The 71,278-nt window shown below is 36.7% G+C and overlaps 1 long non-coding RNA gene across 1 annotated transcript; it reads left to right on the top strand.

Moving 5' to 3' along the window:
• The first annotated feature begins 30,283 nt into the window (after nt 1-30,283).
• LOC144037391 (uncharacterized) lies at nt 30,284-33,805 on the top strand. Its single transcript, XR_013288888.1, has 2 exons — nt 30,284-30,918; nt 32,217-33,805. It is a non-coding gene; the product is annotated as an uncharacterized LOC144037391 (long non-coding RNA).
• The last annotated feature ends 37,473 nt before the right edge of the window (nt 33,806-71,278 follow it).

Consider the following 71,278-nt stretch of genomic DNA (forward strand, 5'->3'; position numbering starts at 1 on the left):
GGTTAGGGTTAGGGTTAGGGTTAGGGTTAGGGTTAGGGGTTAGGGTTAGGGTTAGGGTTAGGGTTAGGGTTAGGGTTAGGGTTAGGGTTAGGGTTACAAACTAGGGTTTAACATTAGGATTAGGGTTTCAAACTAGGGTTTTACATTAGGGTTAGAGTTTCAAACAAGGGTTTTACATTAGGGTTAGGGTTTCAAAACAGTCATTTTACATTAGGGTTAGGGTTGCAAACTAGGGTTTTACATTAGGGTTAGGGTTTCAAACTAGGGTTTTACATTAGGGTTAGGGTTTCAAACTAGGGTTTCAAATTAGGCTTAGGGTTTCAAACTAGGGTTTTACATTAGGGTTAGGGTTTCAAACAAGGGTTTTACATTAGGGTTAAGGTTTCAAAACAGTCATTTTACATTCGGGTTAGGGTTACAAACTAGGGTTTTACATTAGGGTTAGGGTTTCAAAATAGGGTTTTACATTAGGGTTAGAGTTTCAAACTAGGGTTTTACATTAGGGTTAGGGTTTCAAACTAGGGTTTTACATTAGGGATAGGGTTTCAAACTAGGGTTTCAATTTAGAGTTAGGGTTTCAAACTAGGGTTTATCATTAGGGTTAGGGATTCAAACAAGGGTTTTACATTAGGGTTAGGGTTTCAAAACAGTCATTTTACATTCGGGTTATGGTTACAAACTAGGGTTTTACATTAGGGTTAGGGTTTCAAAACAGTCATTTTACATCAGGGTTAGGGTTACAAACTAGGGTTTTACATTAGGGTTAGGGTTTCAAACTAGGGTTTTACATTAGGGTTAGGGTTTCAAACTAGGGTTTCAATTTAGGGTTAGGGTTTCAAACTAGGGTTTATCATTAGGGTTAGGGATTCAAACTAGGGTTTTACATTAGGGTTATGTTTTCAAACTAGGGCTTATAATTAGGGTTAGGGTTTCAAACTAGTGTTTTACATTAGGGTTAATGCTTCAAACTAGGGTTTTACATTAGGGTTGGGTTTCAAACTAGGGTTTTACATTTGGGTTAGGGTTACAAACAAGGGTTTTACATTAGGGTTAGGGTTTCAAACTAGGGTTTTGCATTAGGGTTAGGGTTTCAAACTAGGGTTTATCATTAGGGTTAGGGTTTCAAACTAGGGTTTTACATTAGGGTTAGGGTTTCAAACTAGGGTTTAACATTAGGGTTAGGGTTACAAACTAGGGTTTTACATTACGGTTAGGGTTTCAAACTGGGGTTTTACATTAGGGTAAGAGTTTCAAACTAGGGTTATAATTTAGGGTTAGTGCTTCAAACTAGGGTTTTACATTAGGGTGAGGGTTTCAAACTAGGGTTTTAAATTAGGGTTAGGGTTTCAAGCTATGGTTTTACATTAGGGTTAGGGTTACAAACTAGGGTTTTACATTAGGGTTAGGGTTTCAAACTAGGGTTTTACCTTAGGGTTAGGGTTTCAAACTAGGGTTTAAATTTAGGGTTAGGGTTTCAAACTAGGGTTTATCATTAGGGTTAGGGTTTCAAACTAGGGTATACATTAGGGTTAGGGTTTCAAATTAGGGTTTAACATTAGGGTTAGCGTTTCAAACTAGTGTTTTACATTAGGGTTAATGCTTCAAACTAGGGTTTTATATTAGGTTTAGGGTTTTAAACTATGGTTTCAAATTAGATTTGGGTTTTCAAACTAGGGTTTTACATTAGGAATAGCGTTTCAAACTAGTGTTTTACATTAGGGTTAGTGCTTCAAACTAGGGTTTTACATTAGGGTTAGGGTTTCAAACTAGGGTTTTACATTAGGGTTAGGGTTTCAAACTAGGGTTTTACATTAGCGTTAGGGTTTCAAACTAGGGTTTTACATTAGGGTTAGGGTGACAAACTAGGGTTTTACATTAGGGTTAGGGTTTCAAACTAGGGTTTTACATTAGGGTTAGGGTTTCAAACTAGGGTTTCAATTTAGGGTAAGGGTTTCAAACTAGGGTTTAACATTTGGGTTAGGGTTTCAAACTAGGGTTTTACATTAGGGTTAGGGTTTCAAACTAGGGTTTTACATTTGGGTTAGGGTTACAAACTAGGGTTTTACATTAGGGTTAGGGTTTCAAACTAGGGTTTCAAATTAGGCTTAGGGTTTCAAATTAGGGTTTTACATTAGGGTTAGGGTTTCAAACAAGGGTTTTACATTAGGGTTAGGGTTTCAAACTAGGGTTTAACATTTGGGGTAGGGTTTCAAACTAGGGTTTTAAATTAGGGTTAGGGTTACAAACTAGGCTTTAACATTAGGGTTAGGGTTTCAAACTAGGGTTTTACATTAGGGTTAGGGTTTCAAAAAAGGGTTTTACATTAGGGTTAGGGTTTCAAACTAGGGTTTCAAATTAGGGTTAGGGTTTCAAACTAGGGTTTTACATTAGGGTTAGGGTTTCAAACTAGGGTTTTACATTAGGGTTAGGGTTACAAACTAGGGTTTAACATTAGGGTTAGAGTTTCAAACAAGGGTTTTACATTAGGGTTAGGGTTTCAAAACAGTCATTTTACATTAGGGTTAGGGTTGCAAACTAGGGTTTTACATTAGGGTTAGGGTTTCAAACTAGGGTTTTACATTAGGGTTAGGGCTTCAAACTAGGGTTTCAAATTAGGCTTAGGGTTTCAAACTAGGGTTTTACATTAGGGTAAGGGTTTCAAACAAGGGTTTTACATTAGGGTTAGGGTTTCAAAACAGTCATTTTACATTCGGGTTAGGGTTACAAACTAGGGTTTTACATTAGGGTTAGTGTTTCAAACTAGGGTTTTACATTAGGGTTAGAGTTTCAAACTATTGTTTTACATTAGGTTTAGGGTTTCAAACTAGGGTTTTACATTAGGGTTAGGGTTTAAAAACAGGGGTTAAAAATTAGGGTTAGGGTTTCACACTAGGGTTTTACATTAGGGTTAGGTTTTCAAACTAGGGTTTTACATTAGGGTTAGGGTTACAAACAAGGGTTTAACATTATGATTAGGGTTTCAAACTAGGGTTTTACATTAGGGTTAGGGTTTCAAACTAGGGTTTCAAATTAGGGTTAGGGTTTTAAACTAGGGTTCATCATTAGGGTTAGGGTTTCAAACTAGGGTTTTACATTAGGGTTAGGGTTTCAAACTAGGCTTTCTAATTAGGGTTAGGGTTTTAATCTAGGGTTTATCATTAGGGTTAGGGTTTCAAACTAGGGTTTCTAATTAGGGTTAGGGTTTCAAACTAGCGTTTTATATTAGGGTTAGGGTTTCAAACTAGGGTTTCAAATTAGGGTTAGGGTTTCAAACAAGGGTTTTACATTAGGGTTAGGGTTTCAAACAAGGGTTTTACATTAGGGTTAGGGTTTCAAAACAGGGGTTTTAAATTAGGGTTAGGGTTTCAAACTTGGGTTTTACATTAGGTTTAGGGTTTCAAACTAGGGTTTCAAATTAGGGTTTGGGTTTCAAATTGAGGTTTTACATTAGGATTAGGGTTACAAACTAGGGTTTTACATTAGGGTTAGGGTTTCAAACTATGGTTTCAAATTAGGTTTGGGGTTTCAAACTAGGGTTTTACATTAGGGTTAGGGTTTCAAACTAGGGTTTCAATTTAGGGTTAGGGTTTCAAACTAGGGTTTATCATTAGGGGTAGGGATTCAAACTAGGGTTTTACATTAGGGTTAGGGTTTCAAACTAGGGCTTATAATTAGGGTTAGGGTTTCAAACTAGTGTTTTACATTAGGGTTAATGCTTCAAACTAGGGTTTTACATTAGGGTTGGGTTTCAAACTAGGGTTTTACATTTGGGTTAGGGTTACAAAAAAGGGTTTTACATTAGGGTTAGGGTTTCAAACTAGGGTTTCAAATTAGGGTTAGGGTTTCAAACTAGGGTTTTACATTAGGGTTAGGGTTTCAAACTAGGGTTTTACATTAGGGTTAGGGTTACAAACTAGGGTTTAACATTAGGATTAGGGTTTCAAACTAGGGTTTTACATTAGGGTTAGAGTTTCAAACAAGGGTTTTACATTAGGGTTAGGGTTTCAAAACAGTCATTTTACATTAGGGTTAGGGTTGCAAACTAGGGTTTTACATTAGGGTTAGGGTTTCAAACTAGGGTTTTACATTAGGGTTAGGGTTTCAAACTAGGGTTTCAAATTAGGCTTAGGGTTTCAAACTAGGGTTTTACATTAGGGTTAGGGTTTCAAACAAGGGTTTTACATTAGGGTTAGGGTTTCAAAACAGTCATTTTACATTCGGGTTAGGGTTACAAACTAGGGTTTTACATTAGGGTTAGGGTTTCAAACTAGGGTTTTACATTAGGGTTAGGGTTTCAAATTAGGGTTAGGGTTTTAAACTAGGGTTTATCATTAGGGTTAGGGTTTCAAACTAGGGTTTTACATTAGGGTTAGGGTTTCAAACTAGGCTTTCTAATTAGGGTTAGGGTTTTAATCTAGGGTTTATCATTAGGGTTAGGGTTTCAAACTAGGGTTTACATTAGGGTTAGGGTTTCAAACTAGGGTTTCTAATTAGGGTTAGGGTTTCAAACTAGCGTTTTATATTAGGTTTAGGGTTTCAAACTAGGGTTTCAAATTAGGGTTTGGGTTTCAAATTGAGGTTTTACATTAGGATTAGGGTTACAAACTAGGGTTTTACATTAGGGTTAGGGTTTCAAACTATGGTTTCAAATTAGGTTTGGGGTTTCAAACTAGGGTTTTACATTAGGGTTAGGGTTTCAAACTAGGGTTTCAATTTAGGGTTAGGGTTTCAAACTAGGGTTTATCATTAGGGTTAGGGATTCAAACTAGGGTTTTACATTAGGGTTAGGGTTTCAAACTAGGGCTTATAATTAGGGTTAGGGTTTCAAACTAGTGTTTTACATTAGGGTTAATGCTTCAAACTAGGGTTTTACATTAGGGTTGGGTTTCAAACTAGGGTTTTACATTTGGGTTAGGGTTACAAACAAGGGTTTTACATTAGGGTTAGGGTTTCAAACTAGGGTTTTGCATTAGGGTTAGGGTTTCAAACTAGGGTTTATCATTAGGGTTAGGGTTTCAAACTAGGGTTTTACATTAGGGTTAGGGTTTCAAACTAGGGTTTAACATTAGGGTTAGGGTTACAAACTAGGGTTTTACATTACGGTTAGGGTTTCAAACTGGGGTTTTACATTAGGGTAAGAGTTTCAAACTAGGGTTATAATTTAGGGTTAGTGCTTCAAACTAGGGTTTTACATTAGGGTTAGGGTTTCAAACTAGGGTTTTAAATTAGGGTTAGGGTTTCAAACTATGGTTTTACATTAGGGTTAGGGTTACAAACTAGGGTTTTACATTAGGGTTAGGGTTTCAAACTAGGGTTTTACCTTAGGGTTAGGGTTTCAAACTAGGGTTTAAATTTAGGGTTAGGGTTTCAAACTAGGGTTTATCATTAGGGTTAGGGTTTCAAACTAGGGTATACATTAGGGTTAGGGTTTCAAATTAGGGTTTAACATTAGGGTTAGCGTTTCAAACTAGTGTTTTACATTAGGGTTAATGCTTCAAACTAGGGTTTTATATTAGGTTTAGGGTTTTAAACTATGGTTTCAAATTAGATTTGGGTTTTCAAACTAGGGTTTTACATTAGGGTTAGCGTTTCAAACTAGTGTTTTACATTAGGGTTAGTGCTTCAAACTAGGGTTTTACATTAGGGTTAGGGTTTCAAACTAGGGTTTTACATTAGGGTTAGGGTTTCAAACTAGGGTTTTACATTAGCGTTAGGGTTTCAAACTAGGGTTTTACATTAGGGTTAGGGTGACAAACTAGGGTTTTACATTAGGGTTAGGGTTTCAAACTAGGGTTTTACATTAGGGTTAGGGTTTCAAACTAGGGTTTCAATTTAGGGTAAGGGTTTCAAACTAGGGTTTAACATTTGGGTTAGGGTTTCAAACTAGGGTTTTACATTAGGGTTAGGGTTTCAAACTAGGGTTTTACATTTGGGTTAGGGTTACAAACTAGGGTTTTACATTAGGGTTAGGGTTTCAAACTAGGGTTTCAAATTAGGCTTAGGGTTTCAAATTAGGGTTTTACATTAGGGTTAGGGTTTCAAACAAGGGTTTTACATTAGGGTTAGGGTTTCAAACTAGGGTTTAACATTTGGAGTAGGGTTTCAAACTAGGGTTTTAAATTAGGGTTAGGGTTACAAACTAGGCTTTAACATTAGGGTTAGGGTTTCAAACTAGGGTTTTACATTAGGGTTAGGGTTTCAAAAAAGGGTTTTACATTAGGGTTAGGGTTTCAAACTAGGGTTTCAAATTAGGGTTAGGGTTTCAAACTAGGGTTTTACATTAGGGTTAGGGTTTCAAACTAGGGTTTTACATTAGGGTTAGGGTTACAAACTAGGGTTTAACATTAGTATTAGGGTTTCAAACTAGGGTTTTACATTAGGGTTAGAGTTTCAAACAAGGGTTTTACATTAGGGTTAGGGTTTCAAAACAGTCATTTTACATTAGGGTTAGGGTTGCAAACTAGGGTTTTACATTAGGGTTAGGGTTTCAAACTAGGGTTTTACATTAGGGTTAGGGTTTCAAACTAGGGTTTCAAATTAGGCTTAGGGTTTCAAACTAGGGTTTTACATTAGGGTTAGGGTTTCAAACAAGGGTTTTACATTAGGGTTAGGGTTTCAAAACAGTCATTTTACATTCGGGTTAGGGTTACAAACTAGGGTTTTACATTAGGGTTAGGGTTTCAAACTAGGGTTTTACATTAGGGTTAGAGTTTCAAACTATTGTTTTACATTAGGTTTAGGGTTTCAAACTAGGGTTTTACATTAGGGTTAGGGTTTAAAAACAGGGGTTAAAAATTAGGGTTAGGGTTTCACACTAGGGTTTTACATTAGGGTTAGGTTTTCAAACTAGGGTTTTACATTAGGGTTAGGGTTACAAACTAGGGTTTAACATTATGATTAGGGTTTCAAACTAGGGTTTTACATTAGGGTTAGGGTTTCAAACAAGGGTTTTACATTAGGGTTAGGGTTTCAAAACAGTCATTTTACATTAGGGTTAGGGTTACAAACTAGGGTTTTACATTAGGGTTAGGGTTTCAAACTAGGGTTTTACATTAGGGTTAGGGTTTCAAACTAGGGTTTCAAATAAGGCTTAGGGTTTCAAACTAGGGTTTTACCATAGGGTTAGGGTTTTAAACAAGGGTTTTACATTAGGGTAAGTCTTTCAAAACAGGGGTTACAAATTAGGGTTAGGGTTTCACACTAGGGTTTTACATTAGGGTTAGGTTTTCAAACTAGGGTTTTACATTAGGGTTAGGGTTTCAAACAAGGGTTTTACATTAGGGTTAGGGTTTCAAAACAGTCATTTTACATCAGGGTTAGGGTTACAAACTAGGGTTTTACATTAGGGTTAGGGTTTCAAACTAGGGTTTTACATTAGGGTTAGGGTTTCAAAATAGGGTTTCAATTTAGGGTTAGGGTTTCAAACTAGGGTTTATCATTAGGGTTAGGTATTCAAACTAGGGTTTTACATTAGGGTTAGGGTTTCAAACTAGGGCTTATAATTAGGGTTAGGGTTTCAAACTAGTGTTTTACATTAGGGTTCATGCTTCAAACTAGGGTTTTACATTAGGGTTGGGTTTCAAACTAGGGCTTTACATTTGGGTTAGGGTTACAAACAAGGGTTTTACATTAGGGTTAGGGTTTCAAACTAGGGTTTTGCATTAGGGTTAGGGTTTCAAACTAGGGTTTATCATTAGGGTTAGGGTTTCAAACTAGGGTTTTACATTAGGGTTAGGGTTTCAAACTAGGGTTTAACATTAGGGTTAGGGTTTCAAACTAGGGTTTTACATTAGCGTTAGGGTTTCAAACTAGGGTTTTACATTAGGGTAAGGGTTTCAAACTAGGGTTTAACATTTGGGTTAGGGTTTCAAACTAGGGTTTTACATTAGGGTTAGGGTTTCAAACTAGGGTTTTACATTTGGGTTAGGGTTACAAACTAGGGTTTTACATTAGGGTTAGGGTTTCAAACTAGGGTTTCAAATTAGGCTTAGGGTTTCAAATTAGGGTTTTACATTAGGGTTAGGGTTTCAAACAAGGGTTTTACATTAGGGTTAGGGTTTCAAACTAGGGTTTAACATTTGGGGTAGGGTTTCAAACTAGGGTTTTAAATTAGGGTTAGGGTTACAAACTAGGCTTTAACATTAGGGTTAGGGTTTCAAACTAGGGTTTTACATTAGGGTTAGGGTTTCAAAAAAGGGTTTTACATTAGGGTTAGGGTTTCAAACTAGGGTTTCAAATTAGGGTTAGGGTTTCAAACTAGGGTTTTACATTAGGGTTAGGGTTTCAAACTATGGTTTTAGGGTTAGGGTTAGGGTTAGGGTTAGGGTTAGGGTTAGGGTTAGGGTTAGGGGTTAGGGTTAGGGTTAGGGTTAGGGTTAGGGTTAGGGTTAGGGTTACAAACTAGGGTTTAACATTAGGATTAGGGTTTCAAACTAGGGTTTTACATTAGGGTTAGAGTTTCAAACAAGGGTTTTACATTAGGGTTAGGGTTTCAAAACAGTCATTTTACATTAGGGTTAGGGTTGCAAACTAGGGTTTTACATTAGGGTTAGGGTTTCAAACTAGGGTTTTACATTAGGGTTAGGGTTTCAAACTAGGGTTTCAAATTAGGCTTAGGGTTTCAAACTAGGGTTTTACATTAGGGTTAGGGTTTCAAACAAGGGTTTTACATTAGGGTTAGGGTTTCAAAACAGTCATTTTACATTCGGGTTAGGGTTACAAACTAGGGTTTTACATTAGGGTTAGGGTTTCAAACTAGGGTTTTACATTAGGGTTAGAGTTTCAAACTAGGGTTTTACATTAGGGTTAGGGTTTCAAACTAGGGTTTTACATTAGGGATAGGGTTTCAAACTAGGGTTTCAATTTAGAGTTAGGGTTTCAAACTAGGGTTTATCATTAGGGTTAGGGATTCAAACAAGGGTTTTACATTAGGGTTAGGGTTTCAAAACAGTCATTTTACATTCGGGTTATGGTTACAAACTAGGGTTTTACATTAGGGTTAGGGTTTCAAAACAGTCATTTTACATCAGGGTTAGGGTTACAAACTAGGGTTTTACATTAGGGTTAGGGTTTCAAACTAGGGTTTTACATTAGGGTTAGGGTTTCAAACTAGGGTTTCAATTTAGGGTTAGGGTTTCAAACTAGGGTTTATCATTAGGGTTAGGGATTCAAACTAGGGTTTTACATTAGGGTTAGGGTTTCAAACTAGGGCTTATAATTAGGGTTAGGGTTTCAAACTAGTGTTTTACATTAGGGTTAATGCTTCAAACTAGGGTTTTACATTAGGGTTGGGTTTCAAACTAGGGTTTTACATTTGGGTTAGGGTTACAAACAAGGGTTTTACATTAGGGTTAGGGTTTCAAACTAGGGTTTTGCATTAGGGTTAGGGTTTCAAACTAGGGTTTATCATTAGGGTTAGGGTTTCAAACTAGGGTTTTACATTAGGGTTAGGGTTTCAAACTAGGGTTTAACATTAGGGTTAGGGTTACAAACTAGAGTTTTACATTACGGTTAGGGTTTCAAACTGGGGTTTTACATTAGGGTAAGAGTTTCAAACTAGGGTTATAATTTAGGGTTAGTGCTTCAAACTAGGGTTTTACATTAGGGTGAGGGTTTCAAACTAGGGTTTTAAATTAGGGTTAGGGTTTCAAACTATGGTTTTACATTAGGGTTAGGGTTACAAACTAGGGTTTTACATTAGGGTTAGGGTTTCAAACTAGGGTTTTACCTTAGGGTTAGGGTTTCAAGCTAGGGTTTAAATTTAGGGTTAGGGTTTCAAACTAGGGTTTATCATTAGGGTTAGGGTTTCAAACTAGGGTATACATTAGGGTTAGGGTTTCAAATTAGGGTTTAACATTAGGGTTAGCGTTTCAAACTAGTGTTTTACATTAGGGTTAATGCTTCAAACTAGGGTTTTATATTAGGTTTAGGGTTTTAAACTATGGTTTCAAATTAGATTTGGGTTTTCAAACTAGGGTTTTACATTAGGAATAGCGTTTCAAACTAGTGTTTTACATTAGGGTTAGTGCTTCAAACTAGGGTTTTACATTAGGGTTAGGGTTTCAAACTAGGGTTTTACATTAGGGTTAGGGTTTCAAACTAGGGTTTTACATTAGCGTTAGGGTTTCAAACTAGGGTTTTACATTAGGGTTAGGGTGACAAACTAGGGTTTTACATTAGGGTTAGGGTTTCAAACTAGGGTTTTACATTAGGGTTAGGGTTTCAAACTAGGGTTTCAATTTAGGGTAAGGATTTCAAACTAGGGTTTAACATTTGGGTTAGGGTTTCAAACTAGGGTTTTACATTAGGGTTAGGGTTTCAAACTAGGGTTTTACATTTGGGTTAGGGTTACAAACTAGGGTTTTACATTAGGGTTAGGGTTTCAAACTAGGGTTTCAAATTAGGCTTAGGTTTTCAAATTAGGGTTTTACATTAGGGTTAGGGTTTCAAACAAGGGTTTTACATTAGGGTTAGGGTTTCAAACTAGGGTTTAACATGTGGGGTAGGGTTTCAAACTAGGGTTTTAAATTAGGGTTAGGGTTACAAACTAGGCTTTAACATTAGGGTTAGGGTTTCAAACTAGGGTTTTACATTAGGGTTAGGGTTTCAAAAAAGGGTTTTACATTAGGGTTAGGGTTTCAAACTAGGGTTTCAAATTAGGGTTAGGGTTTCAAACTAGGGTTTTACATTAGGGTTAGGGTTTCAAACTAGGGTTTTACATTAGGGTTAGGGTTACAAACTAGGGTTTAACATTAGGGTTAGAGTTTCAAACAAGGGTTTTACATTAGGGTTAGGGTTTCAAAACAGTCATTTTACATTAGGGTTAGGGTTGCAAACTAGGGTTTTACATTAGGGTTAGGGTTTCAAACTAGGGTTTTACATTAGGGTTAGGGCTTCAAACTAGGGTTTCAAATTAGGCTTAGGGTTTCAAACTAGGGTTTTACATTAGGGTAAGGGTTTCAAACAAGGGTTTTACATTAGGGTTAGGGTTTCAAAACAGTCATTTTACATTCGGGTTAGGGTTACAAACTAGGGTTTTACATTAGGGTTAGGGTTTCAAACTAGGGTTTTACATTAGGGTTAGAGTTTCAAACTATTGTTTTACATTAGGTTTAGGGTTTCAAACTAGGGTTTTACATTAGGGTTAGGGTTTAAAAACAGGGGTTAAAAATTAGGGTTAGGGTTTCACACTAGGGTTTTACATTAGGGTGAGGTTTTCAAACTAGGGTTTTACATTAGGGTTAGGGTTACAAACAAGGGTTTAACATTATGATTAGGGTTTCAAACTAGGGTTTTACATTAGGGTTAGGGTTTCAAACTAGGGTTTCAAATTAGGGTTAGGGTTTTAAACTAGGGTTTATCATTAGGGTTAGGGTTTCAAACTAGGGTTTTACATTAGGGTTAGGGTTTCAAACTAGGCTTTCTAATTAGGGTTAGGGTTTTAATCTAGGGTTTATCATTAGGGTTAGGGTTTCAAACTAGGGTTTCTAATTAGGGTTAGGGTTTCAAACTAGCGTTTTATATTAGGGTTAGGGTTTCAAACTAGGGTTTCAAATTAGGGTTAGGGTTTCAAACAAGGGTTTTACATTAGGGTTAGGGTTTCAAACAAGGGTTTTACATTAGGGTTAGGGTTTCAAAACAGGGGTTTTAAATTAGGGTTAGGGTTTCAAACTTGGGTTTTACATTAGGTTTAGGGTTTCAAACTAGGGTTTCAAATTAGGGTTTGGGTTTCAAATTGAGGTTTTACATTAGGATTAGGGTTACAAACTAGGGTTTTACATTAGGGTTAGGGTTTCAAACTATGGTTTCAAATTAGGTTTGGGGTTTCAAACTAGGGTTTTACATTAGGGTTAGGGTTTCAAACTAGGGTTTCAATTTAGGGTTAGGGTTTCAAACTAGGGTTTATCATTAGGGTTAGGGATTCAAACTAGGGTTTTACATTAGGGTTAGGGTTTCAAACTAGGGCTTATAATTAGGGTTAGGGTTTCAAACTAGTGTTTTACATTAGGGTTAATGCTTCAAACTAGGGTTTTACATTAGGGTTGGGTTTCAAACTAGGGTTTTACATTTGGGTTAGGGTTACAAAAAAGGGTTTTACATTAGGGTTAGGGTTTCAAACTAGGGTTTCAAATTAGGGTTAGGGTTTCAAACTAGGGTTTTACATTAGGGTTAGGGTTTCAAACTAGGGTTTTACATTAGGGTTAGGGTTACAAACTAGGGTTTAACATTAGGATTAGGGTTTCAAACTAGGGTTTTACATTAGGGTTAGAGTTTCAAACAAGGGTTTTACATTAGGGTTAGGGTTTCAAAACAGTCATTTTACATTAGGGTTAGGGTTGCAAACTAGGGTTTTACATTAGGGTTAGGGTTTCAAACTAGGGTTTTACATTAGGGTTAGGGTTTCAAACTAGGGTTTCAAATTAGGCTTAGGGTTTCAAACTAGGGTTTTACATTAGGGTTAGGGTTTCAAACAAGGGTTTTACATTAGGGTTAGGGTTTCAAAACAGTCATTTTACATTCGGGTTAGGGTTACAAACTAGGGTTTTACATTAGGGTTAGGGTTTCAAACTAGGGTTTTACATTAGGGTTAGAGTTTCAAACTATTGTTTTACATTAGGTTTAGGGTTTCAAACTAGGGTTTTACATTAGGGTTAGGGTTTAAAAACAGGGGTTAAAAATTAGGGTTAGGGTTTCACACTAGGGTTTTACATTAGGGTTAGGTTTTCAAACTAGGGTTTTACATTAGGGTTAGGGTTTCAAACTAGGGTTTCAAATTAGGGTTAGGGTTTTAAACTAGGGTTTATCATTAGGGTTAGGGTTTCAAACTAGGGTTTTACATTAGGGTTAGGGTTTCAAACTAGGCTTTCTAATTAGGGTTAGGGTTTTAATCTAGGGTTTATCATTAGGGTTAGGGTTTCAAACTAGGGTTTACATTAGGGTTAGGGTTTCAAACTAGGGTTTCTAATTAGGGTTAGGGTTTCAAACTAGCGTTTTATATTAGGGTTAGGGTTTCAAACTAGGGTTTCAAATTAGGGTTAGGGTTTCAAACAAGGGTTTTACATTAGGGTTAGGGTTTCAAACAAGGGTTTTACATTAGGGTTAGGGTTTCAAAACAGGGGTTTTAAATTAGGGTTATGGTTACAAACTAGGGTTTTACATTAGGGTTAGGGTTTCAAAACAGTCATTTTACATCAGGGTTAGGGTTACAAACTAGGGTTTTACATTAGGGTTAGGGTTTCAAATTAGGGTTTTACATTAGGGTTAGGGTTTCAAACTAGGGTTTCAATTTAGGGTTAGGGTTTCAAACTAGGGTTTATCATTAGGGTTAGGGATTCAAACTAGGGTTTTACATTAGGGTTAGGGTTTCAAACTAGGGCTTATAATTAGGGTTAGGGTTTCAAACTAGTGTTTTACATTAGGGTTAATGCTTCAAACTAGGGTTTTACATTAGGGTTGGGTTTCAAACTAGGGTTTTACATTTGGGTTAGGGTTACAAACAAGGGTTTTACATTAGGGTTAGGGTTTCAAACTAGGGTTTTGCATTAGGGTTAGGGTTTCAAACTAGGGTTTATCATTAGGGTTAGGGTTTCAAACTAGGGTTTTACATTAGGGTTAGGGTTTCAAATTAGGGTTTAACATTAGGGTTAGGGTTACAAACTAGAGTTTTACATTACGGTTAGGGTTTCAAACTGGGGTTTTACATTAGGGTAAGAGTTTCAAACTAGGGTTATAATTTAGGGTTAGTGCTTCAAACTAGGGTTTTACATTAGGGTGAGGGTTTCAAACTAGGGTTTTAAATTAGGGTTAGGGTTTCAAACTATGGTTTTACATTAGGGTTAGGGTTACAAACTAGGGTTTTACATTAGGGTTAGGGTTTCAAACTAGGGTTTATCATTAGGGTTAGGGTTTCAAACTAGGGTATACATTAGGGTTAGGGTTTCAAATTAGGGTTTAACATTAGGGTTAGCGTTTCAAACTAGTGTTTTACATTAGGGTTAATGCTTCAAACTAGGGTTTTATATTAGGTTTAGGGTTTTAAACTATGGTTTCAAATTAGATTTGGGTTTTCAAACTAGGGTTTTACATTAGGAATAGCGTTTCAAACTAGTGTTTTACATTAGGGTTAGTGCTTCAAACTAGGGTTTTACATTAGGGTTAGGGTTTCAAACTAGGGTTTTACATTAGGGTTAGGGTTTCAAACTAGGGTTTTATATTAGGTTTAGGGTTTTAAACTATGGTTTCAAATTAGATTTGGGTTTTCAAACTAGGGTTTTACATTAGGAATAGCGTTTCAAACTAGTGTTTTACATTAGGGTTAGTGCTTCAAACTAGGGTTTTACATTAGGGTTAGGGTTTCAAACTAGGGTTTTGCATTAGGGTTAGGGTTTCAAACTAGGGTTTATCATTAGGGTTAGGGTTTCAAACTAGGGTTTTACATTAGGGTTAGGGTTTCAAACTAGGGTTTAACATTAGGGTTAGGGTTACAAACTAGAGTTTTACATTACGGTTAGGGTTTCAAACTGGGGTTTTACATTAGGGTAAGAGTTTCAAACTAGGGTTATAATTTAGGGTTAGTGCTTCAAACTAGGGTTTTACATTAGGGTGAGGGTTTCAAACTAGGGTTTTAAATTAGGGTTAGGGTTTCAAACTATGGTTTTACATTAGGGTTAGGGTTACAAACTAGGGTTTTACATTAGGGTTAGTGCTTCAAACTAGGGTTTTACATTAGGTTTAGGGTTTCAAACTAGGGTTTCAAATTAGGGTTTGGGTTTCAAATTGAGGTTTTACATTAGGATTAGGGTTACAAACTAGGGTTTTACATTAGGGTTAGGGTTTCAAACTATGGTTTCAAATTAGGTTTGGGGTTTCAAACTAGGGTTTTACATTAGGGTTAGGGTTTCAAACTAGGGTTTCAATTTAGGGTTAGGGTTTCAAACTAGGGTTTATCATTAGGGTTAGGGATTCAAACTAGGGTTTTACATTAGGGTTAGGGTTTCAAACTAGGGCTTATAATTAGGGTTAGGGTTTCAAACTAGTGTTTTACATTAGGGTTAATGCTTCAAACTAGGGTTTTACATTAGGGTTGGGTTTCAAACTAGGGTTTTACATTTGGGTTAGGGTTACAAACAAGGGTTTTACATTAGGGTTAGGGTTTCAAACTAGGGTTTTGCATTAGGGTTAGGGTTTCAAACTAGGGTTTATCATTAGGGTTAGGGTTTCAAACTAGGGTTTTACATTAGGGTTAGGGTTTCAAACTAGGGTTTAACATTAGGGTTAGGGTTACAAACTAGGGTTTTACATTACGGTTAGGGTTTCAAACTGGGGTTTTACATTAGGGTAAGAGTTTCAAACTAGGGTTATAATTTAGGGTTAGTGCTTCAAACTAGGGTTTTACATTAGGGTTAGGGTTTCAAACTAGGGTTTTAAATTAGGGTTAGGGTTTCAAACTATGGTTTTACATTAGGGTTAGGGTTACAAACTAGGGTTTTACATTAGGGTTAGGGTTTCAAACTAGGGTTTTACCTTAGGGTTAGGGTTTCAAACTAGGGTTTAAATTTAGGGTTAGGGTTTCAAACTAGGGTTTATCATTAGGGTTAGGGTTTCAAACTAGGGTATACATTAGGGTTAGGGTTTCAAATTAGGGTTTAACATTAGGGTTAGCGTTTCAAACTAGTGTTTTACATTAGGGTTAATGCTTCAAACTAGGGTTTTATATTAGGTTTAGGGTTTTAAACTATGGTTTCAAATTAGATTTGGGTTTTCAAACTAGGGTTTTACATTAGGGTTAGCGTTTCAAACTAGTGTTTTACATTAGGGTTAGTGCTTCAAACTAGGGTTTTACATTAGGGTTAGGGTTTCAAACTAGGGTTTTACATTAGGGTTAGGGTTTCAAACTAGGGTTTTACATTAGCGTTAGGGTTTCAAACTAGGGTTTTACATTAGGGTTAGGGTGACAAACTAGGGTTTTACATTAGGGTTAGGGTTTCAAACTAGGGTTTTACATTAGGGTTAGGGTTTCAAACTAGGGTTTCAATTTAGGGTAAGGGTTTCAAACTAGGGTTTAACATTTGGGTTAGGGTTTCAAACTAGGGTTTTACATTAGGGTTAGGGTTTCAAACTAGGGTTTTACATTTGGGTTAGGGTTACAAACTAGGGTTTTACATTAGGGTTAGGGTTTCAAACTAGGGTTTCAAATTAGGCTTAGGGTTTCAAATTAGGGTTTTACATTAGGGTTAGGGTTTCAAACAAGGGTTTTACATTAGGGTTAGGGTTTCAAACTAGGGTTTAACATTTGGAGTAGGGTTTCAAACTAGGGTTTTAAATTAGGGTTAGGGTTACAAACTAGGCTTTAACATTAGGGTTAGGGTTTCAAACTAGGGTTTTACATTAGGGTTAGGGTTTCAAAAAAGGGTTTTACATTAGGGTTAGGGTTTCAAACTAGGGTTTCAAATTAGGGTTAGGGTTTCAAACTAGGGTTTTACATTAGGGTTAGGGTTTCAAACTAGGGTTTTACATTAGGGTTAGGGTTACAAACTAGGGTTTAACATTAGTATTAGGGTTTCAAACTAGGGTTTTACATTAGGGTTAGAGTTTCAAACAAGGGTTTTACATTAGGGTTAGGGTTTCAAAACAGTCATTTTACATTAGGGTTAGGGTTGCAAACTAGGGTTTTACATTAGGTTTAGGGTTTCAAACTAGGGTTTTACATTAGGGTTAGAGTTTCAAACTAGGGTTTATCATTAGGGTTAGGGTTTCAAACTAGGGTATACATTAGGGTTAGGGTTTCAAATTAGGGTTTAACATTAGGGTTAGCGTTTCAAACTAGTGTTTTACATTAGGGTTAATGCTTCAAACTAGGGTTTTATATTAGGTTTAGGGTTTTAAACTATGGTTTCAAATTAGATTTGGGTTTTCAAACTAGGGTTTTACATTAGGAATAGCGTTTCAAACTAGTGTTTTACATTAGGGTTAGTGCTTCAAACTAGGGTTTTACATTAGGGTTAGGGTTTCAAACTAGGGTTTTACATTAGGGTTAGGGTTTCAAACTAGGGTTTTATATTAGGTTTAGGGTTTTAAACTATGGTTTCAAATTAGATTTGGGTTTTCAAACTAGGGTTTTACATTAGGAATAGCGTTTCAAACTAGTGTTTTACATTAGGGTTAGTGCTTCAAACTAGGGTTTTACATTAGGGTTAGGGTTTCAAACTAGGGTTTTGCATTAGGGTTAGGGTTTCAAACTAGGGTTTATCATTAGGGTTAGGGTTTCAAACTAGGGTTTTACATTAGGGTTAGGGTTTCAAACTAGGGTTTAACATTAGGGTTAGGGTTACAAACTAGAGTTTTACATTACGGTTAGGGTTTCAAACTGGGGTTTTACATTAGGGTAAGAGTTTCAAACTAGGGTTATAATTTAGGGTTAGTGCTTCAAACTAGGGTTTTACATTAGGGTGAGGGTTTCAAACTAGGGTTTTAAATTAGGGTTAGGGTTTCAAACTATGGTTTTACATTAGGGTTAGGGTTACAAACTAGGGTTTTACATTAGGGTTAGTGCTTCAAACTAGGGTTTTACATTAGGTTTAGGGTTTCAAACTAGGGTTTCAAATTAGGGTTTGGGTTTCAAATTGAGGTTTTACATTAGGATTAGGGTTACAAACTAGGGTTTTACATTAGGGTTAGGGTTTCAAACTATGGTTTCAAATTAGGTTTGGGGTTTCAAACTAGGGTTTTACATTAGGGTTAGGGTTTCAAACTAGGGTTTCAATTTAGGGTTAGGGTTTCAAACTAGGGTTTATCATTAGGGTTAGGGATTCAAACTAGGGTTTTACATTAGGGTTAGGGTTTCAAACTAGGGCTTATAATTAGGGTTAGGGTTTCAAACTAGTGTTTTACATTAGGGTTAATGCTTCAAACTAGGGTTTTACATTAGGGTTGGGTTTCAAACTAGGGTTTTACATTTGGGTTAGGGTTACAAACAAGGGTTTTACATTAGGGTTAGGGTTTCAAACTAGGGTTTTGCATTAGGGTTAGGGTTTCAAACTAGGGTTTATCATTAGGGTTAGGGTTTCAAACTAGGGTTTTACATTAGGGTTAGGGTTTCAAACTAGGGTTTAACATTAGGGTTAGGGTTACAAACTAGGGTTTTACATTACGGTTAGGGTTTCAAACTGGGGTTTTACATTAGGGTAAGAGTTTCAAACTAGGGTTATAATTTAGGGTTAGTGCTTCAAACTAGGGTTTTACATTAGGGTTAGGGTTTCAAACTAGGGTTTTAAATTAGGGTTAGGGTTTCAAACTATGGTTTTACATTAGGGTTAGGGTTACAAACTAGGGTTTTACATTAGGGTTAGGGTTTCAAACTAGGGTTTTACCTTAGGGTTAGGGTTTCAAACTAGGGTTTAAATTTAGGGTTAGGGTTTCAAACTAGGGTTTATCATTAGGGTTAGGGTTTCAAACTAGGGTATACATTAGGGTTAGGGTTTCAAATTAGGGTTTAACATTAGGGTTAGCGTTTCAAACTAGTGTTTTACATTAAGGTTAATGCTTCAAACTAGGGTTTTATATTAGGTTTAGGGTTTTAAACTATGGTTTCAAATTAGATTTGGGTTTTCAAACTAGGGTTTTACATTAGGGTTAGCGTTTCAAACTAGTGTTTTACATTAGGGTTAGTGCTTCAAACTAGGGTTTTACATTAGGGTTAGGGTTTCAAACTAGGGTTTTACATTAGGGTTAGGGTTTCAAACTAGGGTTTTACATTAGCGTTAGGGTTTCAAACTAGGGTTTTACATTAGGGTTAGGGTGACAAACTAGGGTTTTACATTAGGGTTAGGGTTTCAAACTAGGGTTTTACATTAGGGTTAGGGTTTCAAACTAGGGTTTCAATTTAGGGTAAGGGTTTCAAACTAGGGTTTAACATTTGGGTTAGGGTTTCAAACTAGGGTTTTACATTAGGGTTAGGGTTTCAAACTAGGGTTTTACATTTGGGTTAGGGTTACAAACTAGGGTTTTACATTAGGGTTAGGGTTTCAAACTAGGGTTTCAAATTAGGCTTAGGGTTTCAAATTAGGGTTTTACATTAGGGTTAGGGTTTCAAACAAGGGTTTTACATTAGGGTTAGGGTTTCAAACTAGGGTTTAACATTTGGAGTAGGGTTTCAAACTAGGGTTTTAAATTAGGGTTAGGGTTACAAACTAGGCTTTAACATTAGGGTTAGGGTTTCAAACTAGGGTTTTACATTAGGGTTAGGGTTTCAAAAAAGGGTTTTACATTAGGGTTAGGGTTTCAAACTAGGGTTTCAAATTAGGGTTAGGGTTTCAAACTAGGGTTTTACATTAGGGTTAGGGTTTCAAACTAGGGTTTTACATTAGGGTTAGGGTTACAAACTAGGGTTTAACATTAGTATTAGGGTTTCAAACTAGGGTTTTACATTAGGGTTAGAGTTTCAAACAAGGGTTTTACATTAGGGTTAGGGTTTCAAAACAGTCATTTTACATTAGGGTTAGGGTTGCAAACTAGGGTTTTACATTAGGTTTAGGGTTTCAAACTAGGGTTTTACATTAGGGTTAGGGTTTCAAACTAGGGTTTTACATTAGGGTTAGGGTTTCAAACTAGGGTTTCAATTTAGGGTAAGGGTTTCAAACTAGGGTTTAACATTTGGGTTAGGGTTTCAAACTAGTGTTTTACATTAGGGTTAATGCTTCAAACTAGGGTTTTATATTAGGTTTAGGGTTTTAAACTATGGTTTCAAATTAGATTTGGGTTTTCAAACTAGGGTTTTACATTAGGGTTAGCGTTTCAAACTAGTGTTTTACATTAGGGTTAGTGCTTCAAACTAGGGTTTTACATTAGGGTTAGGGTTTCAAACTAGGGTTTTACATTAGGGTAAGTGTTTCAAACTAGGGTTTTACATTAGCGTTAGGGTTTCAAACTAGGGTTTTACATTAGGGTTAGGGTGACAAACTAGGGTTTTACATTAGGGTTAGGGTTTCAAACTAGGGTTTTACATTAGGGTTAGGGTTTCAAACTAGGGTTTCAATTTAGGGTAAGGGTTTCAAACTAGGGTTTAACATTTGGGTTAGGGTTTCAAACTAGGGTTTTACATTAGGGTTAGGGTTTCAAACTAGGGTTTTACATTTGGGTTAGGGTTACAAACTAGGGTTTTACATTAGGGTTAGGGTTTCAAACTAGGGTTTCAAATTAGGCTTAGGGTTTCAAATTAGGGTTTTACATTAGGGTTAGGGTTTCAAACAAGGGTTTTACATTAGGGTTAGGGTTTCAAACTAGGGTTTAACATTTGGAGTAGGGTTTCAAACTAGGGTTTTAAATTAGGGTTAGGGTTACAAACTAGGCTTTAACATTAGGGTTAGGGTTTCAAACTAGGGTTTTACATTAGGGTTAGGGTTTCAAAAAAGGGTTTTACATTAGGGTTAGGGTTTCAAACTAGGGTTTCAAATTAGGGTTAGGGTTTCAAACTAGGGTTTTACATTAGGGTTAGGGTTTCAAACTAGGGTTTTACATTAGGGTTAGGGTTACAAACTAGGGTTTAACATTAGTATTAGGGTTTCAAACTAGGGTTTTACATTAGGGTTAGAGTTTCAAACAAGGGTTTTACATTAGGGTTAGGGTTTCAAAACAGTCATTTTACATTAGGGTTAGGGTTGCAAACTAGGGTTTTACATTAGGGTTAGGGTTTCAAACTAGGGTTTTACATTAGGGTTAGGGTTTCAAACTAGGGTTTTAAATTAGGCTTAGGGTTTCAAACTAGGGTTTTACATTAGGGTTAGGGTTTCAAACAAGGGTTTTACATTAGGGTTAGGGTTTCAAAACAGTCATTTTACATTCGGGTTAGGGTTACAAACTAGGGTTTTACATTAGGGTTAGGGTTTCAAACTAGGGTTTTACATTAGGGTTAGAGTTTCAAACTATTGTTTTACATTAGGTTTAGGGTTTCAAACTAGGGTTTTACATTAGGGTTAGGGTTTAAAAACAGGGGTTAAAAATTAGGGTTAGGGTTTCACACTAGGGTTTTACATTAGGGTTAGGTTTTCAAACTAGGGTTTTACATTAGGGTTAGGGTTACAAACTAGGGTTTAACATTATGATTAGGGTTTCAAACTAGGGTTTTACATTAGGGTTAGGGTTTCAAACAAGGGTTTTACATTAGTGTTAGGGTTTCATACTAAGGTTTTACATTAGGGTTAGGGTTACAAACTAGGGTTTTACATTAGTGTTAGGGTTTCAAACTGGGGTTTCAATTTAGTGTTAGGGTTTCAAACTAGGGTTTAACATTAGGGTTAATGCTTCAAACTAGGGTTTTACATTAGGGTTAGGGTTTCAAACTAGGGTTTCAAATAAGGCTTAGGGTTTCAAACTAGGGTTTTACCATAGGGTTAGGGTTTTAAACAAGGGTTTTACATTAGGGTAAGTCTTTCAAAACAGGGGTTACAAATTAGGGTTAGGGTTTCACACTAGGGTTTTACATTAGGGTTAGGTTTTCAAACTAGGGTTTTACATTAGGGTTAGGGTTTCAAACAAGGGTTTTACATTAGGGTTAGGGTTTCAAAACAGTCATTTTACATCAGGGTTAGGGTTACAAACTAGGGTTTTACATTAGGGTTAGGGTTTCAAACTAGGGTTTTACATTAGGGTTAGGGTTTCAAAATAGGGTTTCAATTTAGGGTTAGGGTTTCAAACTAGGGTTTATCATTAGGGTTAGGTATTCAAACTAGGGTTTTACATTAGGGTTAGGGTTTCAAACTAGGGCTTATAATTAGGGTTAGGGTTTCAAACTAGTGTTTTACATTAGGGTTCATGCTTCAAACTAGGGTTTTACATTAGGGTTGGGTTTCAAACTAGGGCTTTACATTTGGGTTAGGGTTACAAACAAGGGTTTTACATTAGGGTTAGGGTTTCAAACTAGGGTTTTGCATTAGGGTTAGGGTTTCAAACTAGGGTTTATCATTAGGGTTAGGGTTTCAAACTAGGGTTTTACATTAGGGTTAGGGTTTCAAACTAGGGTTTAACATTAGGGTTAGGGTTACAAACTAGGGTTTTACATTACGGTTAGGGTTTCAAACTGGGGTTTTACATTAGGGTAAGAGTTTCAAACTAGGGTTATAATTTAGGGTTAGTGCTTCAAACTAGGGTTTTACATTAGGGTTAGGGTTTCAAACTAGGGTTTTAAATTAGGGTTTCAAACTATGGTTTTACATTAGGGTTAGGGTTACAAACTAGGGTTTTACATTAGGGTTAGGGTTTCAAACTAGGGTTTTACCTTAGGGTTAGGGTTTCAAACTAGGGTTTAAATTTAGGGTTAGGGTTTCAAACTAGGGTTTATCATTAGGGTTAGGGTTTCAAACTAGGGTTTTACATTAGGGTTAGGGTTTCAAATTAGGGTTTAACATTAGGGTTAGCGTTTCAAACTAGTGTTTTACATTAGGGTTAATGCTTCAAACTAGGGTTTTATATTAGGTTTAGGGTTTTAAACTATGGTTTCAAATTAGATTTGGGTTTTCAAACTAGGGTTTTACATTAGGGTTAGCGTTTCAAACTAGTGTTTTACATTAGGGTTAGTGCTTCAAACTAGGGTTTTCCATTAGGGTTAGGGTTTCAAACTAGGGTTTTACATTAGGGTTAGGGTTTCAAACTAGGGTTTTACATTAGCGTTAGGGTTTCAAACTAGGGTTTTACATTAGGGTTAGGGTGACAAACTAGGGTTTTACATTAGGGTTAGGGTTTCAAACTAGGGTTTTACATTAGGGTTAGGGTTTCAAACTAGGGTTTCAATTTAGGGTAAGGGTTTCAAACTAGGGTTTAACATTTGGGTTAGGGTTTCAAACTAGGGTTTTACATTAGGGTTAATGCTTCAAACTAGGGTTTTACATTAGGGTTAGGGTTTCAAACTAGGGTTTCAAATTAGGCTTAGGGTTTCAAATTAGGGTTTTACATTAGGGTTAGGGTTTCAAACAAGGGTTTTACATTAGGGTTAGGGTTTCAAACTAGGGTTTAACATTTGGGGTAGAGTTTCAAACTAGGGTTTTACATTAGGGTTAGGGTTACAAACTAGGCTTTAACATTAGGGTTAGGGTTTCAAACTAGGGTTTTACATTAGGGTTAGGGTTTCAAAAAAGGGTTTTACATTAGGGTTAGGGTTTCAAACTAGGGTTTCAAATTAGGGTAAGGGTTTCAAACTAGGGTTTTACATTAGGGTTAGGGTTTCAAACTAGGGTTTTACATTAGGGTTAGGGTTTCACACTAAGGTTTTACATTAGGGTTAGGGTTACAAACTAGGGTTTTACATTACGGTTAGGGTTTCAAACTAGGGTTTAACGTTAGGGTTAGGGTTTCAAACTAGGGTTTTACATTAGGGTTAATGCTTCAAACTAGGGTTTTACATTAGGGTTACGCTTTCAAACTAGGTTTTTATATTAGGGTTAGGGTTTCAAACTAGGGTTTCAAATTAGGGTTAGAGTTTCAAACTAGGGTTTTACATTAGGGTTACTGCTTCAAACTAGGGTTTTACATTAGGGTTAGGGTTTCAAACAAGGGTTTTACATTAGGGTTAGGGTTTCAAACTAGGGTTTAACATTAGGGTTAGGGTTCCAAACTAGGGTTTTACATTAGTGTTAAGGTTACAAACTAGGGTTTTACATTAAGGTTAGGGTTTCAAACTAGGGTTTCAAATTAGGGTTAGGGTTTCAAACTAGGGTTTCAAATTAGGGTTAGGGTTTTAAACTAGGGTTTATCATTAGGGTTAGGGTTTCAAACTAGGGTTTTACATTAGGGTTAGGGTTTCAAACTAGGCTTTCTAATTAGGGTTAGGGTTTTAATCTAGGGTTTATCATTAGGGTTAGGGTTTCAAACTAGGGTTTACATTAGGGTTAGGGTTTCAAACTAGGGTTTCTAATTAGGGTTAGGGTTTCAAACTAGCGTTTTATATTAGGGTTAGGGTTTCAAACTAGGGTTTCAAATTAGGGTTAGGGTTTCAAACAAGGGTTTTACATTAGGGTTAGGGTTTCAAACAAGGGTTTTACATTAGGGTTAGCGTTTCAAACTAGTGTTTTACATTAGGGTTAGTGCTTCAAACTAGGGTTTTACATTAGGGTTAGGGTTTCAAACTAGGGTTTTACATTAGGGTTAGTGTTTCAAACTAGGGTTTTACATTAGCGTTAGGGTTTCAAACTAGGGTTTTACATTAGGGTTAGGGTGACAAACTAGGGTTTTACATTAGGGTTAGGGTTTCAAACTAGGGTTTTACATTAGGGTTAGGGTTTCAAACTAGGGTTTCAATTTAGGGTAAGGGTTTCAAACTAGGGTTTAACATTTGGGTTAGGGTTTCAAACTAGGGTTTTACATTAGGGTTAGGGTTTCAAACTAGGGTTTTACATTTGGGTTAGGGTTACAAACTAGGGTTTTACATTAGGGTTAGGGTTTCAAACTAGGGTTTCAAATTAGGCTTAGGGTTTCAAATTAGGGTTTAACATTAGGGTTAATGCTTCAAACTAGGGTTTTACATTAGGGTTAGGGTTTCAAACTAGGGTTTCAAATAAGGCTTAGGGTTTCAAACTAGGGTTTTACCATAGGGTTAGGGTTTTAAACAAGGGTTTTACATTAGGGTAAGTCTTTCAAAACAGGGGTTACAAATTAGGGTTAGGGTTTCACACTAGGGTTTTACATTAGGGTTAGGTTTTCAAACTAGGGTTTTACATTAGGGTTAGGGTTTCAAACAAGGGTTTTACATTAGGGTTAGGGTTTCAAAACAGTCATTTTACATCAGGGTTAGGGTTACAAACTAGGGTTTTACATTAGGGTTAGGGTTTCAAACTAGGGTTTTACATTAGGGTTAGGGTTTCAAAATAGGGTTTCAATTTAGGGTTAGGGTTTCAAACTAGGGTTTATCATTAGGGTTAGGTATTCAAACTAGGGTTTTACATTAGGGTTAGGGTTTCAAACTAGGGCTTATAATTAGGGTTAGGGTTTCAAACTAGTGTTTTACATTAGGGTTCATGCTTCAAACTAGGGTTTTACATTAGGGTTGGGTTTCAAACTAGGGCTTTACATTTGGGTTAGGGTTACAAACAAGGGTTTTACATTAGGGTTAGGGTTTCAAACTAGGGTTTTGCATTAGGGTTAGGGTTTCAAACTAGGGTTTATCATTAGGGTTAGGGTTTCAAACTAGGGTTTTACATTAGGGTTAGGGTTTCAAACTAGGGTTTAACATTAGGGTTAGGGTTACAAACTAGGGTTTTACATTACGGTTAGGGTTTCAAACTGGGGTTTTACATTAGGGTAAGAGTTTCAAACTAGGGTTATAATTTAGGGTTAGTGCTTCAAACTAGGGTTTTACATTAGGGTTAGGGTTTCAAACTAGGGTTTTAAATTAGGGTTTCAAACTATGGTTTTACATTAGGGTTAGGGTTACAAACTAGGGTTTTACATTAGGGTTAGGGTTTCAAACTAGGGTTTTACCTTAGGGTTAGGGTTTCAAACTAGGGTTTAAATTTAGGGTTAGGGTTTCAAACTAGGGTTTATCATTAGGGTTAGGGTTTCAAACTAGGGTTTTACATTAGGGTTAGGGTTTCAAATTAGGGTTTAACATTAGGGTTAGCGTTTCAAACTAGTGTTTTACATTAGGGTTAATGCTTCAAACTAGGGTTTTATATTAGGTTTAGGGTTTTAAACTATGGTTTCAAATTAGATTTGGGTTTTCAAACTAGGGTTTTACATTAGGGTTAGCGTTTCAAACTAGTGTTTTACATTAGGGTTAGTGCTTCAAACTAGGGTTTTCCATTAGGGTTAGGGTTTCAAACTAGGGTTTTACATTAGGGTTAGGGTTTCAAACTAGGGTTTTACATTAGCGTTAGGGTTTCAAACTAGGGTTTTACATTAGGGTTAGGGTGACAAACTAGGGTTTTACATTAGGGTTAGGGTTTCAAACTAGGGTTTTACATTAGGGTTAGGGTTTCAAACTAGGGTTTCAATTTAGGGTAAGGGTTTCAAACTAGGGTTTAACATTTGGGTTAGGGTTTCAAACTAGGGTTTTACATTAGGGTTAATGCTTCAAACTAGGGTTTTACATTAGGGTTAGGGTTTCAAACTAGGGTTTCAAATTAGGCTTAGGGTTTCAAATTAGGGTTTTACATTAGGGTTAGGGTTTCAAACAAGGGTTTTACATTAGGGTTAGGGTTTCAAACTAGGGTTTAACATTTGGGGTAGAGTTTCAAACTAGGGTTTTACATTAGGGTTAGGGTTACAAACTAGGCTTTAACATTAGGGTTAGGGTTTCAAACTAGGGTTTTACATTAGGGTTAGGGTTTCAAAAAAGGGTTTTACATTAGGGTTAGGGTTTCAAACTAGGGTTTCAAATTAGGGTAAGGGTTTCAAACTAGGGTTTTACATTAGGGTTAGGGTTTCAAACTAGGGTTTTACATTAGGGTTAGGGTTTCACACTAAGGTTTTACATTAGGGTTAGGGTTACAAACTAGGGTTTTACATTACGGTTAGGGTTTCAAACTAGGGTTTAACGTTAGGGTTAGGGTTTCAAACTAGGGTTTTACATTAGGGTTAATGCTTCAAACTAGGGTTTTACATTAGGGTTACGCTTTCAAACTAGGTTTTTATATTAGGGTTAGGGTTTCAAACTAGGGTTTCAAATTAGGGTTAGAGTTTCAAACTAGGGTTTTACATTAGGGTTACTGCTTCAAACTAGGGTTTTACATTAGGGTTAGGGTTTCAAACAAGGGTTTTACATTAGGGTTAGGGTTTCAAACTAGGGTTTAACATTAGGGTTAGGGTTCCAAACTAGGGTTTTACATTAGTGTTAAGGTTACAAACTAGGGTTTTACATTAAGGTTAGGGTTTCAAACTAGGGTTTCAAATTAGGGTTAGGGTTTCAAACTAGGGTTTCAAATTAGGGTTAGGGTTTTAAACTAGGGTTTATCATTAGGGTTAGGGTTTCAAACTAGGGTTTTACATTAGGGTTAGGGTTTCAAACTAGGCTTTCTAATTAGGGTTAGGGTTTTAATCTAGGGTTTATCATTAGGGTTAGGGTTTCAAACTAGGGTTTACATTAGGGTTAGGGTTTCAAACTAGGGTTTCTAATTAGGGTTAGGGTTTCAAACTAGCGTTTTATATTAGGGTTAGGGTTTCAAACTAGGGTTTCAAATTAGGGTTAGGGTTTCAAACAAGGGTTTTACATTAGGGTTAGGGTTTCAAACAAGGGTTTTACATTAGGGTTAGCGTTTCAAACTAGTGTTTTACATTAGGGTTAGTGCTTCAAACTAGGGTTTTACATTAGGGTTAGGGTTTCAAACTAGGGTTTTACATTAGGGTTAGTGTTTCAAACTAGGGTTTTACATTAGCGTTAGGGTTTCAAACTAGGGTTTTACATTAGGGTTAGGGTGACAAACTAGGGTTTTACATTAGGGTTAGGGTTTCAAACTAGGGTTTTACATTAGGGTTAGGGTTTCAAACTAGGGTTTCAATTTAGGGTAAGGGTTTCAAACTAGGGTTTAACATTTGGGTTAGGGTTTCAAACTAGGGTTTTACATTAGGGTTAGGGTTTCAAACTAGGGTTTTACATTTGGGTTAGGGTTACAAACTAGGGTTTTACATTAGGGTTAGGGTTTCAAACTAGGGTTTCAAATTAGGCTTAGGGTTTCAAATTAGGGTTTTACATTAGGGTTAGGGTTTCAAACAAGGGTTTTACATTAGGGTTAGGGTTTCAAACTAGGGTTTAACATTTGGAGTAGGGTTTCAAACTAGGGTTTTAAATTAGGGTTAGGGTTACAAACTAGGCTTTAACATTAGGGTTAGGGTTTCAAACTAGGGTTTTACATTAGGGTTAGGGTTTCAAAAAAGGGTTTTACATTAGGGTTAGGGTTTCAAACTAGGGTTTCAAATTAGGGTTAGGGTTTCAAACTAGGGTTTTACATTAGGGTTAGGGTTTCAAACTAGGGTTTTACATTAGGGTTAGGGTTACAAACTAGGGTTTAACATTAGTATTAGGGTTTCAAACTAGGGTTTTACATTAGGGTTAGAGTTTCAAACAAGGGTTTTACATTAGGGTTAGGGTTTCAAAACAGTCATTTTACATTAGGGTTAGGGTTGCAAACTAGGGTTTTACATTAGGGTTAGGGTTTCAAACTAGGGTTTTACATTAGGGTTAGGGTTTCAAACTAGGGTTTTAAATTAGGCTTAGGGTTTCAAACTAGGGTTTTACATTAGGGTTAGGGTTTCAAACAAGGGTTTTACATTAGGGTTAGGGTTTCAAAACAGTCATTTTACATTCGGGTTAGGGTTACAAACTAGGGTTTTACATTAGGGTTAGGGTTTCAAACTAGGGTTTTACATTAGGGTTAGAGTTTCAAACTATTGTTTTACATTAGGTTTAGGGTTTCAAACTAGGGTTTTACATTAGGGTTAGGGTTTAAAAACAGGGGTTAAAAATTAGGGTTAGGGTTTCACACTAGGGTTTTACATTAGGGTTAGGTTTTCAAACTAGGGTTTTACATTAGGGTTAGGGTTACAAACTAGGGTTTAACATTATGATTAGGGTTTCAAACTAGGGTTTTACATTAGGGTTAGGGTTTCAAACAAGGGTTTTACATTAGTGTTAGGGTTTCAAAACAGTCATTTTACATTAGGGTTAGGGTTACAAACTAGGGTTTTACATTAGGGTTAGGGTTTCAAACTAGGGTTTTACATTAGGGTTAGGGTTTCAAACTAGGGTTTCAAATAAGGCTTAGGGTTTCAAACTAGGGTTTTACCATAGGGTTAGGGTTTTAAACAAGGGTTTTACATTAGGGTAAGTCTTTCAAAACAGGGGTTACAAATTAGGGTTAGGGTTTCACACTAGGGTTTTACATTAGGGTTAGGTTTTCAAACTAGGGTTTTACATTAGGGTTAGGGTTTCAAACAAGGGTTTTACATTAGGTTTAGGGTTTCAAAACAGTCATTTTACATCAGGGTTAGGGTTACAAACTAGGGTTTTACATTAGGGTTAGGGTTTCAAACTAGGGTTTTACATTAGGGTTAGGGTTTCAAAATAGGGTTTCAATTTAGGGTTAGGGTTTCAAACTAGGGTTTATCATTAGGGTTAGGTATTCAAACTAGGGTTTTACATTAGGGTTAGGGTTTCAAACTAGGGCTTATAATTAGGGTTAGGGTTTCAAACTAGTGTTTTACATTAGGGTTCATGCTTCAAACTAGGGTTTTACATTAGGGTTGGGTTTCAAACTAGGGCTTTACATTTGGGTTAGGGTTACAAACAAGGGTTTTACATTAGGGTTAGGGTTTCAAACTAGGGTTTTGCATTAGGGTTAGGGTTTCAAACTAGGGTTTATCATTAGGGTTAGGGTTTCAAACTAGGGTTTTACATTAGGGTTAGGGTTTCAAACTAGGGTTTAACATTAGGGTTAGGGTTACAAACTAGGGTTTTACATTACGGTTAGGGTTTCAAACTGGGGTTTTACATTAGGGTAAGAGTTTCAAACTAGGGTTATAATTTAGGGTTAGTGCTTCAAACTAGGGTTTTACATTAGGGTTAGGGTTTCAAACTAGGGTTTTAAATTAGGGTTTCAAACTATGGTTTTACATTAGGGTTAGGGTTACAAACTAGGGTTTTACATTAGGGTTAGGGTTTCAAACTAGGGTTTTACCTTAGGGTTAGGGTTTCAAACTAGGGTTTAAATTTAGGGTTAGGGTTTCAAACTAGGGTTTATCATTAGGGTTAGGGTTTCAAACTAGGGTTTTACATTAGGGTTAGGGTTTCAAATTAGGGTTTAACATTAGGGTTAGCGTTTCAAACTAGTGTTTTACATTAGGGTTAATGCTTCAAACTAGGGTTTTATATTAGGTTTAGGGTTTTAAACTATGGTTTCAAATTAGATTTGGGTTTTCAAACTAGGGTTTTACATTAGGGTTAGCGTTTCAAACTAGTGTTTTACATTAGGGTTAGTGCTTCAAACTAGGGTTTTCCATTAGGGTTAGGGTTTCAAACTAGGGTTTTACATTAGGGTTAGGGTTTCAAACTAGGGTTTTACATTAGCGTTAGGGTTTCAAACTAGGGTTTTACATTAGGGTTAGGGTGACAAACTAGGGTTTTACATTAGGGTTAGGGTTTCAAACTAGGGTTTTACATTAGGGTTAGGGTTTCAAACTAGGGTTTCAATTTAGGGTAAGGGTTTCAAACTAGGGTTTAACATTTGGGTTAGGGTTTCAAACTAGGGTTTTACATTAGGGTTAATGCTTCAAACTAGGGTTTTACATTAGGGTTAGGGTTTGTAAGAATTATTTTGGAGGATTATTATACATTTGCCGTGTTGAAGTAAATTGCCTCTTGGGAAACACAAGTCAACGTAATAGTGTAGTAATTTCTGTTTATGATTGCTATGTATTGCAAAGGAGTGTTATTGTATTTGGTGAAGTTGCAAGTGGACGACTCAGCTGCCGAGTGGGGACAACTGATAAGAAGACGTGACGCACGTCAACGCCAGGGTCCCTGGACTTGCATGCCGCATTAGAGAGTGTGAAGTGAGATAGGAGTTGTTTTTCTCTTTCTGTCATGTAATCAGATGCCCCGATTAATACATATAAGGGGACTATTTGAATGATGAACCAAGAGAGACTCTGTACCGATCAAACTAAGGCTGCAGTTTTCTCTTCCTCATGACCAATCATGAGTAATAAATTTGGAACCAGATGCTTCTTCTCTCTTTATTTGATAAATGTCTACATCTGAACCTGACATTTAAATTGGTCCTTCTTAGCCGGATTGCAACATACCGGAGGTGCCCAGAGGCAGAGCCGACGACCAAGAAAGACCGTGGCCACGGCAGCTGTCCCTTTTTAGGGGACTGGACCTCGGCCCTGTTTCTGGGGACTGAAAATTGAAGCAAGCCAGGAAGAGAGAAGGCAACACTGGTAGGACACTTATATTTTCATTGGCGGATTTTTGGTAAATAAGTGTCCGTTTAAAGTTAAGGGCGACGGTGTCCTACGCGCGTTTAAACTCCGTGGAGAAGAGGGCGACGGTGTCCTGTACGTATTTAAACTCCGTGGATAAAAGAAATAGACAGAGGGAGTCTATAAAACTGAGGAAAAGGGGACTGAAAAATAGACAGAGGGAGTCTATAAAACTGAGGAAAAGGGGACTGAGAAATAGACAGAGGGAGTCTATAAAACTGAGGAAAAGGGGACTGAGAAATAGACAGAGGGAGTCTATAAAATTGAGGAAAAGTGGGATAGAATAAAAAACCGTAAGAATACTAGTCAATGTTGCGTAAAGAGACAGAGAGTCTATAAAAGAGAGACAGAGAGAGTCTATAAAAGAGGGCAACGGTGTCCTACGCGCGTAAATAAAGAGGGGGTGTGAGTGGAGGTTCGCTACCTCGGTGTGAGTGGAGGTTCGCTACCTCATTATTGTTTGTTCGGGGATTTAAAGTCAGTTTAATCTCCTTAAGAGAATCGCTGACTCCAACATGGAGAAAACAAATAGCAAAAAAGCCAACAAGAAAGACCCGAAACAACAGTTAACATGTAAGGACTGCAAGTTTGTAGAAAACCAATGTCCTTCTAAAACAAAACATTTAAATTTGTGGATAACGAAATATGAATTTGCTGGCCAGCTTAATATACAAAAAATATTTAACTTGCAAGATAAAATAAAGACAGACACATTTATTATTGAGAACGAGGGGAACGAATTCTACTTTCAAAGACGAGTAAAAGGTTTTTACCAAAACAGGGGCCGAGGAAGGGGTAGACCTCAATTTAAAATAGGACTCACCGGCAAGGGGCGCGGCTACGCCACAGGCCCAAAAGAAGTCACCTGTTGGTGTTGTGGGGAGACAGGGCATTTTTTGAGGCACTGTCCCCACAATAGAAAAAATACACGACTAGAAAAATCAGCTTCCCAACAGGATGACAAACAAAAAGCCATCGAAGAAAATGTGACATTAAATTAAATAAAAATCTTTATAAGTGGGCCGCTATATTGACACATGGTGTGACCCATGTGTCAACAGGGGGAATGGTAGGACGGATACACAGAATGTATACGACATATGGCTTTAATTTATTCTCAAAAAATTTTATTATTATTATTATTTATTATCATTAACAGTGGCAACGAAGCCAGTTTGGCCGATTACATGCGAAAAACATTAGAGAAAAGAGATGAATTGAAATTACCAGAAGGCGATTGTGCTTCTCTCCAACAGGAAGAACTAGTAGCTCCAGGAGACTGGGTACTGATCCGAAGCCTCAAAAAGAAGCACTGGAATTCTCCAAAGTGGGAAGGCCATCATCAAGTGCTGCTGACCACGCCGACGGCCATAGAGATTGAAGCAAGGAGCACTTGGATACATCTTACGCATTGTAAAAAGGTCATCTCAACCGACAAACCCAACAGGGAGGGTGAGCGAAAGTCTGATTCAAAGGTGGGAGCAGATATATAGAATCTGAAAATACCTGCGGTCAGTGAAGTTTTCCAAGACGCCTAACCTAATTAGGGGTTCTCGGTCGACATGGCTATTGAGTGGATAAGATTTGCGGTACTATGTTGTGTGGTCTTTGTGACCGTGAAGGCTATTCATTCACCAAATCACGCACTGATAAACAAGAATAGAGGATTTTCATATGGGTCACACCCAATAAAAATGTAGACCAAATCAACTACATCCATTACAATGTACAAAAATTGGGGAATTATACTGAAGAAGGATTTATAGCTGTCAGAGAACAATTGGCTGCAACATCACTCATGGCGTTCCAGAACCGCATTGCAGTCGACATGCTACTGGCAGAGTGAGGTGGCGTTTGCGCTATGTTTGGGGACCAGTGTTGTACATTTATACCAAACAACACATCTCCGGATGGGTCCCTCACGAGAGCCATTGAAGGCCTGCGCACCCTGAATCGAAAGATGAAAGAACACTCAGGTGTGTCCACCTCAGCATGGGACGAGTGGTGGGAAAAAACGTTTGGAAAATATAAAAGTTTGGTATTTTCTGTCATGATTTCTATGACTCTGTTCACCTCAATTCTTGTGCTGTGTGGATGTTGTCGTATTCCCTGCATTCGCGCATTACTCGTCCGACTTATCTCAACCGTCGTCGCTCCCACAAATTCTAAATTACAAGAGAGGTACCCTTTGCTTATTTCTGCAAATTGTGGTGATGGAGGGGACACTAATGACCAAACCAATGATGAGATAATTTCTCCTGCCGTCCTATTTTACACACCTTAAAACTTAAAACATAGAAAGGGGACATGATGGAATGTTTAAGTTTGTCATCCAGTAAATGATTCAACTAAATAAAACCTTTAAATCAAAGTTCTTTTGATGACAAAATTTTTGGAGGCAAATGTAGAATAAACAGGAGGGAAATGTAAGAATTATTTTGGAGGATTATTATACATTTGCCGTGTTGAAGTAAATTGCCTCTTGGGAAACACAAGTCAACGTAATAGTGTAGTAATTTCTGTTTATGATTGCTATGTATTGCAAAGGAGTGTTATTGTATTTGGTGAAGTTGCAAGTGGACGACTCAGCTGCCGAGTGGGGACAACTGATAAGAAGACGTGACGCACGTCAACGCCAGGGTCCCTGGACTTGCATGCCGCATTAGAGAGTGTGAAGTGAGATAGGAGTTGTTTTTCTCTTTCTGTCATGTAATCAGATGCCCCGATTAATACATATAAGGGGACTATTTGAATGATGAACCAAGAGAGACTCTGTACCGATCAAACTAAGGCTGCAGTTTTCTCTTCCTCATGACCAATCATGAGTAATAAATTTGGAACCAGATGCTTCTTCTCTCTTTATTTGATAAATGTCTACATCTGAACCTGACAGGGTTTCAAACTAGGGTTTCAAATTAGGCTTAGGGTTTCAAATTAGGGTTTTACATTAGGGTTAGGGTTTCAAACAAGGGTTTTACATTAGGGTTAGGGTTTCAAACTAGGGTTTAACATTTGGGGTAGAGTTTCAAACTAGGGTTTTACATTAGGGTTAGGGTTACAAACTAGGCTTTAACATTAGGGTTAGGGTTTCAAACTAGGGTTTTACATTAGGGTTAGGGTTTCAAAAAAGGGTTTTACATTAGGGTTAGGGTTTCAAACTAGGGTTTCAAATTAGGGTAAGGGTTTCAAACTAGGGTTTTACATTAGGGTTAGGGTTTCAAACTAGGGTTTTACATTAGGGTTAGGGTTTCACACTAAGGTTTTACATTAGGGTTAGGGTTACAAACTAGGGTTTTACATTACGGTTAGGGTTTCAAACTAGGGTTTAACGTTAGGGTTAGGGTTTCAAACTAGGGTTTTACATTAGGGTTAATGCTTCAAACTAGGGTTTTACATTAGGGTTACGCTTTCAAACTAGGTTTTTATATTAGGGTTAGGGTTTCAAACTAGGGTTTCAAATTAGGGTTAGAGTTTCAAACTAGGGTTTTACATTAGGGTTACTGCTTCAAACTAGGGTTTTACATTAGGGTTAGGGTTTCAAACAAGGGTTTTACATTAGGGTTAGGGTTTCAAACTAGGGTTTAACATTAGGGTTAGGGTTCCAAACTAGGGTTTTACATTAGTGTTAAGGTTACAAACTAGGGTTTTACATTAAGGTTAGGGTTTCAAACTAGGGTTTCAAATTAGGGTTAGGGTTTCAAACTAGGGTTTCAAATTAGGGTTAGGGTTTTAAACTAGGGTTTATCATTAGGGTTAGGGTTTCAAACTAGGGTTTTACATTAGGGTTAGGGTTTCAAACTAGGCTTTCTAATTAGGGTTAGGGTTTTAATCTAGGGTTTATCATTAGGGTTAGGGTTTCAAACTAGGGTTTACATTAGGGTTAGGGTTTCAAACTAGGGTTTCTAATTAGGGTTAGGGTTTCAAACTAGCGTTTTATATTAGGGTTAGGGTTTCAAACTAGGGTTTCAAATTAGGGTTAGGGTTTCAAACAAGGGTTTTACATTAGGGTTAGGGTTTCAAACAAGGGTTTTACATTAGGGTTAGGGTTTCAAAACAGGGGTTTTAAATTAGGGTTAGGGTTTCAAACTTGGGTTTTACATTAGGTTTAGGGTTTCAAACTAGGGTTTCAAATTAGGGTTTGGGTTTCAAATTGAGGTTTTACATTAGGATTAGGGTTACAAACTAGGGTTTTACATTAGGGTTAGGGTTTCAAACTATGGTTTCAAATTAGGTTTGGGGTTTCAAACTAGGGTTTTACATTAGGGTTAGGGTTTCAAACTAGGGTTTTACATTAGGGTTAGGGTTTCAAAATAGGGTTTTACATTAGGGTTAGGGTTTCAAAATAGGGTTTAACATTAGGGTTAGGGTTTCAAACTAGGGTTTCAAATTAGGGTTAGGGTTGCAAACTAGGGTTTTACATTAGCGCTAGGGTTTCAAACTCGGGTTTCAAATTAGGGGTAGGGTTTCAAACTAGGGTTTTACATTACGGTTAGGGTTTCAAACTAGGGTTTAACGTTAGGGTTAGGGTTTCAAACTAGGGTTTTACATTAGGGTTAGGGTTTCAAACAAGGGTTTCAAATTAGGGTTAGGGTTTCAAACTAGGGTTTTACATTTGGGTTAGGGTTTCAAACTAGGGTTTTACATTAGGGTTAGGGTTACAAACTAGGATTTTACATTAGGGTTAGGGTTACAAACTAGGGTTTTTTATGAGGGTTAGGGTTTCAAACTAAGGTTCCACATTAGAGTTAGGATTTCAAACAGGGGTTTCAAATTAGGGTTAGGGTTTCAAACAAGGGTTTCAAATTAGGGTTAGGGTTTCAAACTAGGGTTTTACATTAGGGTTAGGGTTTCAAACTAGGGTTTAACATTAGGGTTTGGGTTTCAAACTAGGGTTTCAAATTAGGGTTAGGGTTACAAACAAGGGGTTTTACATTAGGGTTAGGGTTTCAAACTAGGGTTTCAAATTAGGGTTAGGGTTTCAAACTAGGGTTTTACATTAGGGTTAGGGTTTCAAACTAGGGTTTAACATTAGGGTTAGGGTTTCAAACTAGGGTTTTACATTACAGTTAGGGTTACAAACTAGGGTATTACATTAGGGTTAGGGTTTCAAACTAGGGTTTTACATTAGGGTTAGGGTTTCAAACTATGGTTTTACATTAGGATTAGGGTTACAAACTAGGGTTTTACATTAGGGTTAGGGTTTCAAACTAGGGTTTTACCTTAGGGTTAGGGTTTCAAACTAGGGTTTAAATTTAGGGTTAGTGTTTCAAACTAGGGTTTATCATTAGGGTTAGGGTTTCAAACTAGGGTTTTACATTAGGGTTAGGGTTTCAAACTATGGTTTTACATTAGGATTAGCGTTTCAAACTAGTGTTTTACATTAGGGTTAATGCTTCAAACTAGGGTTTTACATTAGGGTTAGGGTTTTAAACTATGGTTTCAAATTAGATTTGGGGTTTCAAACTAGGGTTTTACATTAGGGTTAGCGTTTCAAACTAGTGTTTTACATTAGGGTTAGTGCTTCAAACTAGGGTTTTACATTAGGGTTAATGCTTCAAACTATGGTTTTACATTAGGGTTAGGGTTTCAAACTAGGGTTCTACATTAGGGTTAGGGTTTCAAACTAGGGTTTTACATTTGGGTTAGGGTTACAAACTAGGGTTTTACATTAGGGTTAGGGTTTCAAACTAGGGTTTCAAATTAGGCTTAGGGTTTCAAACTAGGGTTTTACATTAGGGTTAGGGTTTCAAACAAGGGTTTTACTTTAGGGTTAGGGTTTCAAACTAGGGTTTAACATTAGGGTTAGGGTTTCAAACTAGGGTTTTACATTAGGGTTAGGGTTACAAACTAGGGTTTAACATTAGGATTAGGGTTTCAAACTAGGGTTTTACATTAGGGTTAGAGTTTCAAACAAGGGTTTTACATTAGGGTTAGGGTTTCAAAACAGTCATTTTACATCAGGGTTAGGGTTGCAAACTAGGGTTTTACATTAGGGTTAGGGTTTCAAACTAGGGTTTTACATTAGGGTTAGTGTTTCAAACTAGGGTTTCAAATTAGGCTTAGGGTTTCAAACTAGGGTTTTACATTAGGGTTAGGGTTTCAAACAAGGGTTTTACATTAGGGTTAGGGTTTCAAAACAGTCATTTTACATTAGGGTTAGGGTTACAAAGTAGGGTTTTACATTAGGGTTTGGGTTTCAAACTAGGGTTTTACATTAGGGTTAGGGTTTCAAACTAGGGTTTTACATTAGGTTTAGGGTTTCAAACTAGGGTTTTACATTAAGGTTAGGGTTTAAAAACAGTGGTTAAAAATTAGGGTTAGGGTTTCACACTAGGGTTTTACATTAGGGTTAGGGTTTCACAGTAGGGTTTTACATTAGGGTTAGGTTTTCAAACTAAGGTTTTACATTAGGGTTAGGGTTACAAACTAGGGTTTAACATTAGGATTAGGGTTTCAAACTAGGGTTTTACATTAGGGTTAGGGTTTCAAACAAGGGTTTTACATTAGGGTTAGGGTTTCAAAACAGTCATTTTACATTAGGGTTAGGGTTACAAACTAGGGTTTTACATTAGGGTTAGGGTTTCAAACTAGGGTTTTACATTAGGGTTAGGGTTTCAAACTAGGGTTTCAAATAAGGCTTAGGGTTTCAAACTAGGGTTTTACCATAGGGTTAGGGTTTCAAACAAGGGTTTTACATTAGGGTAAGTGTTTCAAAACAGGGGTTAAAAATTAGGGTTAGGGTTTCACACTAGGGTTTTACATTAGGGTTAGGTTTTCAATCTAGGGTTTTACATTAGGGTTAGGGTTTCAAACAAGGGTTTTACATTAGGGTTAGGGTTTCAAAACAGTCATTTTACATTAGGGTTAGGGTTACAAACTAGGGTTTTACATTAGGGTTAGGGTTTCAAACTAGGGTTTTACATTAGGGTTAGGGTTTCAAACTAGGGTTTCAATTTAGGGTTAGGGTTTCAAACTAGGGTTTATCATTAGGGTTAGGGTTTCAAACTAGGGTTTTACATTAGGGTTAGGGTTTCAAACTAGGGCTTATAATTAGGGTTAGGGTTTCAAACTAGTGTTTTACATTAGGGTTCATGCTTCAAACTAGGGTTTTACATTAGGGTTGGGTTTCAAACTAGGGCTTTACATTTGGGTTAGGGTTACAAACAAGGGTTTTACATTAGGGTTAGGGTTTCAAACTAGGGTTTTGCATTAGGGTTAGGGTTTCAAACTAGGGTTTATCATTAGGGTTAGGGTTTCAAACTAGGGTTTTACATTAGGGTTAGGGTTTCAAACTAGGGTTTAACATTAGGGTTAGGGTTACAAACTAGGGTTTTACATTACGGTTAGGGTTTCAAAGTAGGGTTTTACATTAGGGTAAGAGTTTCAAACTAGGGTTATAATTTAGGGTTATTGCTTCAAACTAGGGTTTTACATTAGGGTTAGGGTTTCAAACTAGGGTTTTACATTAGGGTTAGGGTTTCAAACTATGGTTTTACATTAGGGTTAGGGTTACAAACTAGGGTTTTACATTAGGGTTAGGGTTTCAAACTAGGGTTTTACCTTAGGGTTAGGGTTTCAAACTAGGGTTTAAATGTAGGGTTAGGGTTTCAAACTAGGGTTTATCATTAGGGTTAGGGTTTCAAACTAGGGTTTAACATTAGGGTTAGCGTTTCAAACTAGTGTTTTACATTAGGGTTAATGCTTCAAACTAGGGTTTTACATTAGGTTTAGGGTTTTAAACTATGGTTTCAAATTAGATTTGGGGTTTCAAACTAGGGTTTTACATTAGGGTTAGCGTTTCAAACTAGTGTTTTACATTAGTGTTAGGGTTTCAAACTAGGGTTTTACATTAGGGTTAGGGTTACAAACTAGGGTTTTACATTAGGGTTAGGGTTTCAAACTAGGGTTTCAATTTCGGGTTAGGGTTTCAAACTAGGGTTTTACATTAGGGTTAATGCTTCAAACTAGGGTTTTACATTAGGGTTAGGGTTTCAAACTAGGGTTTTACATTAGGGTTAGGGTTTCAAACTAGGGTTTTACATTTGGGTTAGGGTTTTACATTAGGGTTAGGGTTTCAAACTAGGGTTTCAAATTAGGCTTAGGGTTTCAAACTAGGGTTTTACATTAGGGTTAGGGTTTCAAATAAGGGTTTTACATTAGGGTTAGGGTTTCAAACTAGGGTTTAACATTAGGGTTAGGGTTTCAAACTAGGGTTTTACATTAGGGTTAGGGTTACAAACTAGGCTTTAACATTAGGGTTAGGGTTTCAAACTAGGGTTTTGCATTAGGGTTAGGGTTTCAAACTAGGGTTTATCATTAGGGTTAGGGTTTCAAACTAGGGTTTTACATTAGGGTTAGGGTTTCAAACTAGGGTTTAACATTAGGGTTAGGGTTACAAACTAGGGTTTTACATTACGGTTAGGGTTTCAAACTGGGGTTTTACATTAGGGTAAGAGTTTCAAACTAGGGTTATAATTTAGGGTTAGTGCTTCAAACTAGGGTTTTACATTAGGGTTAGGGTTTCAAACTAGGGTTTTACCATAGGGTTAGGGTTTCAAACAAGGGTTTTACATTAGGGTAAATGTTTCAAAACAGGGGTTAAAAATTAGGGTTAGGGTTTCACACTAGGGTTTTACATTAGGGTTAGGTTTTCAATCTAGGGTTTTACATTAGGGTTAGGGTTTCAAACAAGGGTTTTACATTAGGGTTAGGGTTTCAAAACAGTCATTTTACATTAGGGTTAGGGTTACAAACTAGGGTTTTACATTAGGGTTAGGGTTTCAAACTAGGGTTTTACATTAGGGTTAGGGTTTCAAACTAGGGTTTCAATTTAGGGTTAGGGTTTCAAACTAGGGTTTATCATTAGGGTTAGGGTTTCAAACTAGGGTTTTACATTAGGGTTAGGGTTTCAAACTAGGGCTTATAATTAGGGTTAGGGTTTCAAACTAGTGTTTTACATTAGGGTTCATGCTTCAAACTAGGGTTTTACATTAGGGTTGGGTTTCAAACTAGGGCTTTACATTTGGGTTAGGGTTACAAACAAGGGTTTTACATTAGGGTTAGGGTTTCAAACTAGTGTTTTGCATTAGGGTTAGGGTTTCAAACTAGGGTTTATCATTAGGGTTAGGGTTTCAAACTAGGGTTTTACATTATGGTTAGGGTTTCAAACTAGGGTTTAACATTAGGGTTAGGGTTACAAACTAGGGTTTTACATTACGGTTAGGGTTACAAACTAGGGTTTTACATTAGGGTTAGGGTTTCAAACTAGGGTTTTACCTTAGGGTTAGGGTTTCAAACTAGGGTTTAAATGTAGGGTTAGGGTTTCAAACTAGGGTTTATCATTAGGGTTAGGGTTTCAAACTAGGGTTTTACATTAGGGTTAGGGTTTCAAATTAGGGTTTAACATTAGGGTTAGCGTTTCAAACTAGTGTTTTACATTAGGGTTAATGCTTCAAACTAGGGTTTTACATTAGGTTTAGGGTTTTAAACTATGGTTTCAAATTAGATTTGGGGTTTCAAACTAGGGTTTTACATTAGGGTTAGCGTTTCAAACTAGTGTTTTACATTAGTGTTAGGGTTTCAAACTAGGGTTTTACATTAGGGTTAGGGTTACAAACTAGGGTTTTACATTAGGGTTAGGGTTTCAAACTAGGGTTTCAATTTCGGGTTAGGGTTTCAAACTAGGGTTTTACATTAGGGTTAATGCTTCAAACTAGGGTTTTACATTAGGGTTAGGGTTTCAAACTAGGGTTTTACATTAGGGTTAGGGTTTCAAACTAGGGTTTTACATTTGGGTTAGGGTTTTACATTAGGGTTAGGGTTTCAAACTAGGGTTTCAAATTAGGCTTAGGGTTTCAAACTAGGGTTTTACATTAGGGTTAGGGTTTCAAATAAGGGTTTTACATTAGGGTTAGGGTTTCAAACTAGGGTTTAACATTAGGGTTAGGGTTTCAAACTAGGGTTTTACATTAGGGTTAGGGTTACAAACTAGGCTTTAACATTAGGGTTAGGGTTTCAAACTAGGGTTTTGCATTAGGGTTAGGGTTTCAAACTAGGGTTTATCATTAGGGTTAGGGTTTCAAACTAGGGTTTTACATTAGGGTTAGGGTTTCAAACTAGGGTTTAACATTAGGGTTAGGGTTACAAACTAGGGTTTTACATTACGGTTAGGGTTTCAAACTGGGGTTTTACATTAGGGTAAGAGTTTCAAACTAGGGTTATAATTTAGGGTTAGTGCTTCAAACTAGGGTTTTACATTAGGGTTAGGGTTTCAAACTAGGGTTTTAAATTAGGGTTAGGGTTTTAAACTATGGTTTTACATTAGGGTTAGGGTTACAAACTAGGGTTTTACATTAGGGTTAGGGTTTCAAACTAGGGTTTTACCTTAGGGTTAGGGTTTCAAACTAGGGTTTAAATTTAGGGTTAGGGTTTCAAACTACGGTTTATCATTAGGGTTAGGGTTTCAAACTAGGCTTTTACATTAGGGTTAGGGTTTCAAATTAGGGTTTAACATTAGGGTTAGCGTTTCAAACTAGTGTTTTACATTAGGGTTAATGCTTCAAACTAGGGTTTTATATTAAGTTTAGGGTTTTAAACTATGGTTTCAAATTAGATTTGGGGTTTCAAACTAGGGTTTTACATTAGGGTTAGCGTTTCAAACTAGTGTTTTACATTAGGGTTAGTGCTTCAAACTAGGGTTTTACATTAGGGTTAGGGTTTCAAACTAGGGTTTTACATTAGCGTTAGGGTTTCAAACTAGGGTTTTACATTAGGGTTAGGGTGACAAACTAGGGTTTTACATTAGGGTTAGTGTTTCAAACTAGGGTTTTACATTAGGGTTAGGGTTTCAAACTAGGTTTTCAATTTAGGGTTAGGGTTTCAAACTAGGGTTTAACATTTGGGTTAGGGTTTCAAACTAGGGTTTTACATTAGGGTTAATGCTTCAAACTAGGGTTTTACATTAGGGTTTGGGTTTCAAACTAGGGTTTTACATTAGGGTTAGGGTTTCAAACTAGGGTTTTACATTTGGGTTAGGGTTACAAACTAGGATTTTACATTAGGGTAAGGGTTTCAAACTAGGGTTTCAAATTAGGCTTAGGGTTTCAAACTAGGGTTTTACATTAGGGTTAGCGTTTCAAACAAGGGTTTTACATTAGGGTTAGGGTTTCAAACTAGGGTTTAACATTAGGGTTAGGGTTTCAAACTAGGGTTTTACATTAGGGTTAGGGTTACAAACTAGGCTTTAACATTAGGGTTAGGGTTTCAAACTAGGGTTTTACATTAGGGTTAGGGTTTCAAAAAAGGGTTTTACATTAGGGTTAGGGTTTCAAACTAGGGTTTCAAATTAGGGTTAGGGTATCAAACTAGGGTTTTACATTAGGGTTAGGGTTTCAAACTAGGGTTTTACATTAGGGTTAGGGTTTCACACTAAGGTTTTACATTAGGGTTAGGGTTACAAACTAGGGTTTTACATTACGGTTAGGGTTTCAAACTAGGGTTTAACGTTAGGGTTAGGTTTTCAAACTAGGGTTTTACATTAGGGTTAATGCTTCAAACTATGGTTTTACATTAGGGTTACGCTTTCAAACTAGGGTTTTACATTAGGGTTAGGGTTTCAAACTAGGGTTTCAAATTAGGGTTAGAGTTTCAAACTAGGGTTTTACATTAGGGTTACTGCTTCAAACTAGGGTTTTACATTAGGGTTAGGGTTTCAAACAAGGGTTTTACATTAGGGTTAGGGTTTCAAACTAGGGTTTAACATTAGGGTTAGGGTTCCAAACTAGGGTTTAACATTAGGGTTAGGGTTACAAACTAGGGTTTTACATTACGGTTAGGGTTTCAAACTGGGGTTTTACATTAGGGTAAGAGTTTCAAACTAGGGTTATAATTTAGGGTTAGTGCTTCAAACTAGGGTTTTACATTAGGGTTAGGGTTTCAAACTAGGGTTTTACCATAGGGTTAGGGTTTCAAACAAGGGTTTTACATTAGGGTAAGTGTTTCAAAACAGGGGTTAAAAATTAGGGTTAGGGTTTCACACTAGGGTTTTACATTAGGGTTAGGTTTTCAATCTAGGGTTTTACATTAGGGTTAGGGTTTCAAACAAGGGTTTTACATTAGGGTTAGGGTTTCAAAACAGTCATTTTACATTAGGGTTAGGGTTACAAACTAGGGTTTTACATTAGGGTTAGGGTTTCAAACTAGGGTTTTACATTAGGGTTAGGGTTTCAAACTAGGGTTTCAATTTAGGGTTAGGGTTTCAAACTAGGGTTTATCATTAGGGTTAGGGTTTCAAACTAGGGTTTTACATTAGGGTTAGGGTTTCAAACTAGGGCTTATAATTAGGGTTAGGGTTTCAAACTAGTGTTTTACATTAGGGTTCATGCTTCAAACTAGGGTTTTACATTAGGGTTGGGTTTCAAACTAGGGCTTTACATTTGGGTTAGGGTTACAAACAAGGGTTTTACATTAGGGTTAGGGTTTCAAACTAGGGTTTTGCATTAGGGTTAGGGTTTCAAACTAGGGTTTATCATTAGGGTTAGGGTTTCAAACTAGGGTTTTACATTAGGGTTAGGGTTTCGAACTAGGGTTTAACATTAGGGTTAGGATTACAAACTAGGGTTTTACATTACGGTTAGGGTTTCAAAGTAGGGTTTTACATTAGGGTAAGAGTTTCAAACTAGGGTTATAATTTAGGGTTATTGCTTCAAACTAGGGTTTTACATTAGGGTTAGGGTTTCAAACTAGGGTTTTACATTAGGGTTAGGGTTTCAAACTATGGTTTTACATTAGGGTTAGGGTTACAAACTAGGGTTTTACATTAGGGTTAGGGTTTCAAACTAGGGTTTTACCTTAGGGTTAGGGTTTCAAACTAGGGTTTAAATGTAGGGTTAGGGTTTCAAACTAGGGTTTATCATTAGGGTTAGGGTTTCAAACTAGGGTTTTACATTAGGGTTAGGGTTTCAAATTAGGGTTTAACATTAGGGTTAGCGTTTCAAACTAGTGTTTTACATTAGGGTTAATGCTTCAAACTAGGGTTTTACATTAGGTTTAGGGTTTTAAACTATGGTTTCAAATTAGATTTGGGGTTTCAAACTAGGGTTTTACATTAGGGTTAGCGTTTCAAACTAGTGTTTTACATTAGTGTTAGGGTTTCAAACTAGGGTTTTACATTAGGGTTAGGGTTACAAACTAGGGTTTTACATTAGGGTTAGGGTTTCAAACTAGGGTTTCAATTTCGGGTTAGGGTTTCAAACTAGGGTTTTACATTAGGGTTAATGCTTCAAACTAGGGTTTTACATTAGGGTTAGGGTTTCAAACTAGGGTTTTACATTAGGGTTAGGGTTTCAAACTAGGGTTTTACATTTGGGTTAGGGTTTTACATTAGGGTTAGGGTTTCAAACTAGGGTTTCAAATTAGGCTTAGGGTTTCAAACTAGGGTTTTACATTAGGGTTAGGGTTTCAAATAAGGGTTTTACATTAGGGTTAGGGTTTCAAACTAGGGTTTAACATTAGGGTTAGGGTTTCAAACTAGGGTTTTACATTAGGGTTAGGGTTACAAACTAGGCTTTAACATTAGGGTTAGGGTTTCAAACTAGGGTTTTGCATTAGGGTTAGGGTTTCAAACTAGGGTTTATCATTAGGGTTAGGGTTTCAAACTAGGGTTTTACATTAGGGTTAGGGTTTCAAACTAGGGTTTAACATTAGGGTTAGGGTTACAAACTAGGGTTTTACATTACGGTTAGGGTTTCAAACTGGGGTTTTACATTAGGGTAAGAGTTTCAAACTAGGGTTATAATTTAGGGTTAGTGCTTCAAACTAGGGTTTTACATTAGGGTTAGGGTTTCAAACTAGGGTTTTAAATTAGGGTTAGGGTTTTAAACTATGGTTTTACATTAGGGTTAGGGTTACAAACTAGGGTTTTACATTAGGGTTAGGGTTTCAAACTAGGGTTTTACCTTAGGGTTAGGGTTTCAAACTAGGGTTTAAATTTAGGGTTAGGGTTTCAAACTACGGTTTATCATTAGGGTTAGGGTTTCAAACTAGGGTTTTACCTTAGGGTTAGGGTTTCAAACTAGGGTTTAAATTTAGGGTTAGGGTTTCAAACTACGGTTTATCATTAGGGTTAGGGTTTCAAACTAGGCTTTTACATTAGGGTTAGGGTTTCAAACTAGGGTTTTACATTAGGGTTAGCGTTTCAAACTAGTGTTTTACATTAGGGTTAGTGCTTCAAACTAGGGTTTTACATTAGGGTTAGGGTTTCAAACTAGGGTTTTACATTAGCGTTAGGGTTTCAAACTAGGGTTTTACATTAGGGTTAGGGTGACAAACTAGGGTTTTACATTAGGGTTAGTGTTTCAAACTAGGGTTTTACATTAGGGTTAGGGTTTCAAACTAGGTTTTCAATTTAGGGTTAGGGTTTCAAACTAGGGTTTAACATTTGGGTTAGGGTTTCAAACTAGGGTTTTACATTAGGGTTAATGCTTCAAACTAGGGTTTTACATTAGGGTTAGGGTTTCAAACTAGGGTTTTACATTAGGGTTAGGGTTTCAAACTAGGGTTTTACATTTGGGTTAGGGTTACAAACTAGGATTTTACATTAGGGTAAGGGTTTCAAACTAGGGTTTCAAATTAGGCTTAGGGTTTCAAACTAGGGTTTTACATTAGGGTTAGCGTTTCAAACAAGGGTTTTACATTAGGGTTAGGGTTTCAAACTAGGGTTTAACATTAGGGTTAGGGTTTCAAACTAGGGTTTTACATTAGGGTTAGGGTTACAAACTAGGCTTTAACATTAGGGTTAGGGTTTCAAACTAGGGTTTAACATTAGGGTTAGGGTTTCAAAAAAGGGTTTTACATTAGGGTTAGGGTTTCAAACTAGGGTTTCAAATTAGGGTTAGGGTATCAAACTAGGGTTTTACATTAGGGTTAGGGTTTCAAACTAGGGTTTTACATTAGGGTTAGGGTTTCACACTAAGGTTTTACATTAGGGTTAGGGTTACAAACTAGGGTTTTACATTACGGTTAGGGTTTCAAACTAGGGTTTAACGTTAGGGTTAGGTTTTCAAACTAGGGTTTTACATTAGGGTTAATGCTTCATACTAGGGTTTTACATTAGGGTTACGCTTTCAAACTAGGGTTTTACATTAGGGTTAGGGTTTCAAACTAGGGTTTCAAATTAGGGTTAGAGTTTCAAACTAGGGTTTTACATTAGGGTTACTGCTTCAAACTAGGGTTTTACATTAGGGTTAGGGTTTCAAACAAGGGTTTTACATTAGGGTTAGGGTTTCAAACTAGGGTTTTACATTAGGGTTAGGGTTCCAAACTAGGGTTTTACATTAGTGTTAAGGTTACAAACTAGGGTTTTACATTAAGGTTAGGGTTTCAAACTAGGGTTTCAAATTAGGGTTAGGGTTTCAAACTAGGGTTTCAAATTAGGGTTAGGGTTTTAAACTAGGGTATATCATTAGGGTTAGGGTTTCAAACTAGGGTTTTACATTAGGGTTAGGGTTTCAAACTAGGCTTTCTAATTAGGGTTAGGGTTTTAATCTAGGGTTTATCATTAGGGTTAGGGTTTCAAACTAGGGTTTACATTAGGGTTAGGGTTTCAAACTAGGGTTTCTAATTAGGGTTAGGGCTTCAAACTAGGGTTTTATATTAGGGTTAGGGTTTCAAACTAGGGTTTCAAATTAGGGTTAGGGTTTCAAACAAGGGTTTTACATTAGGGTTAGGGTTTCAAACAAGTGTTTTACATTAGGGTTAGGGTTTCAAAACAGGGGTTTTAAATTAGGGTTAGGGTTTCAAACTTGGGTTTTACATTAGGTTTAGGGTTTCAAACTAGGGTTTCAAATTAGGGTTTGGGTTTCAAATTGAGGTTTTACATTAGGATTAGGGTTACAAACTAGGGTTTTACATTAGGGTTAGGGTTTCAAACTATGGTTTCAAATTAGGTTTGGGGTTTCAAACTAGGGTTTTACATTAGGGTTAGGGTTTCAAACTAGCGTTTTACATTAGGGTTAGGGTTTCAAACTAGGGTTTCAAATTAGGGTTAGGGTTTCAAACTAGGGTTTTACATTAGGGTTAGGGTTTCAAACTAGGGTTTTACATTAGGGTTAGGGTTACAAACTAGGATTTTACATTAGGGTTAGGGTTACAAACTAGGGTTTTTTATGAGGGTTAGGGTTTCAAACTAAGGTTCCACATTAGAGTTAGGATTTAAAACAGGGGTTTCAAATTAGGGTTAGGGTTTCAAACTAGGGTTTCAAATTAGGGTTAGGGTTTCAAACTAGGGTTTTACATTAGGGTTAGGGTTTCAAACTAGGGTTTAACATTAGGGTTAGGGTTTCAAACTAGGGTTTCAAATTATGGTTAGGGTTACAAACAAGGGGTTTTACATTAGGGTTAGGGTTTCAAACTAGGGTTTTACATTAGGGTTAGGGTTTCAAACTAGGGTTTTACATTACAGTTAGGGTTACAAACTAGGGTTTTACATTAGGGTTAGGGTTTCAAACTAGGGTTTTACATTAGGGTTAGGGTTTCAAACTATGGTTTTACATTAGGGTTAGGGTTACAAACTAGGGTTTTACATTAGGTTTAGGGTTTCAAACTAGGGTTTTACCTTAGGGTTAGGGTTTCAAACTAGGGTTTAAATTTAGGGTTAGTATTTCAAACTAGGGTTTATCATTAGGGTTAGGGTTTCAAACTAGCGTTTTACATTAGGGTTAGGGTTTCAAATTAGGGTTTAACATTAGGGTTAGCGTTTCAAACTAGTGTTTTACATTAGGGTTAATGCTTCAAACTAGGGTTTTACATTAGGGTTAGGGTTTTAAACTATGGTTTCAAATTAGATTTGGGGTTTCAAACTAGGGTTTTATATTAGCGTTAGCGTTTCAAACTTGTGTTTTACATTAGGTTTAGTGCTTCAAACTAGGGTTTTACATTAGGGTTAATGCTTCAAACTATGGTTTTACATTAGGGTTAGGGTTTCAAACTAGGGTTTTACATTTGGGTTAGGGTTACAAACTAGGGTTTTACATTAGGGTTAGGGTTTCAAACTAGGGTTTGAAATTAGGCTTAGGGTTTCAAACTAGGGTTTTACATTAGGGTTAGGGTTTCAAACAAGGGTTTTACATTAGGGTTAGGGTTTCAAACTAGGGTTTAACATTAGGGTTAGGGTTTCAAACTAGGGTTTTACATTAGGGTTAGGGTTACAAACTAGGGTTTAACATTAGGATTAGGGTTTCAAACTAGGGTTTTACATTAGGGTTAGAGTTTCAAAAAAGGGTTTTACATTAGGGTTAGGGTTTCAAAACAGTCATTTTACATTAGGGTTAGGGTTGCAAACTAGGGTTTTACATTAGGGTTAGGGTTTCAAACTAGGGTTTCAAATTAGACTTAGGGTTTAAAAATAGGGTTTTACATTAGGGTTAGGGTTTCAAACAAGGGTTTTACATTAGGGTTAGGGTTTCAAAACAGTCATTTTACATTAGGGTTAGGGTTTCAAAATAGGGTTTAACATTAGGGTTAGGGTTTCAAACTAGGGTTTCAAATTAGGGTTAGGGTTGCAAACTAGGGTTTTACATTAGCGCTAGGATTTCAAACTCGGGTTTTAAATTAGGGGTAGGATTTCAAACTAGGGTTTTACATTACGGTTAGGGTTTCAAACTAGGGTTTAACGTTAGGGTTAGGGTTTCAAACTAGGGTTTTACATTAGGGTTAGGGTTTCAAACTAGGGTTTCAAATTAGGGTTAGGGTTTCAAACTAGGGTTTAACATTAGGGTTAGGAATTCAAACTAGGGTTTCAAATTAGGGTTAGGGTTACAAACAAGGGGTTTTACATTAGGGTTAGGGTTTCAAACTAGGGTTTTACATTAGGGTTAGGGTTTCAAACTAGGGTTTTACATTAGGGTTAGGGTTTCAAACTAGGGTTTTACATTACAGTTAGGGTTACAAACTAGGGTTTTACATTAGGGTTAGGGTTTCAAACTAGGGTTTTACATTAGGGTTAGGGTTTCAAACTATGGTTTTACATTAGGTTTAGGGTTACAAACTAGGGTTTTACATTAGGGTTAGGGTTTCAAACTAGGGTTTTACCTTAGGGTTAGGGTTTCAAACTAGGGTTTAAATTTAGGGTTAGTGTTTCAAACTAGGGTTTATCATTAGGGTTAGTGTTTCAAACTAGGGTTTTACATTAGGGTTAGGGTTTTAAACTATGGTTTCAAATTAGATTTGGGGTTTCAAACTAGGGTTTTACATTAGGGTTAGGGTTTCAAACTAGGGTTTTACATTAGGGTTAGGGTTTCAAACTAGGGTTTTACATTTGGGTTAGGGTTACAAACTAGGGTTTTACATTAGGGTTAGGGTTTCAAACTAGGGTTTCAAATTAGGCTTAGGGTTTCAAACTAGGGTTTTACATTAGGGTTAGGGTTTCAAACAAGGGTTTTACATTAGGGTTAGGGTTTCAAACTAGGGTTTAACATTAGGGTTAGGGTTTCAAACTAGGGTTTTACATTAGGGTTAGGGTTACAAACTAGGGTTTAACATTAGGATTAGGGTTTCAAACTAGGGTTTTACATTAGGGTTAGAGTTTCAAACAAGGGTTTTACATTAGGGTTAGGGTTTCAAAACAGTCATTTTACATTAGGGTTAGGGTTGCAAACTAGGGTTTTACATTAGGGTTAGGGTTTCATACTAGGGTTTTACATTAGGGTTAGGGTTTCAAACTAGGGTTTCAAATTAGGCTTAGGGTTTAAAAATAGGGTTTTAAATTAGGGTTAGGGTTTCAAACAAGGGTTTTACATTAGGGTTAGGGTTTCAAAACAGTCATTTTACATTAGGGTTAGGGTTACAAACTAGGGTTTTACATTAGGGTTAGGGTTTCAAACTAGGGTTTTACATTAGGGTTAGGGTTTCAAACTAGGGTTTTACATTAGGTTTAGGGTTTCAAACTAGGGTTTTACATTAGGGTTAGGGTTTAAAAACAGGGGTTAAAAATTAGGGTTAGGGTTTCACACTAGGGTTTTACATTAGGGTTAGGTTTTCAAACTAGGGTTTTACATTAAGGTTAGGGTTTCAAACTAGGGTTTCAAATTAGGGTTAGGGTTTCAAACTAGGGTTTCAAATTAGGGTTAGGGTTACAAACTAGGGTTTATCATTAGGGTTAGGGTTTCAAACTAGGGTTTTACATTAGGGTTAGGGTTTCAAACTAGGGTTTTACATTAGGTTTAGGGTTTCAAACTAGGGTTTTACATTAGGGTTAGGGTTTAAAAACGGGTTAAAAATTAGGGTTAGGGTTTCACACTAGGGTTTTACATTAGGGTTAGGTTTTCAAACTAGGGTTTTACATTAAGGAGAGGGTTTCAAACTAGGGTTTCAAATAAGGCTTAGGGTTTCAAACTAGGGTTTTACCATAGGGTTAGGGTTTCAAACAAGGGTTTTACATTAGGGTAAGTGTTTCAAAACAGGGGTTAAAAATTAGGGTTAGGGTTTCACACTAGGGTTTTACATTAGGGTTAGGTTTTCAAACTAGGGTTTTACATTAGGGTTAGGGTTTCAAACAAGGGTTTTACATTAGGGTTAGGGTTTCAAAACAGTCATTTTACATTAGGGTTAGGGTTACAAACTAGGGTTTTACATTAGGGTTAGGGTTTCAAACTAGGGTTTTACATTAGGGTTAGGGTTTCAAACTAGGGATTCAATTTAGGGTTAGGGTTTCAAACTAGGGTTTATCATTAGGGTTAGGGTTTTCAAACTAGGGTTTTACATTAGGGTTAGGGTTTCAAACTAGGGCTTATAATTAGGGTTAGGGTTTCAAACTAGTGTTTTACATTAGGGTTAATGCTTCAAACTAGGGTTTTACATTAGGGTTGGGTTTCAAACTAGGGTTTTACATTTGGGTTAGGGTTACAAACAAGGGTTTTACATTAGGGTTAGGGTTTCAAACTAGGGTTTTGCATTAGGGTTAGGGTTTCAAACTAGGGTTTATCATTAGGGTTAGGGTTTCAAACTAGGGTTTTACATTAGGGTTAGGGTTTCAAACTAGGGTTTAACATTAGGGTTAGGGTTACAAACTAGGGTTTTACATTACGGTTAGGGTTTCAAACTGGGGTTTTACATTAGGGTAAGAGTTTCAAACTAGGGTTATAATTTAGGGTTACTGCTTCAAACTAGGGTTTTACATTAGGGTTAGGGTTTCAAACTAGGGTTTTAAATTAGGGTTAGGGTTTCAAACTATGGTTTTACATTAGGGTTAGGGTTACAAACTAGGGTTTTACATTAGGGTTAGGGTTTCAAACTAGGGTTTTACCTTAGGGTAAGGGTTTCAAACTAGGGTTTAAATTTAGGGTTAGGGTTTCAAACTAGGGTTTATCATTAGGGTTAGGGTTTCAAACTAGGGTTTTACTTTAGGGTTAGGGTTTCAAATTAGGGTTTAACATTAGGGTTAGCGTTTCAAACTAGTGTTTTACATTAGGGTTAATGCTTCAAACTAGGGTTTTATATTAGGTTTAGGGTTTTAAACTATGGTTTCAAATTAGATTTGGGGTTTCAAACTAGGGTTTTACATTAGGGTTAGCGTTTCAAACTAGTGTTTTACATTAGGGTTAGTGCTTCAAACTAGGGTTTTACATTAGGGTTAGGGTTTCAAACTAGGGTTTTACATTAGCGTTAGGGTTTCAAACTAGGGTTTTACATTAGGGTTAGGGTGACAAACTAGGGTTTTACATTAGGGTTAGGGTTTCAAACTAGGGTTTTACATTAGGGTTAGGGTTTCAAACTTGGGTTTCAATTTAGGGTTAGGGTTTCAAACTAGGGTTTAACATTAGGGTTAGGGTTTCAAACTAGGGTTTTACATTAGGGTTAGGGTTACAAACTAGGCTTTAACATTAGGGTTAGGGTTTGAAACTAGGGTTTTACATTAGGGTTAGGGTTTCAAAAAAGGGTTTTACATTAGGGTTAGGGTTTCAAACTAGGGTTTCAAATTAGGGTTAGGGTTTCAAACTAGGGTTTTACATTAGGGTTAGGGTTTCAAACTAGGGTTTTACATTAGGGTTAGGGTTTCACACTAAGGTTTTACATTAGGGTTAGGGTTACAAACTAGGGTTTTACATTACGGTTAGGGTTTCAAACTAGGGTTTAACGTTAGGGTTAGGGTTTCAAACTAGGGTTTTACATTAGGGTTAATGCTTCAAACTAGGGTTTTACATTAGGGTTACGCTTTCAAACTAGCGTTTTACATTAGGGTTAGGGTTTCAAACTAGGGTTTCAAATTAGGGTTAGAGTTTCAAACTAGGGTTTTACATTAGGGTTACTGCTTCAAACTAGGGTTTTACATTAGGGTTAGGGTTTCAAACAAGGGTTTTACATTAGGGTTAGGGTTTCAAACTAGGGTTTAACATTAGGGTTAGGGTTCCAAACTAGGGTTTTACATTAGTGTTAAGGTTACAAACTAGGGTTTTACATTAAGATTAGGGTTTCAAACTAGGGTTTCAAATTAGGGTTAGGGTTTCAAACTAGGGTTTCAAATTAGGGTTAGGGTTTTAAACTAGGGTTTATCATTAGGGTTAGGGTTTCAAACTAGGGTTTTACATTAGGGTTAGGGTTTCAAACTCGGCTTTCTAATTAGGGTTAGGGTTTTAATCTAGGGTTTATCATTAGAATTAGGGTTTCAAACTAGGGTTTTACATTAGGGTTAGGGTTTCAAACTAGGGTTTCTAATTAGGGTTAGGGTTTCAAACTAGGGTTTTATATTAGGGTTAGGGTTTCAAACTAGGGTTTTAAATTAGGGTTAGGGTTTCAAACAAGGGTTTTACATTAGGGTTAGGGTTTCAAACAAGGGTTTTACATTAGGGTTAGGGTTTCAAACTAGGGTTTTACATTAGGGTTAGGGTTTCAAAATAGGGTTTTACATTAGGGTTAGGGTTTCAAAATAGGGTTTAACATTAGGGTTAGGGTTTCAAACTAGGGTTTCAAATTAGGGTTAGGGTTGCAAACTAGGGTTTTATATTAGCGCTAGGGTTTCAAACTCGGGTTTCAAATTAGGGGTAGGGTTTCAAACTAGGGTTTTACATTACGGTTAGGGTTTCAAACTAGGGTTTAACGTTAGGGTTAGGGTTTCAAACTAGGGTTTTACATTAGGGTTAGGGTTTCAAACTAGGGTTTCAAATTAGGGTTAGTGTTTCAAACTAGGATTTTACATTAGGGTTAGGGTTTCAAACTAGGGTTTTAAATTAGGGTTAGGGTTTCAAACTAGGGTTTAACATTAGTGTTAGGGTTTCAAACTAGGATTTTACATTAGGGTTAGGGTTACAAACTAGTGTTTTTTATGAGGGTTAGGGTTTCAAACTAAGGTTTCACATTAGAGTTAGGATTTCAAACAGGGGTTTCAAATTAGGGTTAGGGTTCCAAACTAGGGTTTCAAATTAGGGTTAGGGTTTCAAACTAGGGTTTAACATTAGGGTTAGGGTTTCAAACTAGGGTTTCAAATTAGGGTTAGGGTTTCAAACTAGGGTTTTACATTAGAGTTAGGGTTACAAACTAGGGTTTTACATTAGGGTTAGGGTTTCAAACTAGGGTTTTACATTAGGGTTAGGGTTTCAAACTATGCTTTTACATTAGGGTTAGGGTTACAAACTAGGGTTTTACATTAGGGTTAGGGTTTCAAACTAGGGTTTTACCTTAGGGTTAGGGTTTCAAACTAGGGTTTAAATTTAGGGTTAGTGTTTCAAACTAGGGTTTATCATTAGGGTTAGGGTTTCAAACTAGGGTTTTACATTAGGGTTAATGCTTCAAACTAGGGTTTTACATTAGGGTTAGGGTTTTAAACTATGGTTTCAAATTAGATTTGGGATTTCAAACTAGGGTTTTACATTAGGGTTAGCGTTTCAAACTAGTGTTTTACATTAGGGTTAGTGCTTCAAACTAGGGTTTTACATTAGGGTTAATGCTTCAAACTAGGGTTTCAAATTAGGGTTAGGGTTACAAACAAGGGGTTTTACATTAGGGTTAGGGTTTCAAACTAGGGTTTTACATTAGGGTTAGGGTTTCAAACTCGGGTTTAAAATTAGGGTTAGGGTTTCAAACAAGGGTTTTACATTAGGGTTAGGGTTTCAAACTAGGGTTTTACATTAGGGTTAGGGTTTCAAACTAGGGTTTTATATTAGAGTTAGGGTTACAAACTAGGGTTTTACATTAGGGTTAGGGTTTCAAACTAGGGTTTTACATTAGGGTTAGGGTTTCAAACTATGCTTTTACATTAGGGTTAGGGTTACAAACTAGGGTTTTACATTAGGGTTAGGGTTTCAAACTAGGGTTTTACCTTAGGGTTAGGGTTTCAAACTAGGGTTTAAATTTAGGGTTAGTGTTTCAAACTAGGGTTTATCATTAGGGTTAGGGTTTCAAACTAGGGTTTTACATTAGGGTTAGTGTTTCAAATTAGGGTTTAACATTAGGGTTAGCGTTTCAAACTAGTGTTTTACATTAGGGTTAATGCTTCAAACTAGGGTTTTACATTAGGGTTAGGGTTTTAAACTATGGTTTCAAATTAGATTTGGGATTTCAAACTAGGGTTTTACATTAGGGTTAGCGTTTCAAACTAGTGTTTTACATTAGGGTTAGTGCTTCAAACTAGGGTTTTACATTAGGGTTAATGCTTCAAACTATGGTTTTACATTAGGGTTAGGGTTTCAAACTAGGGTTTTACATTAGGGTTAGGGTTTCAAACTAGGGTTTTACATTTGGGTTAGGGTTACAAACTAGGGTTTTACATTAGGGTTAGGGTTTCAAACTAGGGTTTCAAATTAGGCTTAGGGTTTCAAACTAGGGTTTTACATTAGGGTTAGGGTTTCAAACAAGGGTTTAACATTAGGGTTAGGGTTTCAAACTAGGGTTTAACATTAGGGTTAGGGTTTCAAACTAGGGTTTTACATTAGGGTTAGGGTTACAAATTTGGGTTTTACTTTAGGATTAGGGTTTCAAACTAGGGTTTTACATTAGGGTTAGAGTTTCAAACAAGGGTTTTACATTAGGGTTAGGGTTTCAAAACAGTCATTTTACATTAGGGTTAGGGTTACAAACTAGGGTTTTACATTAGGGTTAGGGTTTCAAACTAGGGTTTTACATTAGGGTTAGGGTTTCAAACTAGGGTTTAACATTAGGGTTAGGGTTTCAAACTAGGGTTTAAATTTAGGGTTAGGGTTTCACACTAGGGTTTTACATTAGGGTTAGGTTTTCAAACTAGGGTTTTACATTAGGGTTAGGGTTTCAAACAAGGGTTTTACATTAGGGTTAGGGTTTCAAAACAGTCATTTTACATTAGGGTTAGGGTTACAAACTAGGGTTTTACATTAGGGTTAGGGTTTCAAACTAGGGTTTCTAATTAGGGTTAGGGTTTCAAACTAGGGTTTTACATTAGGGTTAGGGTTTCAAACTAGGGTTTCAAATTAGGGTTAGGGTTTCAAACAAGGGTTTCAAATTAGGCTTAGGGTTTCAATCTAGCGTTTTGTTTTAGGGTTAGGGTTTCAAACAAGGGTTTTACATTAGGGTTAGGGTTTCAAACTAGGGTTTTACATTAGGTTTAGGGTTTCAAACTAGGGTTTTACATTAGGGTTAGGGTTACAAACTAGGGTTTTACATTAGGGTTAGGGTTTCAAACTAGGGTTTTACATTAGGGTTAGGGTTTCATACTAGGGTTTCAATTTAGGGTTAGGGTTTCAAACTAGGGTTTATCATTAGGGTTAGGGTTTCAAACTAGGGTTTTACATTAGGGTTAGGGTTTCATACTAGGGTTTCAATTTAGGGTTAGGGTTTCAAACTAGGGTTTATCATTAGGGTTAGGGTTTCAAACTAGGGTTTTACATTAGGGTTAAGGTTTCAAACTAGGGCTTATAATTAGGGTTAGGGTTTCAAACTAGTGTTTTACATTAGGGTTAATGCTTCAAACTAGGGTTTTACATTAGGGTTGGGTTTCAAACTAGGGCTTTACATTTGGGTTAGGGTTACAAACAAGGGTTTTACATTAGGGTTAGCGTTTCAAACTAGGGTTTTGCATTAGGGTTAGGGTTTCAAACTAGGGTTTATCATTAGGGTTAGGGTTTCAAACTAGGGTTTTACATTAGGGTTAGGGTTTCAAACTAGGGTTTAACATTAGGGTTAGGGTTACAAACTAGGGTTTTACATTACGGTTAGGGTTTCAAACTAGGGTTTTACATTAGGGTTAGTGCTTCAAACTAGGGTTTTACATTAGGGTTAATGCTTCAAACTATGGTTTTACATTAGGGTTAGGGTTTCAAACTAGGGTTTTACATTTGGGTTAGGGTAACAAACTAGGGTTTTACATTAGGGTTAGGGTTTCAAACTAGGGTTTCAAAATAGGCTTAGGGTTTCAAACTAGGGTTTTACATTAGGGTTAGGGTTTCAAACTAGGGTTTAACATTAGGGTTAGGGTTTCAAACTAGTGTTTTACTTTAGGGTTAATGCTTCAAACTAGGGTTTAACATTAGGGTTAGCGTTTCAAACTAGGGTTTTACATTAGGGTTAGTGTTTCAAACTAGGGTTTTTTATTAGGATTAGGGTTACAAACTAGGGTTTTACATTAGGGTTAGGGTTACAAACTAGGGTTTTACATTAGGGTTAGGGTTTCAAACTAGGGTTTTACATTAGGGTTAAGGTTTCAAACTAGGGTTTAACATTAGGGTTAGGGTTTCAAACTAGGGTTTAAATTTAGGGTTAGGGTTTCACACTAGGGTTTTACATTAGGGTTAGGTTTTCAAACTAGGGTTTTACATTAGGGTTAGGGTTTCAAACAAGGGTTTTACATTAGGGTTAGGGTTTCAAAACAGTCATTTTACATTAGGGTTAGGGTTACAAACTAGGGTTTTACATTAAGGTTAGGGTTTCAAACTAGGGTTTCTAATTAGGGTTAGGGTTTCAAACTAGGGTTTTACATTAGGGTTAGGGTTTCAAACTAGGGTTTCAAATTAGGGTTAGGGTTTCAAACAAGGGTTTCAAATTAGGCTTAGGGTTTCAATCTAGCGTTTTGTTTTAGGGTTAGGGTTTCAAACAAGGGTTTTACATTAGGGTTAGGGTTTCAAACTAGGGTTTTACATTAGGTTTAGGGTTTCAAACTAGGGTTTTACATTAGGGTTAGGGTTACAAACTAGGGTTTTACATTAGGGTTAGGGTTTCAAACTAGGGTTTTACATTAGGGTTAGGGTTTCATACTAGGGTTTCAATTTAGGGTTAGGATTTCAAACTAGGGTTTATCATTAGGGTTAGGGTTTCAAACTAGGGTTTTACATTAGGGTTAGGGTTTCATACTAGGGTTTCAATTTAGGGTTAGGGTTTCAAACTAGGGTTTATCATTAGGGTTAGGGTTTCAAACTAGGGTTTTACATTAGGGTTAAGGTTTCAAACTAGGGCTTATAATTAGGGTTAGGGTTTCAAACTAGTGTTTTACATTAGGGTTAATGCTTCAAACTAGGGTTTTACATTAGGGTTGGGTTTCAAACTAGGGCTTTACATTTGGGTTAGGGTTACAAACAAGGGTTTTACATTAGGGTTAGCGTTTCAAACTAGGGTTTTGCATTAGGGTTAGGGTTTCAAACTAGGGTTTATCATTAGGGTTAGGGTTTCAAACTAGGGTTTTACATTAGGGTTAGGGTTTCAAACTAGGGTTTAACATTAGGGTTAGGGTTACAAACTAGGGTTTTACATTACGGTTAGGGTTTCAAACTAGGGTTTTACATTAGGGTTAGTGCTTCAAACTAGGGTTTTACATTAGGGTTAATGCTTCAAACTATGGTTTTACATTAGGGTTAGGGTTTCAAACTAGGGTTTTACATTTGGGTTAGGGTAACAAACTAGGGTTTTACATTAGGGTTAGGGTTTCAAACTAGGGTTTCAAAATAGGCTTAGGGTTTCAAACTAGGGTTTTACATTAGGGTTAGGGTTTCAAACTAGGGTTTAACATTAGGGTTAGGGTTTCAAACTAGTGTTTTACTTTAGGGTTAATGCTTCAAACTAGGGTTTAACATTAGGGTTAGCGTTTCAAACTAGGGTTTTACATTAGAGTTAGTGTTTCAAACTAGGGTTTTTTATTAGGATTAGGGTTACAAACTAGGGTTTTACATTAGGGTTAGGGTTTCAAACTATGGTTTCAAATTAGGTTTGGGGTTTCAAACTAGGGTTTTACATTAGGGTTAGGGTTTCAAACTAGGGTTTTACATTAGGGTTAGGGTTTCAAAATAGGGTTTTACATTAGGGTTAGGGTTTCAAAATAGGGTTTAACATTAGGGTTAGGGTTTCAAACTAGGGTTTCAAATTAGGGTTAGGGTTGCAAACTAGGGTTTTACATTAGCGCTAGGATTTCAAACTCGGGTTTTAAATTAGGGGTAGGATTTCAAACTAGGGTTTTACATTACGGTTAGGGTTTCAAACTAGGGTTTAACGTTAGGGTTAGGGTTTCAAACTAGGGTTTTACATTAGGGTTAGGGTTTCAAACTAGGGTTTCAAATTAGGGTTAGGGTTTCAAACTAGGGTTTAACATTAGGGTTAGGAATTCAAACTAGGGTTTCAAATTAGGGTTAGGGTTACAAACAAGGGGTTTTACATTAGGGTTAGGGTTTCAAACTAGGGTTTTACATTAGGGTTAGGGTTTCAAACTCGGGTTTAAAATTAGGGTTAGGGTTTCAAACTAGGGTTTTACATTAGGGTTGGGTTTCAAACTAGGGCTTTACATTTGGGTTAGGGTTACAAACAAGGGTTTTACATTAGGGTTAGCGTTTCAAACTAGGGTTTTGCATTAGGGTTAGGGTTTCAAACTAGGGTTTATCATTAGGGTTAGGGTTTCAAACTAGGGTTTTACATTAGGGTTAGTGCTTCAAACTAGGGTTTTACATTAGGGTTAATGCTTCAAACTATGGTTTTACATTAGGGTTAGGGTTTCAAACTAGGGTTTTACATTTGGGTTAGGGTAACAAACTAGGGTTTTACATTAGGGTTAGGGTTTCAAACTAGGGTTTCAAAATAGGCTTAGGGTTTCAAACTAGGGTTTTACATTAGGGTTAGGGTTTCAAACTAGGGTTTAACATTAGGGTTAGGGTTTCAAACTAGTGTTTTACTTTAGGGTTAATGCTTCAAACTAGGGTTTAACATTAGGGTTAGCGTTTCAAACTAGGGTTTTACATTAGAGTTAGTGTTTCAAACTAGGGTTTTTTATTAGGATTAGGGTTACAAACTAGGGTTTTACATTAGGGTTAGGGTTTCAAACTATGGTTTCAAATTAGGTTTGGGGTTTCAAACTAGGGTTTTACATTAGGGTTAGGGTTTCAAACTAGGGTTTTACATTAGGGTTAGGGTTTCAAAATAGGGTTTTACATTAGGGTTAGGGTTTCAAAATAGGGTTTAACATTAGGGTTAGGGTTTCAAACTAGGGTTTCAAATTAGGGTTAGGGTTGCAAACTAGGGTTTTACATTAGCGCTAGGATTTCAAACTCGGGTTTTAAATTAGGGGTAGGATTTCAAACTAGGGTTTTACATTACGGTTAGGGTTTCAAACTAGGGTTTAACGTTAGGGTTAGGGTTTCAAACTAGGGTTTTACATTAGGGTTAGGGTTTCAAACTAGGGTTTCAAATTAGGGTTAGGGTTTCAAACTAGGGTTTAACATTAGGGTTAGGAATTCAAACTAGGGTTTCAAATTAGGGTTAGGGTTACAAACAAGGGGTTTTACATTAGGGTTAGGGTTTCAAACTAGGGTTTTACATTAGGGTTAGGGTTTCAAACTCGGGTTTAAAATTAGGGTTAGGGTTTCAAACTAGGGTTTTACATTAGGGTTAGGGTTTCAAACTAGGGTTTTACATTAGGGTTAGGGTTTCAAACTAGGGTTTTACATTACAGTTAGGGTTACAAACTAGGGTTTTACATTAGGGTTAGGGTTTCAAACTAGGGTTTTACATTAGGGTTAGGGTTTCAAACTATGGTTTTACATTAGGTTTAGGGTTACAAACTAGGGTTTTACATTAGGGTTAGGGTTTCAAACTAGGGTTTTACCTTAGGGTTAGGGTTTCAAACTAGTGTTTAAATTTAGGGTTAGTGTTTCAAACTAGGGTTTATCATTAGGGTTAGTGTTTCAAACTAGGGTTTTACATTAGGGTTAGGGTTTTAAACTATGGTTTCAAATTAGATTTGGGGTTTCAAACTAGGGTTTTACATTAGGGTTAGGGTTTCAAACTAGGGTTTTACATTAGGGTTAGGGTTTCAAACTAGGGTTTTACATTTGGGTTAGGGTTACAAACTAGGGTTTTTTATTAGGATTAGGGTTACAAACTAGGGTTTTACATTAGGGTTAGGGTTTCAAACTATGGTTTCAAATTAGGTTTGGGGTTTCAAACTAGGGTTTTACATTAGGGTTAGGGTTTCAAACTAGGGTTTTACATTAGGGTTAGGGTTTCAAAATAGGGTTTTACATTAGGGTTAAGGTTTCAAAATAGGGTTTAACATTAGGGTTAGGGTTTCAAACTAGGGTTTCAAATTAGGGTTAGGGTTGCAAACTAGGGTTTTACATTAGCGCTAGGATTTCAAACTCGGGTTTTAAATTAGGGGTAGGATTTCAAACTAGGGTTTTACATTACGGTTAGGGTTTCAAACTAGGGTTTAACGTTAGGGTTAGGGTTTCAAACTAGGGTTTTACATTAGGGTTAGGGTTTCAAACTAGGGTTTCAAATTAGGGTTAGGGTTTCAAACTAGGGTTTAACATTAGGGTTAGGAATTCAAACTAGGGTTTCAAATTAGGGTTAGGGTTACAAACAAGGGGTTTTACATTAGGGTTAGGGTTTCAAACTAGGGTTTTACATTAGGGTTAGGGTTTCAAACTCGGGTTTAAAATTAGGGTTAGGGTTTCAAACTAGGGTTTTACATTAGGGTTAGGGTTTCAAACTAGGGTTTTACATTAGGGTTAGGGTTTCAAACTAGGGTTTTACATTACAGTTAGGGTTACAAACTAGGGTTTTACATTAGGGTTAGGGTTTCAAACTAGGGTTTTACATTAGGGTTAGGGTTTCAAACTATGGTTTTACATTAGGTTTAGGGTTACAAACTAGGGTTTTACATTAGGGTTAGGGTTTCAAACTAGGGTTTTACCTTAGGGTTAGGGTTTCAAACTAGGGTTTAAATTTAGGGTTAGTGTTTCAAACTAGGGTTTATCATTAGGGTTAGTGTTTCAAACTAGGGTTTTACATTAGGGTTAGGGTTTTAAACTATGGTTTCAAATTAGATTTGGGGTTTCAAACTAGGGTTTTACATTAGGGTTAGGGTTTCAAACTAGGGTTTTACATTAGGGTTAGGGTTTCAAACTAGGGTTTTATATTTGGGTTAGGGTTACAAACTAGGGTTTTACATTAGGGTTAGGGTTTCAAACTAGGGTTTCAAATTAGGCTTAGGGTTTCAAACTAGGGTTTTACATTAGGGTTAGGGTTTCAAACAAGGGTTTTACATTAGGGTTAGGGTTTCAAACTAGGGTTTAACATTAGGGTTAGGGTTTCAAACTAGGGTTTTACATTAGGGTTAGGGTTACAAACTAGGGTTTAACATTAGGATTAGGGTTTCAAACTAGGGTTTTACATTAGGGTTAGAGTTTCAAACAAGGGTTTTACATTAGGGTTAGGGTTTCAAAACAGTCATTTTACATTAGGGTTAGGGTTGCAAACTAGGGTTTTACATTAGGGTTAGGGTTTCATACTAGGGTTTTACATTAGGGTTAGGGTTTCAAACTAGGGTTTCAAATTAGGCTTAGGGTTTAAAAATAGGGTTTTAAATTAGGGTTAGGGTTTCAAACAAGGGTTTTACATTAGGGTTAGGGTTTCAAAACAGTCATTTTACATTAGGGTTAGGGTTACAAACTAGGGTTTTACATTAGGGTTAGGGTTTCAAACTAGGGTTTTACATTAGGGTTAGGGTTTCAAACTAGGGTTTTACATTAGGGTTAGGGTTTCAAAATAGGGTTTTACATTAGGGTTAGGGTTTCAAAATAGGGTTTAACATTAGGGTTAGGGTTTCAAACTAGGGTTTCAAATTAGGGTTAGGGTTGCAAACTAGGGTTTTACATTAGCGCTAGGATTTCAAACTCGGGTTTTAAATTAGGGGTAGGATTTCAAACTAGGGTTTTACATTACGGTTAGGGTTTCAAACTAGGGTTTAACGTTAGGGTTAGGGTTTCAAACTAGGGTTTTACATTAGGGTTAGGGTTTCAAACTAGGGTTTCAAATTAGGGTTAGGGTTTCAAACTAGGGTTTAACATTAGGGTTAGGAATTCAAACTAGGGTTTCAAATTAGGGTTAGGGTTACAAACAAGGGGTTTTACATTAGGGTTAGGGTTTCAAACTAGGGTTTTACATTAGGGTTAGGGTTTCAAACTCGGGTTTAAAATTAGGGTTAGGGTTTCAAACTAGGGTTTTACATTAGGGTTAGGGTTTCAAACTAGGGTTTTACATTAGGGTTAGGGTTTCAAACTAGGGTTTTACATTACAGTTAGGGTTACAAACTAGGGTTTTACATTAGGGTTAGGGTTTCAAACTAGGGTTTTACATTAGGGTTAGGGTTTCAAACTATGGTTTTACATTAGGTTTAGGGTTACAAACTAGGGTTTTACATTAGGGTTAGGGTTTCAAACTAGGGTTTTACCTTAGGGTTAGGGTTTCAAACTAGGGTTTAAATTTAGGGTTAGTGTTTCAAACTAGGGTTTATCATTAGGGTTAGTGTTTCAAACTAGGGTTTTACATTAGGGTTAGGGTTTTAAACTATGGTTTCAAATTAGATTTGGGGTTTCAAACTAGGGTTTTACATTAGGGTTAGGGTTTCAAACTAGGGTTTTACATTAGGGTTAGGGTTTCAAACTAGGGTTTTACATTTGGGTTAGGGTTACAAACTAGGGTTTTTTATTAGGATTAGGGTTACAAACTAGGGTTTTACATTAGGGTTAGGGTTTCAAACTATGGTTTCAAATTAGGTTTGGGGTTTCAAACTAGGGTTTTACATTAGGGTTAGGGTTTCAAACTAGGGTTTTACATTAGGGTTAGGGTTTCAAAATAGGGTTTTACATTAGGGTTAAGGTTTCAAAATAGGGTTTAACATTAGGGTTAGGGTTTCAAACTAGGGTTTCAAATTAGGGTTAGGGTTGCAAACTAGGGTTTTACATTAGCGCTAGGATTTCAAACTCGGGTTTTAAATTAGGGGTAGGATTTCAAACTAGGGTTTTACATTACGGTTAGGGTTTCAAACTAGGGTTTAACGTTAGGGTTAGGGTTTCAAACTAGGGTTTTACATTAGGGTTAGGGTTTCAAACTAGGGTTTCAAATTAGGGTTAGGGTTTCAAACTAGGGTTTAACATTAGGGTTAGGAATTCAAACTAGGGTTTCAAATTAGGGTTAGGGTTACAAACAAGGGGTTTTACATTAGGGTTAGGGTTTCAAACTAGGGTTTTACATTAGGGTTAGGGTTTCAAACTCGGGTTTAAAATTAGGGTTAGGGTTTCAAACTAGGGTTTTACATTAGGGTTAGGGTTTCAAACTAGGGTTTTACATTAGGGTTAGGGTTTCAAACTAGGGTTTTACATTACAGTTAGGGTTACAAACTAGGGTTTTACATTAGGGTTAGGGTTTCAAACTAGGGTTTTACATTAGGGTTAGGGTTTCAAACTATGGTTTTACATTAGGTTTAGGGTTACAAACTAGGGTTTTACATTAGGGTTAGGGTTTCAAACTAGGGTTTTACCTTAGGGTTAGGGTTTCAAACTAGGGTTTAAATTTAGGGTTAGTGTTTCAAACTAGGGTTTATCATTAGGGTTAGTGTTTCAAACTAGGGTTTTACATTAGGGTTAGGGTTTTAAACTATGGTTTCAAATTAGATTTGGGGTTTCAAACTAGGGTTTTACATTAGGGTTAGGGTTTCAAACTAGGGTTTTACATTAGGGTTAGGGTTTCAAACTAGGGTTTTACATTTGGGTTAGGGTTACAAACTAGGGTTTTACATTAGGGTTAGGGTTTCAAACTAGGGTTTCAAATTAGGCTTAGGGTTTCAAACTAGGGTTTTACATTAGGGTTAGGGTTTCAAACAAGGGTTTTACATTAGGGTTAGGGTTTCAAACTAGGGTTTAACATTAGGGTTAGGGTTTCAAACTAGGGTTTTACATTAGGGTTAGGGTTACAAACTAGGGTTTAACATTAGGATTAGGGTTTCAAACTAGGGTTTTACATTAGGGTTAGAGTTTCAAACAAGGGTTTTACATTAGGGTTAGGGTTTCAAAACAGTCATTTTACATTAGGGTTAGGGTTGCAAACTAGGGTTTTACATTAGGGTTAGGGTTTCATACTAGGGTTTTACATTAGGGTTAGGGTTTCAAACTAGGGTTTCAAATTAGGCTTAGGGTTTAAAAATAGGGTTTTAAATTAGGGTTAGGGTTTCAAACAAGGGTTTTACATTAGGGTTAGGGTTTCAAAACAGTCATTTTACATTAGGGTTAGGGTTACAAACTAGGGTTTTACATTAGGGTTAGGGTTTCAAACTAGGGTTTTACATTAGGGTTAGGGTTTCAAACTAGGGTTTTACATTAGGTTTAGGGTTTCAAACTAGGGTTTTACATTAGGGTTAGGGTTTAAAAACAGGGGTTAAAAATTAGGGTTAGGGTTTCACACTAGGGTTTTACATTAGGGTTAGGTTTTCAAACTAGGGTTTTACATTAAGGTTAGGGTTTCAAACTAGGGTTTCAAATTAGGGTTAGGGTTTCAAACTAGGGTTTCAAATTAGGGTTAGGGTTACAAACTAGGGTTTATCATTAGGGTTAGGGTTTCAAACTAGGGTTTTACATTAGGGTTAGGGTTTCAAACTAGGGTTTTACATTAGGTTTAGGGTTTCAAACTAGGGTTTTACATTAGGGTTAGGGTTTAAAAACGGGTTAAAAATTAGGGTTAGGGTTTCACACTAGGGTTTTACATTAGGGTTAGGTTTTCAAACTAGGGTTTTACATTAAGGAGAGGGTTTCAAACTAGGGTTTCAAATAAGGCTTAGGGTTTCAAACTAGGGTTTTACCATAGGGTTAGGGTTTCAAACAAGGGTTTTACATTAGGGTAAGTGTTTCAAAACAGGGGTTAAAAATTAGGGTTAGGGTTTCACACTAGGGTTTTACATTAGGGTTAGGTTTTCAAACTAGGGTTTTACATTAGGGTTAGGGTTTCAAACAAGGGTTTTACATTAGGGTTAGGGTTTCAAAACAGTCATTTTACATTAGGGTTAGGGTTACAAACTAGGGTTTTACATTAGGGTTAGGGTTTCAAACTAGGGTTTTACATTAGGGTTAGGGTTTCAAACTAGGGATTCAATTTAGGGTTAGGGTTTCAAACTAGGGTTTATCATTAGGGTTAGGGTTTTCAAACTAGGGTTTTACATTAGGGTTAGGGTTTCAAACTAGGGCTTATAATTAGGGTTAGGGTTTCAAACTAGTGTTTTACATTAGGGTTAATGCTTCAAACTAGGGTTTTACATTAGGGTTGGGTTTCAAACTAGGGTTTTACATTTGGGTTAGGGTTACAAACAAGGGTTTTACATTAGGGTTAGGGTTTCAAACTAGGGTTTTGCATTAGGGTTAGGGTTTCAAACTAGGGTTTATCATTAGGGTTAGGGTTTCAAACTAGGGTTTTACATTAGGGTTAGGGTTTCAAACTAGGGTTTAACATTAGGGTTAGGGTTACAAACTAGGGTTTTACATTACGGTTAGGGTTTCAAACTGGGGTTTTACATTAGGGTAAGAGTTTCAAACTAGGGTTATAATTTAGGGTTACTGCTTCAAACTAGGGTTTTACATTAGGGTTAGGGTTTCAAACTAGGGTTTTAAATTAGGGTTAGGGTTTCAAACTATGGTTTTACATTAGGGTTAGGGTTACAAACTAGGGTTTTACATTAGGGTTAGGGTTTCAAACTAGGGTTTTACCTTAGGGTTAGGGTTTCAAACTAGGGTTTAAATTTAGGGTTAGGGTTTCAAACTAGGGTTTATCATTAGGGTTAGGGTTTCAAACTAGGGTTTTACTTTAGGGTTAGGTTTTCAAATTAGGGTTTAACATTAGGGTTAGCGTTTCAAACTAGTGTTTTACATTAGGGTTAATGCTTCAAACTAGGGTTTTATATTAGGTTTAGGGTTTTAAACTATGGTTTCAAATTAGATTTGGGGTTTCAAACTAGGGTTTTACATTAGGGTTAGCGTTTCAAACTAGTGTTTTACATTAGGGTTAGTGCTTCAAACTAGGGTTTTACATTAGGGTTAGGGTTTCAAACTAGGGTTTTACATTAGCGTTAGGGTTTCAAACTAGGGTTTTACATTAGGGTTAGGGTGACAAACTAGGGTTTTACATTAGGGTTAGGGTTTCAAACTAGGGTTTTACATTAGGGTTAGGGTTTCAAACTTGGGTTTCAATTTAGGGTTAGGGTTTCAAACTAGGGTTTAACATTAGGGTTAGGGTTTCAAACTAGGGTTTTACATTAGGGTTAGGTTTTCAAACTTGGGTTTCAATTTAGGGTTAGGGTTTCAAACTAGGGTTTAACATTAGGGTTAGGGTTTCAAACTAGGGTTTTACATTTGGGTTAGGGTTACAAACTAGGGTTTCACATTAGGGTTAGGGTTTCAAACTAGGGTTTCAAATTAGGCTTAGGGTTTCAAACTAGGGTTTTACATTAGGGTTAGGGTTTCAAACAAGGGTTTTACATTAGGGTTAGGGTTTCAAACTAGGGTTTAACATTAGGGTTAGGGTTTCAAACTAGGGTTTTACATTAGGGTTAGGGTTACAAACTAGGCTTTAACATTAGGGTTAGGGTTTGAAACTAGGGTTTTACATTAGGGTTAGGGTTTCAAAAAAGGGTTTTACATTAGGGTTAGGGTTTCAAACTAGGGTTTCAAATTAGGGTTAGGGTTTCAAACTAGGGTTTTACATTAGGGTTAGGGTTTCAAACTAGGGTTTTACATTAGGGTTAGGGTTTCACACTAAGGTTTTACATTAGGGTTAGGGTTACAAACTAGGGTTTTACATTACGGTTAGGGTTTCAAACTAGGGTTTAACGTTAGGGTTAGGGTTTCAAACTAGGGTTTTACATTAGGGTTAATGCTTCAAACTAGGGTTTTACATTAGGGTTACGCTTTCAAACTAGCGTTTTACATTAGGGTTAGGGTTTCAAACTAGGGTTTCAAATTAGGGTTAGAGTTTCAAACTAGGGTTTTACATTAGGGTTACTGCTTCAAACTAGGGTTTTACATTAGGGTTAGGGTTTCAAACAAGGGTTTTACATTAGGGTTAGGGTTTCAAACTAGGGTTTAACATTAGGGTTAGGGTTCCAAACTAGGGTTTTACATTAGTGTTAAGGTTACAAACTAGGGTTTTACATTAAGATTAGGGTTTCAAACTAGGGTTTCAAATTAGGGTTAGGGTTTCAAACTAGGGTTTCAAATTAGGGTTAGGGTTTTAAACTAGGGTTTATCATTAGGGTTAGGGTTTCAAACTAGGGTTTTACATTAGGGTTAGGGTTTCAAACTAGGCTTTCTAATTAGGGTTAGGGTTTTAATCTAGGGTTTATCATTAGAATTAGGGTTTCAAACTAGGGTTTTACATTAGGGTTAGGGTTTCAAACTAGGGTTTCTAATTAGGGTTAGGGTTTCAAACTAGGGTTTTATATTAGGGTTAGGGTTTCAAACTAGGGTTTTAAATTAGGGTTAGGGTTTCAAACAAGGGTTTTACATTAGGGTTAGGGTTTCAAACAAGGGTTTTACATTAGGGTTAGGGTTTCAAACTAGGGTTTTACATTAGGGTTAGGGTTTCAAAATAGGGTTTTACATTAGGGTTAGGGTTTCAAAATAGGGTTTAACATTAGGGTTAGGGTTTCAAACTAGGGTTTCAAATTAGGGTTAGGGTTGCAAACTAGGGTTTTATATTAGCGCTAGGGTTTCAAACTCGGGTTTCAAATTAGGGGTAGGGTTTCAAACTAGGGTTTTACATTACGGTTAGGGTTTCAAACTAGGGTTTAACGTTAGGGTTAGGGTTTCAAACTAGGGTTTTACATTAGGGTTAGGGTTTCAAACTAGGGTTTCAAATTAGGGTTAGTGTTTCAAACTAGGATTTTACATTAGGGTTAGGGTTTCAAACTAGGGTTTTATATTAGGGTTAGGGTTTCAAACTAGGGTTTAACATTAGTGTTAGGGTTTCAAACTAGGATTTTACATTAGGGTTAGGGTTACAAACTAGTGTTTTTTATGAGGGTTAGGGTTTCAAACTAAGGTTTCACATTAGAGTTAGGATTTCAAACAGGGGTTTCAAATTAGGGTTAGGGTTCCAAACTAGGGTTTCAAATTAGGGTTAGGGTTTCAAACTAGGGTTTAACATTAGGGTTAGGGTTTCAAACTAGGGTTTCAAATTAGGGTTAGGGTTACAAACAAGGGGTTTTACATTAGGGTTAGGGTTTCAAACTAGGGTTTTACATTAGGGTTAGGGTTTCAAACTCGGGTTTAAAATTAGGGTTAGGGTTTCAAACAAGGGTTTTACATTAGGGTTAGGGTTTCAAACTAGTGTTTTACATTAGGGTTAGGGTTTCAAACTAGGGTTTTACATTAGAGTTAGGGTTACAAACTAGGGTTTTACATTAGGGTTAGGGTTTCAAACTAGGGTTTTACATTAGGGTTAGGGTTTCAAACTATGCTTTTACATTAGGGTTAGGGTTACAAACTAGGGTTTTACATTAGGGTTAGGGTTTCAAACTAGGGTTTTACCTTAGGGTTAGGGTTTCAAACTAGGGTTTAAATTTAGGGTTAGTGTTTCAAACTAGGGTTTATCATTAGGGTTAGGGTTTCAAACTAGGGTTTTACATTAGGGTTAATGCTTCAAACTAGGGTTTTACATTAGGGTTAGGGTTTTAAACTATGGTTTCAAATTAGATTTGGGATTTCAAACTAGGGTTTTACATTAGGGTTAGCGTTTCAAACTAGTGTTTTACATTAGGGTTAGTGCTTCAAACTAGGGTTTTACATTAGGGTTAATGCTTCAAACTAGGGTTTCAAATTAGGGTTAGGGTTACAAACAAGGGGTTTTACATTAGGGTTAGGGTTTCAAACTAGGGTTTTACATTAGGGTTAGGGTTTCAAACTCGGGTTTAAAATTAGGGTTAGGGTTTCAAACAAGGGTTTTACATTAGGGTTAGGGTTTCAAACTAGGGTTTTACATTAGGGTTAGGGTTTCAAACTAGGGTTTTACATTAGAGTTAGGGTTACAAACTAGGGTTTTACATTAGGGTTAGGGTTTCAAACTAGGGTTTTACATTAGGGTTAGGGTTTCAAACTATGCTTTTACATTAGGGTTAGGGTTACAAACTAGGGTTTTACATTAGGGTTAGGGTTTCAAACTAGGGTTTTACCTTAGGGTTAGGGTTTCAAACTAGGGTTTAAATTTAGGGTTAGTGTTTCAAACTAGGGTTTATCATTAGGGTTAGGGTTTCAAACTAGGGTTTTACATTAGGGTTAGTGTTTCAAATTAGGGTTTAACATTAGGGTTAGCGTTTCAAACTAGTGTTTTACATTAGGGTTAATGCTTCAAACTAGGGTTTTACATTAGGGTTAGGGTTTTAAACTATGGTTTCAAATTAGATTTGGGATTTCAAACTAGGGTTTTACATTAGGGTTAGCGTTTCAAACTAGTGTTTTACATTAGGGTTAGTGCTTCAAACTAGGGTTTTACATTAGGGTTAATGCTTCAAACTATGGTTTTACATTAGGGTTAGGGTTTCAAACTAGGGTTTTACATTAGGGTTAGGGTTTCAAACTAGGGTTTTACATTTGGGTTAGGGTTACAAACTAGGGTTTTACATTAGGGTTAGGGTTTCAAACTAGGGTTTCAAATTAGGCTTAGGGTTTCAAACTAGGGTTTTACATTAGGGTTAGGGTTTCAAACAAGGGTTTAACATTAGGGTTAGGGTTTCAAACTAGGGTTTAACATTAGGGTTAGGGTTTCAAACTAGGGTTTTACATTAGGGTTAGGGTTACAAATTTGGGTTTAACTTTAGGATTAGGGTTTCAAACTAGGGTTTTACATTAGGGTTAGAGTTTCAAACAAGGGTTTTACATTAGGGTTAGGGTTTCAAAACAGTCATTTTACATTAGGGTTAGGGTTACAAACTAGGGTTTTACATTAGGGTTAGGGTTTCAAACTAGGGTTTTACATTAGGGTTAGGGTTTCAAACTAGGGTTTAACATTAGGGTTAGGGTTTCAAACTAGGGTTTAAATTTAGGGTTAGGGTTTCACACTAGGGTTTTACATTAGGGTTAGGTTTTCAAACTAGGGTTTTACATTAGGGTTAGGGTTTCAAACAAGGGTTTTACATTAGGGTTAGGGTTTCAAAACAGTCATTTTACATTAGGGTTAGGGTTACAAACTAGGGTTTTACATTAGGGTTAGGGTTTCAAACTAGGGTTTCTAATTAGGGTTAGGGTTTCAAACTAGGGTTTTACATTAGGGTTAGGGTTTCAAACTAGGGTTTCAAATTAGGGTTAGGGTTTCAAACAAGGGTTTCAAATTAGGCTTAGGGTTTCAATCTAGCGTTTTGTTTTAGGGTTAGGGTTTCAAACAAGGGTTTTACATTAGGGTTAGGGTTTCAAACTAGGGTTTTACATTAGGTTTAGGGTTTCAAACTAGGGTTTTACATTAGGGTTAGGGTTACAAACTAGGGTTTTACATTAGGGTTAGGGTTTCAAACTAGGGTTTTACATTAGGGTTAGGGTTTCATACTAGGGTTTCAATTTAGGGTTAGGGTTTCAAACTAGGGTTTATCATTAGGGTTAGGGTTTCAAACTAGGGTTTTACATTAGGGTTAGGGTTTCATACTAGGGTTTCAATTTAGGGTTAGGGTTTCAAACTAGGGTTTATCATTAGGGTTAGGGTTTCAAACTAGGGTTTTACATTAGGGTTAAGGTTTCAAACTAGGGCTTATAATTAGGGTTAGGGTTTCAAACTAGTGTTTTACATTAGGGTTAATGCTTCAAACTAGGGTTTTACATTAGGGTTGGGTTTCAAACTAGGGCTTTACATTTGGGTTAGGGTTACAAACAAGGGTTTTACATTAGGGTTAGCGTTTCAAACTAGGGTTTTGCATTAGGGTTAGGGTTTCAAACTAGGGTTTATCATTAGGGTTAGGGTTTCAAACTAGGGTTTTACATTAGGGTTAGGGTTTCAAACTAGGGTTTAACATTAGGGTTAGGGTTACAAACTAGGGTTTTACATTACGGTTAGGGTTTCAAACTAGGGTTTTACATTA

The sequence above is a fragment of the Vanacampus margaritifer genome, chromosome 17 (assembly GCF_051991255.1).
Source record: "Vanacampus margaritifer isolate UIUO_Vmar chromosome 17, RoL_Vmar_1.0, whole genome shotgun sequence".
In the NCBI taxonomy this organism is placed as follows: Eukaryota; Metazoa; Chordata; class Actinopteri; order Syngnathiformes; family Syngnathidae; genus Vanacampus; species Vanacampus margaritifer.